Raw genomic sequence first — 72,089 nt, 5'->3', positions numbered from 1 at the left:
TACATTAAAATACCACAGTCTAAAATACAGAGCTTCTAAATTAGGATTGTTGTGCCATTTTATGTCCCCCCATGGATGCCTAAGGGATTGTGGGACATGCAGAGTGTCAGAGCCATTTCCAGACCTCAGTACTACTTGTGCTCTAATCCAGCAAAGAATTATGCACCTGCATAACAGCAGAGTTTATTTAATGTGACTCCTCAAAATGCATAATATTATGCACATGACAGTCTTTGCAGGATCAGAAACGCCATTGAAAGAATCAAAAGTGCATCCTGTGGCCCCTCCCTGGACCACTCCAGCCTATCTCCATTGCAGGAGAGTATGCTGGTCTGCATGTCATGCATGCAGAGGTCCTTTCAACAGAATGCCATGGCACCACTGTGTCACCACTTCCACACACCTCTCCAATGTGAGGTTTAAGTGATGCAGGGACTGTTGTGCTGACCCTTCCACCACAAATGAATTTCACTTATAGAGATGATCTGAACGTCTCTGTCACCACCGTAGAGTTGTTGAGGTCCTATAAGTTATCTCCTCCAGTTGGGTACTGACTGCCTCCTGGGTGGTCTTGACCATCAATGAGTAGCAAGGTTACTTGGCATCTCCTAGAATTAAGTCCTAGATATTTAATTAATGAACGTGTACACTAATTACTCTTAATATCTTCAGTATCATCTTTAGTTATTCAGACACAGTGCTATTCAGCTATAATTTACTCTCCAATATTGCACTGATGTCCTTTATGAAAAAGAAATGTTTGTAGTTATTCTCTGGAGCCATTTATGAAACTGAACTCATCATTTAAATATTGGTCTTGGGCACAGAGTTGTGTGGTTTTCTTCACTTCTCTAACATGGATATTTTTCCCAAGTCTCACAGCAATATACACGCTAAATTAATTACCCAATAAAAAACAGAATATTCCAAAGAGGATAAAAATTGAGATTTTATGATTGCCCATGAAACACTAATTTGTTGTTGATTAAGCTGTCAGCCAATTTGTAATGTCCCATTTTTATGGAACTGCTAATTTTAATGCAATATAAATATTGATGAGGTAGAGCATTGTGTATGAGTGAACTGCATATATGTACATAAATAAAACAAGCTTCCAACTAAGAGAGAGAGTAGTAGTTCCATTAAAACTGCATCAGCTCAGTATTGCTAATTTGTATTATTTTAATGTGTTTTTAATGGCTTGAGGATGTTTTAAATGGTATAACGAGGAGTAATCTCTCCATTTTTTGTAGATAGTTCAAAAATGTATTAATGTAAAGCTAAGGTTGCACAGTTTAAAAACCTAAAATCTCAGGAAATATGAAGTTAATGCTTTAAGAGCAATGTGAAGTTGATCAAGTTACAAGCCCTATGGTGTATGTAAGATATCATGTATTGAGCTACACATTTAACCGGAAAAATGGGAATAAAGAGTACTACATATGTGCAAACATGGCTGTGTTAAATGTTGTGTTTTTTAAAACTTTGTTTAGCCTTTACTGGTCACAGTTAGTGTCTGACGTTCTCAACTCATTGAAGTGTTTGGGGTAAGGGAGATGGGAGTTCTAAACTTTGCTGCTAATGCCTTAAGGCAGTGTTCTCAAAGACTGGGTTAACGAGGCAGACTCACACTGGCTTTACCTTGTGGTATAAAGTATTACCCTTCCTCAATACACGTCTCGTCTGAGGGCCTCACACTATGAATTCTTACTGTTCATATCCTGACTAGCTCATTAGCTACTTACAGAACCATGTAAGTTCTACTGTGTTTTGCAGTTGTTCTCAGAGGCAGGATGCAGCTCATGTGTGCATAACAAGAGCAAAGGCTGAAGGCACCATACAATAACATCACTAATGGATGACTTCAGGTCAGATCCCAGTGAGTAGATGAGAGGGTGCTGAACAGAGCCTTTGAAGCTCAGGAAGGTGTGGGTAGGAAAGACCACGTGTGAAGGGCAGCAATAGAGAAAAGGTTGAAGAGGGTCTGTATGATCAGGGAAAGTAAAAGATGTAGCTCTTTCTACAGTTGGGGAGGATAGCAGGAGGGTTCTGTAGTAGAAGGAGTGGGTTAGATGAGGCCTCTGAGTACAAAGTAGTAGGTAGGAGCATAAGTGCTGACTTTTGGTTTTGCTGGTATGTGCCCCATCCTGGCTCCCTCCACTCCACCTCTTCCTGCCTCCGCTCTGCCCCCTCCTCCTAAACCCTCTCCTCTGAGCACCTCCCGCCTGCCAGTTGCTCCTTCTCCTTTTTGCCCCCTTCTGCTGGGGGGGATTTAAAAGGATTAGAGACCAGCTGATAATAAACTTGACTAAGGAGGGCAGTGGGTGTCAATCTGATTTGGAGCCTTTTTTCTTGACATCTTCCCTTTGCTCAGGTGAGGGTGGGAGAGACCCAAGTGTACCACAGGAACACTATTGCTTCTACCTTCCTATTGCTCTCCCTGCTCCTTTTCCTCTCTGTTTCTTCTCTAAGTCATTGCTCCCCTTCCTGATGTTTCCTCCTTTTTGCTCCCCACCCATGTCCCTTTTCTCAGCTCTCTCTCTCTCTCTGCTCCCCTCCTCCTGGTGGCTCTGTCTAATGTCTAGGAGGAGAGCACAGGTATTGGGAGAGGAGACAGTCTATTTGAAATGGCCCCTGGTATGTAGATGGCCATTTTACACAGCCAAAATCTGCTCTGATTCATACAAAGATGAACTGTGCAAAATAGCTGTATTAGTATACAGACTAACTCTGGATAAAGTGTTCATCGCAATCCTATTTTGTACTTGACGAATTCCATGCACAATAAATACATTGAGTCATTTCTGTTAGTTATAAATATATATACCCCATATATTCTGTGGTTACTTCAGACTGAAACTGTTTTAGCACTGCAAGAGATGCTTCATTTACAAGTTGTTAAAATTTAGCCTTAGCTGCATGATTAAATGCATACGTTTGTGACCTTTATTTCCCTTTTTTGTAATCCTGGATACAGAACTTGTGATAGAACAGTCATGAAAAATCCTATCTACTGAATGACTGTAAAGGAAGAACGGGGGAAAGGAATGAAGTGAATGTGGGCGTGTTTGTTGGGACCACGGGGCGATGATAAAAATTCAGATTTCCATTACCAAATCTTCCCAAAGGATATCTATTCTGTAGGACAGACTTTTTGAGTTGTATCTCCAAAGAGATACCTATTTGTCTATTATAGTAGGGCCTTTAGAGGCCCCAACAGAGATTGTAAGAGAAACTCTTCAGGTCAGGGATGATAATCTAAATAAAGAAGATACACAAAGGGGGTGGTGGGGAACAGAAGAATTATTATTCCCATTTTACAGATGGAGAATTGAGGCCCATAGAGATTAAGTGATTTACCTAGGTCACAAAAATGTGATAGTCAGAAATTGAACCAGGATCTCACTCCAGAGCCTTAACCGCACAATCATCCCTCCTCTTTACTTATGACCAAGGCTAACATTATCAAATTTATGATCCCAAAGCTGGGCTACTAACTCTCTCTATAGACCCCTAAAGAAAAGTGACCAGATTTTCAGAGGTGTTAAACAGTCTCAATTTCTACTGCAATCAATACTAAAACTTTCATTGACTTCAGTGGGGATTGTATCAACCCCAAGATTTTCAACATAGGTTTACATGATCAGGAGGTTCAGGCAGAGGCCTAAAGAAACAGCCATGTTATTGGATGATTATCCCAGCTATTCCTGTTCACAATTTGAGGTTCACCCCTCACTAGTTTTGGATATGTAATGCCCATTATGGTGATTTACTTGAAGGACAGGTCACTTAGGAAAAGTAGATTGAAGACATGTAGGTAGTTAATGATTTCAGCAATGTTCATACAACGACTACATTAGCTGGAATCTGATTAATTTATCTAGATCTTTTAACCACCTGTCATAACATTATGTAAATTAAGTTCAAATGAATTCCAAAAAAAAAGGGGGTTAGGATTCTTTCAATTGAATATTAACATCAGAATTCCTCTGTTTGATCCTGATCTGATAATGGGATCAAGATCTCTAATTCATCTTAATAAATTATATACTGTTGTCAAGTGGAAGTTTCTCTTTGCATATCTTAGCCCTTTATTCTGCCATTTGGCTTTACTTATTTCACTTAAACTCTTATGCCTGTAAAACATGTGTCGGGCGTTGTCAGTGTTACTAAAAAATAGCTGCAAACTAACAAAGCATTTACTGCAAAAGGTTACAGTAAGATAAAAATATGTGCCCATAGTATTTTGAATACCCTCTAGCCATAATCCTAGCTATACTTAGGAAAGGAAAATAGTAAGTTGGACTATGGTTCTCAGAATCAATGAAGTTCAGTGCCTGCTTTTAAAATGAGGAAAATAATGGTGGATTATTAGCAGCACAACTCAAGTTTTTTCTTTCCTTATGATAATATTAAATATTCTCCATGTAAAGAAGCAACCATTTCTTTCAGTCACAGTGAACTTTATAAAAGAAACACCAATCAAGAAAGCACAAAAGTAAGGTCTCCATAAAAGAGCATAGTGTGTATTGGTTTTGGCTAACAGCAGGCTACATCTGAATATAAAATGGTCATTAGTAGCAGAGGAGAATCTGCTCCATTTAAATGTTCAGTGCATAATGTTATGTAAGCTATGTACACTGCAAAAATTAAACCCACATGTGGCTAATAAACCATAATAAACCATTGGATTCATAAAAAATGATATACAATGAAGTTTTACTCTGGAGATTTCTGAAACAATGTTGTATTTAGAAATATTCAGTTTACTATTACGAGTTTTTGTGGCTTCCTCCTCTTCCCCCGCATTTAAAGAACATTTTTTTTTTAGCTGCTGTTGATTTCTGCTGGAGGCAGTGCAGATGACATAGGAACAGTTTTTACATAGGAGAAACAGCTTTAGAAAACTGTCACTATTTTCCTTTTTTCTTGTTTATTGTTTTCACAGTTTTTGAACAAGTTCCTGGTATTGGCTACATTTTTAACATGCAATGATGGGATTTTTTTTTTTTTACTTTAAGAAACTTTCAAACCTTTTTCAGCTGTCAATTTGCTTAAAATAGGAATCACTGTTTGCGCTGGCACTTCTAAAGTGAGACAAAAAATGGCTGGGGAAGTGGAGTAATAGAGACATGTATTCATAACCACAGAAATATGGTGAAAATCTATTTATCTGGATCTCCCGAGTCTGCATACTAGGCTCTGGATTCCTGTCTGATGGAGACACCAGAAGAATGGCCTTTTTAGTGGCACGTCAGCACTTTAGCTCACAGCCAGAGTTCAAAAATAGCAAGGCTAATGAACTTAATTAAAGATCCAGGCCAGCAGTTCACAAACTTAACTCTGACTCCTTTTCACAACCTGATTCCTTTTCACAACACCTAATACCTGTTTTTGACCTCTTTGGGGTTGCAACTTCTTTATTGTTTATGTGGATGTTTACTGGTGAGGAAGTCTGATGGGGCAGAATGGAAAGGAATGATAAATACTAATTCATTAGAAAAATCAAATGTGTTAAGATGGGAGCAGCACTATATGTACGATATTAAATTTCTGAAACTAGAAAATCTCCATCCATCAGATGCAGAATCCTTGGCACTAGTTCAGCTAGAGATCAATAGTTCAAAGGAGATGGGGGAAAACACTAGTTCACCCTTGGTGGTGTTTCATTACTTGGCTCCAGGCTGGTATGCCGAATTGGTATCATGCTGATCTTCAGGACGTTATCTCTTTACACAGTAGCTTTTTTCCCCAGCTATAATGACCGCTTTTCATGGACAAAAAAGTTTATAATCAGGCCGCTTGATGGCACTGTCACTTAGAAGGCATTGAAATGCTGATGAATCATGCAACACAGTTCAAATTATACTATACACAAATGCTTTAAAATGTCATTATTGATATTATTAAAATCTACCAATTGAGCAGTTTAAGTCAAAGTAGATAGAGGTTGTGGGGCTTTAGAAGGCCATGCTATGCAAGAGCTTGGGGGATGAGAGTATAAAAGGTTTCCTCATGTTTTTTGGGACAAGGAACTAAGGAAATGTTGCCGGCTTTTGCTCAGAAAATGATGACAGCTTTCTGGGCAATGTATTGTTTAATGTGGGCAAGCATTTATTACACCAGTTGCTGGCAACAAATCAGCGGTGTTCTAAGTTTTCAGGAGATTCTGCAAACCGGGGCACCATCTCCCTCTTTTTTTCACAATTTTCATTGCTTCCTCCTCATATGCACTTGATTTCTTTTTCTACGTCACAACATATTTTAAAATGGAATCCAGTCATTACTGCATCATTATTCATTTAATATAATCCCTCCCTCCCTAACTCTTTTTCTTCAGGTGTATTTGTGAATCACCCGTCCTCTTCCCTATAACACTTTGTGGCCAACATGAATTCTTTCTGACTTCTTATCGTAAAGAAGAGATAAGGGGAATACTTTACTCAAACATCTATGGTTCTATGATGAGTCACTGTTGTGCCTTCCTCAGATTTCATTAACTTCTGCCACTGTTGAATGATTAGAAGTGTGGAGTGAGTGCCACAATAAAAGTCATCTTAATAAAATGAAGGATAATAGAGCTGAGGAAAAATCTGAAACACTAATATCCACTGGGACTCTGATCACAGGACTTTGAAATCTTTCTGTTGACTTAAGTGGGCTTTGAACTAGGCCCCAAGGATGAAACCTGGAGTCTCATATTACATGGTGTTGAGGCCTGTCTGCAAAGTGCTCAGAGCACTCAGTTATGTGTCTCTGATATTAATGGGAGTGTTCTCTAAAATGATTAGGGGCCTTGAGGGGCTGACTTAGGGGGAAGTTCAGGAAAGCTAATTATTCAAAGCCTGGTTCAGTGACCATTCAGTGGAAACTTAAGTTTACAAATATCGGTGAGAAGGGAAAAGGAGCTAGAACTATGACTAACAGGGTGAAACTGACCATGGGAAAATACATCCTGAATATCAGCAAAAGTCTTCTTGACATTGAGATCTGTTAGGCTGTGGAATAGACTCCCAACAGAAGTGGTGGAAGCCCTGCCACTTAGGAAACTGAACTCTAGACTGGATGAAACACTAGAAAATGTCAGAAGTGAATACTGCCCAAGAGTTGGGACAGACTAGATCAACAGGGCTCTTCTTTCTCCAACATCTTTGATTCTTTGCTGCATATTGGTTTTCCATCCAGCAATGTTTAGGGGTCATCTTGTCCAATTTCTTCACGATTATGTCAATGTGGCAATGGCAGATAGATGCAGTAGTTTTATACATGTACTGTGCACAAGGGATTCCTCCTCAAGTGTGCAAAGAAAGTGCACCAAGCTGTACAGAAAAGGAATAGTGTCATGTGCACACCATCTGATGTGAAACCTGATAGAGTTTTTGAGGAGTGTGGCAAATGAATCAGGCTACACAGATGCAGTCTGACTAACCCCATTCCCTTTTTTAAAGAAAACAAACCAAAAAAAACCCAACAATCAGGATTCACAATCCTGCAACCTGATTCTGCATTCCCCCTATCTCCTCTTTATCATAACAAATCAGAATGAGTTCATGCTAGCCACAAAGTGTTATATGGAATAATAAGAGTGATTCATATATATGCCTGAAGAGAAAAGAGGGAGGGAGGGATGGGGGATGAAATTAAATGAGTCCAGTAGAGACTGGATTCATGCATGGATTGAAGGTAATGCAAGTTACACACGTAGTCGTAGGATTTTATATGTGTATTTTGTATAATTTAGAATGAAGGATAAAGAATAATAATGTAGCATGCATTAAATGTATTGATGTATGATTTGATCATATCCTGCCAGCTATCCTTTCTGAAAGCAGAAAGCAATGGCCTAGTGTGTCATTGGTAAAGATGCATTATCCAGAATCTTGTGTCTGAAGCTGATTTCCAGGAAGTGACAGATCTTTAGGGTCACCACTTTGTTGTAGGTTTAGCATTTTTGAAATAAGTAAGAGAATGGAATGATTGTTTTCTCCTACATTGCAATTCGATGGTCCTGTTCAAATGCTTTGTGTAAATCAATCCTGTTTTGTGTGTGAATGAGGGATGTGTGTGTTAAAAGGTAAGTGTGAAGGCCATCATTGGACCAGATGTTCTAGGGAGGAATTGAGGATGGATGTAAAGGCGACAGGAGATTGCAACACACCCCTACTGAGACATCAGAGGAGGGCAGATTGATGACTCTAAAAGATGTGGCAGGCACCCATCAATGGGTACAAGATAGCTGTGATCAAAACCAGCCTGGGGTAACTCCCTGAGAGACTGATGAAAGAATAAGATAAAGGATGAGAAGAACAATCTAAGAAAACAAGCACTCGTCAAACGGCAATTGATTACAGCATGACGGTGCAAAACTCATTGGTCCCAATGAAGGAAGATCACTATATAAACAGGGTGCTTTGCCATGAAACTTTGGTTTCATCCTGCCAAGACTTCCCCAGAGCATTGTGTTGTGACCGACAGAATCCGGCTCCTCTCTACCCATGATCAACCTAGCTGGCGACTAGATTGATCCAGACTGTGAACTGGTAACTATAACATCGACTGTCGGGACTGTGTGTGTGTGCGTGAGATGTGACTGAATGCCTATGCTAATTGTTGTATCTCCAATAAATGTGGCATAGTGCCTTTTCCCTTGAAAAAGATCCCCTGTGCCTCTTATAAGCATAACACACATACAGGGCATTTGCAAGATTAGGCCCCTGGTAAAGAAAGGAGCTGGGGGTTGGGAAGGCAGCAGAATTGGATCAATGGCAGCTGTCTGAGCTGTCCATCTAAGTTTTCTGTAGTTCCCAATCTAAGAGCAAGTATGTGCCAAGGAAGGCCACGTACCAGATTGTTGCAAATGGCTGAGGTTAAGTAAAGGTGAACAAAAATTAAGGCTAAATGGACACTTTCCAAGATGGGGCAGAGCTGACACTCCTAGAAGGCCCCATGTGATGTGGTAAGCATAAATAAAGTTTCCATTTAGAATGAATGAAGTGTGTCCTAGTCAGCCAAGTCACAGCCCTTGGAAAATAAAGTATAACAAACAAAAGACATCCTAGCTAATGATTCCAAACTAGAGCGGAGGCAGATACAGCAAGTGGCAGTACTGCCAGACATATGTAATAGTCTTCTAGGAAATGGTAACAAAGTACCACAGCATGCACAGATGAAAAGAGGCACCACTTGCACTATGAATGTGAGTCAAATCTGCCATTGCCTGCTTTTGTTCACCATCTTTTTACAATTTGTCCAGTGTGTGTACAATGATGGTTTGGAAGTGGAGACATACCACACACAGCTTTCCTTCTGCAGCAACTTCTCAGCTCCGTATGCCTGTTTTTCACCCTATGTTCTAACTTGGAGGGTAGCTGCAACGCTATATCTGGCCAAACAGCCATCTCTGTGTGGACTCAAGGACTCCATTTTTATTCCATTTCCTCTTCTTTGGGATGAAAACTGAACAAGTTGCATTTGTTTTTTCTAGTTTGCACAGAACATAAATACTGAGATGATCCCAAGATGGTGAGTAAGTGGACAAGAAAGTGCAAATCATCTCATTGTACCCAGAGCCCAAGATATTCTTTGGCCATATGATTTATTCCTTTCCATTCCTAAGCCTTAGTATAAAAAAACATATGGTTCTGAAGATACTTTAGAAAACATGGACTGATCATAAATCGATGAAAAGTTGGCATACTGGGTCTGCAGACAGCTGAACTACTAGTCCTGAAACATTTATATTAGTCTTAATAAGGCTGTTAATTTGAAAACCTTAAAATGACAATATAAGTGTTTCAGAGTAACAGCCGTGTTAGTCTGTATTCGTAAAAAGAAAAAAGAAAAGGAGTACTTGTGGCACCTTAGAGACTAACCAGTTTATTTGAGCATGAGCTTTCGTGAGCTACAGCTCACTTCATCGGATGCATAGCATATCGTGGAAACTGCAGAAGACATTATATACACACAGAGACCATGAAACAAAACTTCCTCCCACCCCACTGTCCTGCTGCTAACAGCTTATCTAAAGTGATCATCAAATGATCATCAAGGAAGGCCATTTCCAGCACAAATCAAGGTTTTCTCACTCTTCCCCCCCCCACACACACACACAGACACACATACAAACTCACTCTCCTGCTGGTAATAGCCCATCCCTCTTTGAAACCTCTCTTTATAATGCGCATGATAATCAAGGTGGGTCATTTCCAGCACTAATCCAGGTTTTCTCACCCCCCCCCCCACACACACACCCCTCCAAAAACCACACACACAAACTCACTCTCCTGCTGGCAATAGCTCATCTTACAATGTGCACAGCAATAATCCAAGTTTAACCAGAACTTCTTGGGGGGGGGGGGGTTGTAGGAAAAAAACAAGGGGAGATAGGCTACCTTGCATAATGACTTAGCCACTCCCAGTCTCTATTCAAGCCCAAATTAATAGTATCCAATTTGCAAATGAATTCCAATTCAGCAGTTTCTTGCTGGAGTCTGGATTTGAAGTTTTTTTGCTTTAAGATAGCGACCCTCATGTCTGTGATTGCGTGACCAGAGAGATTGAAGTGTTCTCCGACTGGTTTATGAATGTTATAATTCTTAACATCTGATTTGTGTCCATTTATTCTTTTACGTAGAGACTGTCCAGTTTGACCAATGTACATGGCAGAGGGGCATTGCTGGCACATGATGGCATATATCACATTGGTGGATGTGCAGGTGAACGAGCCTCTGATAGTGTGGCTGATGTTGTTAGGCCCTGTGATGGTGTTCCCTGAATAGATATGTGGGCACAGTTGGCAACGGGCTTTGTTGCAAGGATAGGTTCCTGGGTTAGTGGTTCTGTTGTGTGGTATGTGGTTGTTGGTGAGTATTCGCTTCAGGTTGGGGGGCTGTCTGTAGGCAAGGACTGGCCTTTCTCCCAAGATTTGTGAGAGTGTTGGGTCATCCTTCAGGATAGGTTGTAGATCCTTAATAATGCGTTGGAGGGGTTTTAGTTGGGGGCTGAAGGTGACGGCTAGTGGCGTTCTGTTATTTTCTTTGTTAGGCCTGTCCTGTAGTAGGTGACTTCTGGGAACTCTTCTGGCTCTATCAATCTGTTTCTTCACTTCCGCAGGTGGGTATTGTAGTTGTAAGAATGCTTGATAGAGATCTTGTAGGTGTTTGTCTCTGTCTGAGGGGTTGGAGCAAATGCGGTTGTATCGCAGAGCTTGGCTGTAGACGATGGATTGTGTGGTGTGGTCAGGGTGAAAGCTGGAGGCATGTAGGTAGGAATAGCGGTCAGTAGGTTTCCGGTATAGGGTGGTGTTGATGTGACCATCGTTTATTAGCACTGTAGTGTCCAGGAAGTGGATCTCATGTGTGGACTGGACCAGGCTGAGGTTGATGGTGGGATGGAAATTATTGAAATCATGGTGGAATTCCTCAAGGGCTTCTTTTCCATGGGTCCAGATGATGAAGATGTCATCAATATAGCGCAAGTAAAGTAGGGGCGTTAGGGGACGAGAGCTGAGGAAGCGTAGTTCTAAATCAGCCATAAAAATGTTGGCATACTGTGGGGCCATGCGGGTACCCATAGCAGTGCCGCTGATCTGAAGGTATACATTGTCCCCAAATGTAAAATAGTTATGGGTAAGGACAAAGTCACAAAGTTCAGCCACCAGGTTAGCCGTGACATTATCGGGGATAGTGTTCTTGATGGCTTGTAGTCCATCTTTGTGTGAAATGTTGGTGTAGAGGGCTTCTACATCCATAGTGGCCAGGATGGTGTTATCAGGAAGATCACCAATGGATTGTAGTTTGCTCAGGAAGTCAGTGGTGTCTCGAAGGTAGCTGGGAGTGCTGGTAGCGTAGGGCCTGAGGAGTGAGTCTACATAGCCGGACAATCCTGCTGTCAGGGTGCCAATGCCTGAGATGATGGGGCGTCCAGGATTTCCAGGTTTATGGATCTTGGGTAGTAGATAGAATATCCCAGGTCGGGGTTCCAGGGGTGTGTCTGTGCGGATTTGATCTTGCGCTTTTTCAGGAAGTTTCGCAACTTCAAATCCAGACTCCAGCGAGAAACTGCTGAATTGGAATTCATTTGCAAATTGGATACTATTAATTTGGGCTTGAATAGAGACTGGGAGTGGCTAAGTCATTATGCAAGGTAGCCTATCTCCCCTTGTTTTTTTCCTACAACCCCCCCCCCCCAAGACGTTCTGGTTAAACTTGGATTATTGCTGTGCACATTGTAAGATGAGCTATTGCCAGCAGGAGAGTGAGTTTGTGTGTGTGGTTTTTGGAGGGGGGTGTGTGGGGGGGGGGGTGAGAAAACCTGGATTAGTGCTGGAAATGACCCACCTTGATTATCATGCGCATTATAAAGAGAGGTTTCAAAGAGGGATGGGCTATTACCAGCAGGAGAGTGAGTTTGTATGTGTGTCTGTGTGTGTGTGTGGGGGGGGGGAGAGTGAGAAAACCTTGATTTGTGCTGGAAATGGCCTTCCTTGATGATCACTTGATGATCACTTTAGATAAGCTGTTAGCAGCAGGACAGTGGGGTGGGAGGAAGTTTTGTTTCATGGTCTCTGTGTGTATATAATGTCTTTTGCATTTTCCACGATATGCTATGCATCCGATGAAGTGAGCTGTAGCTCACGAAAGCTCATGCTCAAATAAACTGGTTAGTCTCTAATATAAGTGTTGTTACCTCTTTTCACGTCTAATCATTCCAACAAAAACATTGAACCTCTGTGTTTATCCTACAACTCCCAACAGCCTCCAATGCCACACATCAAAATCCCCAAATGTCCCTTACCCAGTTACCAATAACTCCAGCCCCCCCACCAAACAAGTTCTTAAAGTATTCATACTTAATGATCGCTAACCATATTACTATAGCATTATCTCAAGTGTAGAGTAATCTGGGACCAGAGAAGCTAACAGGGTCTGATCCAGCGCCTACTGAAGTCCATGAGTGTCTTTCCATTGACTTTAGTAGGCTTTGGATCAGGCCCATAGAGAGGAATATAAATACACACATATATATGCTTTCCTTGATTTCTGATCTTTTCCTGCATGGCTCTCTGACTGAAGTGAAAACTTTTTCAGGAAAGTTTATGTATAACAGAGTTTTCATTGCTGCCCTCCTGTCCATAGCTTACATAAATACAGAATACCCATTGAGATGGTAAAGATCAAAGGCATGAGCATGTAGGTGAATAAGTCCAGTGCTTTGAGAGAGGCCTGAGGCTTTCTTACATTGGAAGTAAAGCCAAACCACTCTCATATACAATTGCAAATTCTACACATAACTCTCTTAACAGCCTCTCTATTGCTCTAAGTGATCACTACGAAAGGATTATTCAAGTAAATCTCTTTATAAATTTCTCTGTTCTTCCAATAAGTTCAAACAATGGAAATTTTAGTGGTTCATGCCAACATGATGAAGAATCCAAATGTTATAAAAACATTTTCCTTGCTATTAAAGAAACCTGGTACTTGGTGTATTAACACCCACAATTTCTCCTGCAAATCCAACATCACTGGCAGAAGTCTGCCTTCTTTCTATTTTTATTTTATTAATTATAAAACATCTAAGAATGGTACAGTGCAACTAAACTGGCTCCATATTTAGAGAAGAGTAGAGGGGAAACTTACTGTAGAATAATAAACATCATTTATGTTAACCTAATATTTTTAACTAGGAAATAATTATTATAATTATTCATGGAGATTGGAAAAAGCAGACCAAATAACTATAAATATCTAATTATTCATGCCTCTAATAAACTACTTAATCTTCCCTTTTTCTAATACATTTTTCCTAGTTTTAACAATTTCATAGTTTTTACATTAATATTTAGTGGTGAACTGAGATACTTTATAGTAAAATACAGCTGAATTACTTGAGATATCAAGTTAACAGAATAAGTGTACAAGTTTAAAACTTAAACATAGTGTGTTTTAAAGATAAGCTGCAAAGCTGTGGTAAAGGTGTGGCAGACAGGAGTCTCCAAAAAAGGCGAAACTAATTTTATAGGAATGTGAGATAATAAGTCAATCATCTCACCTAACAGCTTTTTGGTCTCTTCATCTGAGTTTAGGGTTTGGTGCTTCCCCTGAAATAGCTGATCATATTTATGATTCTTGTGTTATTATGAACATTATTTGTCATATAATCAGATTAACCATTTCTCTTTATTGGAAGGGTGCATAAACTAGGGCATCTTGTGCAAAATGGGATTTTCAGACCTTACTTTGAAAATCTATATAGGCTCTTGATGCTAGGTAATGTAAGGCTAGACTGTGTCATTTTGTCACAATCCTGCACTGGGAAGTGGACGGAGTTACATTAACCAAGCATGGATAATGAAGCAGGGGTAAGAGTTGAGTGAAGCATGCCATTGAAGTCAATGCACACTCTAGCCCTTAGATTGCCTTTCCAGACAAGTTGTCTCATTGACTTTAATGGGATTACTCATTTGAGTAAGACAATCACAACTTGGGCAGTAGGAATCACCTAACCCACTTCTGAAGTGGAATCAGCTCTATAGTGAAATATAGCAACTAATTAACAATGTTCACTGACTCTACATAATTTAAGGCCCAGATTTAGCAAGGTACTTAAATAAGTGAGTAACTTTAAATATATCTCACTGGCACATATTTAATACCTTACTGAATCCTGACCTGAGGCAGGAATTGGAGACGCTATCCATCTGAAAGACTTCCAAAATCTCCCTTTTTAAGAATATTTTTAACAAATAAAACAGAAATTAAATCAGTCATTAAACTTCAGTAATAGCTTTTCTAGAGTATCTTGTTAAAGTGAATGACAGTAAATGCCTCAAATTGTGTTCTGCAGTTGTCTAGAGTTATATTTATTATTTAGCTAAAAATTTTGAGCAGAACAGGTTAAAATGCCTTTTTATTCTCACTCATAAAGCAAAATATAAATACATGCACAGACCAAATGATTTGTATTTCAGGCTTTCATTTAATCTTTTCATATTTTACTTCGGATTGTTTAATCTTTTCTCCAACAGTAAATTACTGTCTGGACAGTGGTTAGCGTTAAAGTTCTGTGGTTTCTCAGTTATTTCAGAGGGGCTCTCGTCCCCCAGGCTTTGAATATTTTCTTCTGTTAGTTTGGTTATAACTAGAAAGCCTCATTTTTTTTGTTCCATTTTGCTGCTTTTATCTCTTATCCTTTTGACCTAAGGCATTCAGAGGTTTGAAATACAGTTTGGGCTTTATGCTGTTGCAGCAAGCTGTTTTTAAACATTCAAAGTAGGTTTCTGAGCCACTGATCTGTAATGGTTTATTTTAAAAGAGAGCTTAGCAACTTCTGAAACTGTATTATATATTTGACTGATTCATCCTTGGGTATCTAGTGCAAATCCTTATTTTTACTGTGTTTAAAGAAGCAACCATTCTTGTTCAGTTTAGTTTACATTTGATTGATGGATCATAACAAAATAATCTGGGTCAAGATCTTGCTCCCCTGCCTAGCTCAATCGATGCTTCCCTACATGTTATGAAATGGTAGCAGATTCATCTCATATCTTCTGCTGCAGCCCTGATGCTGCAGTAGCCCGAGCCCCACTCTGATGGCAACAAAGGTTGGTGGAGCTCTGTAGTGGTATCTTCACATCCATCCCTCAGTGGCCAATCTCTGCCCCAGGCCCACAAACACCATTGCATGGACATGTGCAAAGATTCCTCCAGGTATACTCCAAATCTAACCCCACCAAGCCCTACCATAGTGGATCTACACAATTCTGCTGCATCAGGGCTCCTTCTTCACTGACATGGAGGATATGATAGAGCTGGCCTTTCTGTATCATCTACAGAAAAACAGACAAGTTTGATTATTAATAAATTCAGATTTGAAGGCAAGAGGAAATCATCTTGTCTGGCTTCCTGTATAACACAGGCCTTAGAATTTCACACAATAACTTCTTTACAGAGCTCAATAATTTGTGTTTAGCTAAAGCATGTCTTCCAGAAAGTCATCCAGTCCTGATTTTGAAGACTTCAATAGATGGAGAATCCACCACTTCCCTTCGTAGCTTGTTCCAATGTTAATCACCTTCACTGTTTAAAAAGTTGTGCCTTATTCCTAAATGAGACATGTCCTGCCTTTAACTTGCAGCCACTGGTTCGTATTATGCCTTTCTTTCCGTGCAAGATAAAAAGGGGCCATTAATACCCAATATTTTCTTCACATGAAGGTATACCCCATAACCAAGTTCTTGGTCTTCTTTTTCATAAGCTAAACAGATTTAGCTCTTTAAGACTCTCTCTTTAAGGCATTTTTTCTCACCCTCAGATAATTTTTGTGGCTTTTTCCACCCTCTCCAATTTTTAAAGTGCTTTTAAAAATGTGGATGCCAGTCTTGAAGGCAGCATTCCAGTATCAGCCTCACCCATGCCATGTACTCTTTGCTACTCTCCTGTTTATATATCTAAGGATTATATTAGCCCTTTTTGCCAGAGCATTATACTGGGCACTGATGCTGAGTTGCTTGTCCCTTGCGGCTCCTAACTCCCTTTCAGAGTCACTGCTTTCTAGGACAAAATCCCCATTCTGTAGGTATGGTCAGCATTTTTTGTTCCTAGATGTAAGATCCTAAATCCTACCCTAGATTATTCTGTATCTGGTAAACACATACCAAGAGCGCTCTATCAAATACTAGACATATCTTTTTGTGTATCCTGTAGGTTATCAGTGTGGCTTTATAGGGTCATATTTGTTGTTGTTATCATTGTAGCCCCTAGAAGCCCCAATTATGGATCATTACCCCATTGTGCTAGGCACTGTACAAATAGAACTGCTTAATCCAGAATAAAACAATGCATCGACATAAGGAAAGGTTTTAGTTTTTACTAGTGCTGGGCAACACTGTAGCCTTTTTTGTGTTTCCTTTCTGTGAACAGGTATATTGGAAGGAAAGTTCTCTGAACCATTGAGTTTTAAGTGAATTTTGCAGCATTCTGAATTTTCAGATATCAGATACTTCAACAAATTGTTTGTGACCAGTCTATGAACCAAACACTGACGGCTGAAACTGCCTGGCAAAACCTTATGGTACCTTTAAGCAGATGTGAAGTATGTGAATTTTCCTTCTGAAGACAATAAGACTACTCTTGTGCTTAGTTACACACTTGCTTACTACATTTTTGCTGAGCCAGGACCAATGTGAGCAGCACATAGGCTGACATTTTTTTGCCATAACTATTTGGCAAATATATGCAAATAATAAACTCATTTATAGAAATACATACCAGTTCATTAAAGTTTTGCTAAACAAATAATAAATAGTAACATATAAAATGCTACCTTTGTAATGAAGATTATTTCAAAAGAACACTTCCTCCATAATAAGAATATTAAGTTAATGCTAGGAAATAAAGTAATATCTTTTTTCAATTTTTTCATCAAGTAATCTTGCCTTCTGGTAAACTATTACTGGTATTTAAACGGTGAAGAACTGAACACTTCAGGCCCTTCTTCGGCCTACCCACATAATGATAGCAATTAATATTGCAGTACTTCATAGTACAAGAAAGCACACCAACATGCACACAGGATCTTGCACAGTAATATAAAATGTGTTATGGATAAGAAGAAATGAACCTGGGGTAAAATTTTCAAGTGATTCACAAGCCTAAGTGCCATTAATTTAAACTCAGATCCTCAACAGTATTTAAGCACCTTAATTCCATTGGAATCAATAGGAGTTAAGCACCTAATTTCATTGAGGATCTGGGCCTTAGGTGCCTATGTTTCATCAAAAGTCAATAGGACTTTAGCTCCTGCATGTAGGTGTTTTTGAAAACTTTAACAAACCTTTTGTGTTTGAGATAGTGATTAGAGCTTTTCCAGTTTAGGGTGACATTCATCTCCATGCAGAGAAGCAGCACAAGGCTTAGGCAACACTTAAATCCCATTTTGAGTGTTTAAGTGGATATTAAGTGTACATAAACCTTGTTTGACACAAGGATGGATTTTACCCTGAAAGATTACTTACTGCCACACCAATGGTGCTGTGTATTCAATCTAAAGGACAGCCTTTTAAAAACTGGTAAAGAAAGAGAAATGTAAAGATTACTATTTTTATTATTGCCATCTCATAAATAATTTACAAGTATGTAATCTGAGAGAATACTTAGTATTAATAGCAAAGCTATCACCAAACCAATTGCCATCAGAAATGTATATGGTTTATAAATGTTGTTTGCAGCGTTCTTGTAGCCAAGTTGATCCCAAAAATTAGACGGACAAGGTGGGTGAGGTAATGTCATTTATTGGACCAATTTGTGAAGTTGGTCCAATAAAAGATATTACCTCACCCACCTTGTCTCTCTCTGGTTTATATAATCAATGCAACAGATTCGACCACTTCACTCTACTCAAATGAAATAGTAACTTGAAATCAATGGGATTGCTTGCACAGTAAGATACTACTCAATGTGAATGGGGGGATGTGATAGAATTTGGGCCAAGGTATTTTTCTTATGTATGTAGGACTGCAAACAGAGTTAAACTATTAGATCATATGGTACTAAATTGGGAAGCAACGGTGTGTTATTCACTGATGCGACTACCCAAGGGTTTTCTGTTAACATCAGCTTCTTTTCTATTTCTAGCAAATCTATAGTGATCACCCTTAAAATTCTGTTTTTCATTCTGAGACAAGTCTATGTTCAGTTTTCTATTTTACAGGTACATAAAGCAATCAAAGAGTTTTTTTTGTGTAGGAAAGGTTACAATAAACATAGATTGTATGCAAATTATCTAAACCTGAATCACACTTATTTTTCCTTGTGCTAATTTGAGCTCTTCATTGCCACATCTATTTTGGTATCAGTGTGTTCAAACATTTGTTGGACTGCAGGATTTTGATCTAAATTCAGGTCTGTTCTTTTGGATACTCTTGCAAGAGTCCAGTGTGCAGAGCAACCGGTGTGCTTGGTAAACTTGTACATTAGTACGTTCCTCTTTCTAGGGATATAAATAGATTTGCATGCTCTTGGTTTGTGGTTGTGGCTTTCATAGTATTAAAAAAAACCCATGAAATTAAATTAGAGCTCAAAATTCTGCAGTCTTTAGGGATTTGGATTCCTGCTTTCTGCCTATCTCAGGACACCTACTAAGTTATTAGTTTTCAAGTTTTTATTTGTTGGTTTCAGGGTGCAGCAGCTGGCTTGTTTTGGTGGCATGTGAAATATAGGAGGTCAGACTAGATGATATGGTGTTCCCTTCTGATCTTAAATTCTATGTCTCTACAACTTATTAATTGCATTATGATAACCCTTAGAGTCCCCCAGTCAGGGACCAATGCCTCATTGTGCTAGGTACTCCATGTAACCATGTCTTAGTGGGCCACAACTTAGAATGCCAAACTCAGGACAAACTGCCAAGAAACAGGACAAACACAATCTAAAACTGGTGGTTATTCTTCCATAAGATATACCAAACCAGCAACAAAAGTATATTTCTGTTTCACCACACTGGCTAACAAGAAGTCATAAAAGCAATTTCCTTAGGCATTCCAGCTCTTCTGTCACCACCAAAAACACTGGATTTATAGATGAGTGGTTCTTTACAACCAGTCTCATCAAATAAAAGGGTCTTCTGGTCCCAAAGGACCAGCCACACACCCAGGTCAATATCTAACTCAGATCTTACCCAAAAATCATGCTGATGCCAATCCTTTAGTATCTAAAAAGCTTTAAGCATTTATTTACAAAAAGAAAGAAAGGTGAGAGTTAAAATTGGTTAAAGGAATCAAATACATGCAATAAATGAAAAGTTCTTGGTTCAGGCTTGTAGCAGCGATGGAATAAACTGCTGGCTTATACCAAGTTTCTGGCTGCTTCCAAATCTTTGGAAGGACCTCAGTCCATTGGTTAGAATGCTCCCGTTAGTAAAGTCTATAGTCCAGAGGTTTGGGCAGGGAAGAGGCAAAATAGAGGTTTTTCCAGGACCTTTTATATCTTCTGCCATGTGGAGAGAATCCTATTGTTCTTACTGTGGAAAAGTACAGTAACAAGATGGTGGTTGGAGTCACATGGACAAGTCACATGTCCATGCATTTCACCTCCTCACAGCAGGAAATTTCATTAAGTGTAATAGACATCCCCGTGGTTCATGGTCAGTTAAATGTTCTTTTGATAGGCCACTCAGTTTGAATAGTACCTCCAAGATATGCTGGCTGCCTACCTTGTGGGCATTACCCCAAGAGTAAACATTTGAAATCCAGGTATAGAGCCAATACTTATAACTTCAAATACAAAATGATATATGAATACAAATAGCATAATCATAACCAGCAAATTATAACCTTTTCATAGATATCTTACATGCCACATTTTGTACAAGATCTGTTTAAAATATATAACAGTGGTTGCAACTATGATCTATATCAGTGGTGGGCAACCTGTGGCCCACGGGCCGCACGTGGCACATCAGGGTAATCTGCTGGAGGGCAGCCAGACTGTTTGTTTACATTTGCATGGCTGCCCGCAGCTCTCAGTGGCCACGGTTTGCCATTCCTGACCAATGGGAGCTGCGGGAAGGTGAGGAAAGGCACCAAGAAATTGTCTCCTTGTTCCCAGTCCATTTCCTTACTCACAAGATCATTCTTCTATCAAAATTAGTTCCTAATTATAGGGGGAAACTGTTTGATTTCAGATACCCCTGTGTGCTAACAACTGACAAATGCTCACCTTTTAGTTGTGACTCTTGCATTTATATAGTAAATAAAGTAAAGCTTACTGTTTGTCTATGTGGCCACACCCAGGAAAGTTAGTCCAAATTAACTAAAAACGAAAATTTGAAGGGCTTATTTAAATTGCATTAAAGCCTAGTGTGAATACCCTCTTTCAAAATTAAAATGGCCTTAATTTAGTTTAGTTTAATTTGCTTCCAAAGTGAATTAAGCTAAAACAAATTAAGGCCACTTTATTCTGAATAACAGTGTCCACACAGGGATTTAGCGTGGTTTAACGAATCCACTTCAAATTCATACCTTTAGTTAATGTGGATTAATTTTCCTGGGTGTTCATGTGTAGACAAGTCCTTAGTTCTATGGGAGTGGATAGTTTGGAAAAGTACAAATGGCAAGCTAATTCTCCATCTTTAAATAAATATGAGCCCTAGTGGTCTGATCCAAAGTCCATTGAATTAACTGAGAAGACTTGATTGGGCTTTGGATGAGTTGCTGTGCTTGAGAGAAGGTTAATTAAAGGCAACAGAGAAATTTAAAAGTGAGAGAGATACTGCAGGCCTTGAAGAAAGCAAAGACTAGCTGCAAAATATACTTCCTCTCTGAGGACAATAGAACATATAACCTTTCAGATCATCTCTGTTGGCTCATAAAAGTCTCAAATATTTTGAACATACGGTAACAAAGTGTTTGAATTATGAGAGTGGTAATCATTTGTTATTTGAAAAACTGATTGCTTCCTTCTTCCGTCTCTCCCATTTTGGTGCTATACTATCTAGATCATGCAGGGTGTATTCAGACTGAGGTAGTGATATGATGTGATATGTACTTGAGTGGTTTATAATGGCACCTAACTACTTCCTTCATTATTCTGAACTTATAATGTGTTTCAGACCCATAGAGGGCAAAACATGCCCTTCAAAACTCATGTTGGTAGATTTTTAATATTGCAGGCTTAGTGGGAACCAGTTGGCTAAACCGAATTACAGGCCCAGATTTCTTTACAGGGGCTTGCCTGCCAGAGTCTGAATCCGTGATGAATAGCTCACTGCAGATAGTTACATCTTTGTGCATCACCTTTGTTCTGCTAATTGAAAAATGCGTCACACAATATGAGTAAAATCAGTGATAGGCAACTATAGAAATAGTTTATTATTAACCAATAATATAGACTAGAGACCACTGGAGAACTTACATGTTCCTGCATCAATTTACTTGTTTCACAATATTCCTTTCTCTATAGAAAAATACAGTGGGTTCCTCTTTTAATCCATGACACTTAAATGATTCATGTTTGTTACATTTTAAAAGCAACACCATATTTTCAAATCTACATGCAGAAAACACCGCCCAAAATAGTTGTAATAAATATGTAACAAGAACAAATAATCATCTCATTGATTAGCACTGGTGAAGAGCTTCGATACAACTTCAATGTATTCCTGAGTTCTGGAGACTGATATGTAACAATCAACAGTAATGTTTTTAACTGCATCATCTGGCGTGAGTGCTGGTATATGTCTGTGTGGAACAACTGCAAAGAATGTGTCCCCTTTAATGGGTAACGCCACACTTGAATAAACTTGGCAAAATGAAATACAATTTCCAAATGTCATTTAATAATATTGTACTTTTTTCTATATTTCTCTGCTCATCATTGCTGATTGGATATCTGTGTTTTGCATGATTCATCCAAGGATGCCTATCATTGTTTTCAGGGTAACAAAGAGTATTGTCACTGGTGCGGGTTTGCCAACCAGCTCTAATTGCCACAGACACTAGATTTTGGACAATAGGGAATGAGTAGCAGCATCCGACTGAGCAGGATAAACTTCTATTTTTACAAAACTATAATGGTAATAAAGAGAGAAAATACCAGAACAGTTTTTTGCCAAATGAATGGAGTTTGAGTGGAGTATTGTTGGCCTGTGTGTTCGTAACTCTGTAAGGGTATATTATGGGCCAGATTTCACAATTCTGGCAGAGCTGCTCTTGACAGGACTACACAGACCTGGGAGGGTCAAATGTAGATTTAAGACACCTTTGCAATGTCTGGCTATTAGGCTGGTCCCTAGCATAAAGTAAAGCAGGTTTGACTGCTCTGCTTTACACCCAGCTGCCTATGGACTCCAAGGGGCCATGCTGGCAGTCATGGACCACCAAGGCATAAAGATGTCCTGGTGATAGACTCTATGCTGGGGGCCAGGTAGTAATAGCAGCATAGTGGGAAAACTGCTACTGACCAGATAAGGTCTCTTTAAAATGCTTTGCATTACCTTGACAGAGCAGAAAATGTGTCCCTGTCCTTGCGGTTAACGAATACACATTCTTAGTTCCCAGTCAGTGCTGAATATCTCTAAGGGTGAGGTTTATAAGATGTGAAAACAGCTGATCTAATGCAAATGCCTGCAGTAAAAAGGGTGGTTGTTTTTCGTAGAGAACTTTGTGACCTGTATAGTATTCATATAAAATGACTGAGTCCAGTAGCACTCCACTGAAATTCAAATCACACTTTTCATAACTGTTAGTAAAACAAGCACTTTCTATTGTTCAGGTACATTATTTGTATTGTCAGCTACAGTTGATCCAAAACTTTCTTACAGTAGGAATATGTGTTCATAGAAATTGTCTAGACTTTCCATCAAATAGCATTTTGAATGTGCTAGCAATGTGAATGTCTGTTGGTAACAACAGTAGTTAGAGTACTGTAGAAGCCAAAGAGTCATACACACAAGTACAGGTTAGGATATGGTCTATCTATTGGATGAAAAGTGATTAAAATGACTGGCAGTAAACCAGATATTAGCAGATGCATTGTTTTATATACCTGCCTGCTCAGCAAAACATGTGTCCACAAACAATGGAATACAGACCTATTGACTTGTGCATATTGAGAGCATTTTTACTCCCACCCTACTAATATCCAATGCATTTCTAGTCTGTCCTGAATCTTCAGGTGTAACAAAAGCTTTACAACAGGCTTTGGTTTTTATTCAGCTAGAAATTTCTACTCTCTTTAATGTGTTGTTTCAGAAAATGGTCTTTCCTCATTTTCCCTCTAGGTTATATTGTGTGATATGCCAAGCCAAAATCTCTCTTTCTTTGTGTTACTTTGGGTGTTAAATGGTATGTGACATGGTGGATGCAGCTTCACGTGGTTCAGCCCAAAGGAAGGTGACAGCCCAAATAGATAGAAGAGGCCAATTCTAATCTGAAATGCCAAATTAAAAAATAGCAACATAATGCTCAATGGTAAACTACGTTGCATACAGTATTTTAAAATAATAATGGCTCACTACTTAAATATTCATGGGAAGCTAGGAAATCATAGAATCATAGAATATCAGGGTTGGAAGGGACCTCAGGAGGTCATCTAGTCCAACCCCCTGCTCAAAGCAGGACCAATCCCCAATTAAATCATCCCAGCCAGGGCTTTGTCAAGCCTGACCTTAAAAACTTCTAAGGAAGGAGATTCTACCACCTCCCTAGGTAACGCATTCCAGTGTTTCACCACCCTCCTAGTGAAAAAGTTTTTCCTAATATCCAACCTAAACCTCCCCCACTGCAACTTGAGACCATTACTCCTTGTCCTGTCATCTTCTACCACTGAGAATAGTCTAGAACCATCCTCTTTGGAACCACCTCTCAGGTAGTTGAAAGCAGCTATCAAATCCCCCCTCATTCTTCTCTTCTGCAGACTAAACAATCCCAGTTCCCTCAGCCTCTCCTCATAAGTCATGTGTTCCAGACCCTTAATCATTTTTGTTGCCCTTCGCTGGACTCTCTCCAATTTATCCACATCCTTCTTGTAGTGTGGGGCCCAAAACTGGACACAGTACTCCAGATGAGGCCTCACCAATGTCGAATAGAGGGGAACGATCACGTCCCTCGATCTGCTCGCTATGCCCCTACTTATACATCCCAAAATGCCATTGGCCTTCTTGGCAACAAGGGCACACTGCTGACTCATATCCAGCTTCTCGTCCACTGTAACCCCTAGGTCCTTTTCCGCAGAACTGCTGCCTAGCCATTCGGTCCCTAGTCTGTAGCTGTGCATTGGGTTCTTCCGTCCTAAGTGCAGGACCCTGCACTTATCCTTATTGAACCTCATCAGGTTTCTTTTGGCGCAATCCTCCAATTTGTCTAGGTCCCTCTGTATCCTATCTCTGCCCTCCAACGTATCTACCACTCCTCCCAGTTTAGTATCATCCGCAAAATTGCTAAAAGTGCAATCCACACCATCCTCCAGATCATTTATGAAGATATTGAACAAAACCGGCCCCAGGACCGACCCCTGGGGCACTCCACTTGACACCGGCTGCCAACTAGACATGGAGCCATTGATCACTACCCGTTGAGCCCGACAATCTAGCCAACTTTCTACCCACCTTATAGTACATTCATCCAGCCCATACTTCTTTAACTTGCTGACAAGAATACTGTGGGAGACAGTGTCAAAAGCTTTGCTAAAGTCAAGAAACAATACATCCACTGCTTTCCCTTCATCCACAGAATCAGTAATCTCATCATAGAAGGCTATTAGATTAGTCAGGCATGACCTTCCCTTGGTGAATCCATGCTGACTGTTCCTGATCACTTTACTCTCGTGTAAGTGCTTCAGGATTGATTCCTTGAGGACCTGCTCCATGATTTTTCCGGGGACTGAGGTGAGGCTGACTGGCCTGTAGTTCCCAGGATCCTCCTTCTTCCCTTTTTTAAAGATTGGCACTACATTAGCCTTTTTCCAGTCATCTGGGACTTCCCCCGTTCGCCACGAGTTTTCAAAGATAATGGTCAATGGCTCTGCAATCACATCCGCCAATTCCTTTAGCACTCTCGGATGCAACTCATCCGGCCCCATGGACTTGTGCACGTCCAGCTTTTCTAAATAGTCCCTAACCACCTCTTTCTCCACAGAGGGCTGGCCATCTACTCCCCATGTTGCGATGCCCAGCACAGCAGTCTGGGAGCTGTCCTTTTTAGTGAAGACAGAGGCAAAAAAAGCATTGAGCACATTAGCTTTTTCCACATCCTCTGTCACTAGGTTGCCTCCCTCATTCAGTAAGGGGCCCACACTTTCCTTGGCTTTCTTCTTGTTGCCAACATACCTGAAGAAACCCTTCTTGTTACTCCTGACATCTCTTGCTAGCTGCAGCTCCAGGTGCGATTTGGCCCTCCTGATTTCATTCCTACATGCCCGAGCAATATTTTTATACTATTCCCTGGTCATATGTCCAACCTTCCACTTCTTGTAAGCTTCTTTTTTATGTTTAAGATCCGCTAGGATTTCACCATTAAGCCAAGCTGGTCGCCTGCCATATTTACTATTCTTTCGACTCATCGGGATGGTTTGTCCCTGTAACCTCAACAGGGATTCCTTGAAATACAGCCAGCTCTCCTGGACTCCTTTCCCCTTCATGTTAGTCCCCCAGGGGATCTTACCCATCCGCTCCCTGAGGGAGTCAAAGTCTGCTTTCCTGAAGTCCAGGGTCCGTATCCTGCTGCTTACCTTTCTTCCCTGTGTCAGGATCCTGAACTCGACCATCTCATGGTCACTGTCTCCCAGATTCTCATCCACTTTTGCTTCCCCCACTAATTCTTCCCTGTTTGTGAGCAGGAGGTCAAGAAAAGCTCCCCCCCAGTTGGCTCGTCTAGCACTTGCACCAGGAAATTGTCCCCTACGCTTTCCAAAAACTTCCTGGATTGTCTATGCACCGCTGTATTGCTCTCTCAGCAAATATCAGGAAAATTAAAGTCACCCATGAGAACCAGGGCATGCGATCTAGTAGCTTCTGCGAGTTGCCGGAAGAAAGCCTCATCCACCTCATCCCCCTGATCCGGTGGTCTATAGCAGACTCCCACCACTACATCACTCTTGTTGCTCACACTTCTAAACTTAATCCAGAGACACTCAGGTTTTTCTGCAGTTTCGTACCGGAGCTCTGAGCAGTCATACTGCTCCCTTACATACAGTGCTACTCCCCCACCTTTTCTGCCCTGTCTGTCCTTCCTGAACAGTTTATAACCATCCATGACAGTACTCCAGTCATGTGAGTTATCCCACCAAGTCTCTGTTATTCCAATCATGTCATAATTCCCTGACATCACCAGGACCTCCAGTTCTCCCTGCTTGTTTCCAAGGCTTTGTGCATTCGTATATAAGCACTTGAGAGAACCTGCTGATCGCCCCTCATTCTCAGTATGATTTGATTACCCAAGGAGAGTAACGAATCATGGAGTAAAAAAATGCATTACTGATTTCAGACAGGAGCTTGTTTTACTAACCACTTAACATTTTTACTTAGACAAAAGTAGCCTTAGGTTGAATCAAACCTAAACACTGTCTCCTACCGGATACAAATCTGTGATTTACTTTACGGGCTTCTTTGTATTGCTGCCTACTCTTGGGTATCTCACCTCATGGGAAACAGTAAAGATCCATTGTGATTTAGACTTCTTTGCTCAATATGATTCCAGTTTATCACATCAATCGGTTCATTATCCAGAGCCCACCTTTCAGAAGGAATGCCCCACAAAAGTAAATAAGCAGGCGATATTATTCAGTACTTAAGCCTCAGGAATGGCTGTCAGGACTCCTCTGAGTTCTATTCCCAACTCTGAAGTCGACTTGCTGGGAGAACTTGAGACAAGTCATGGGTAAACCTCTCTGCATTTCCTCTTAGTAGCTATACAATGAGTGTAATAAACACATTCTATCTAACAGGGTGTTTTGAATCAGAATACACTAATGTTGGTAATACTAGTTGAGGTACTTGTATGAAAAGTACAAGTGTAGAATATCGGTGTATTAAGTACTAAGACATCACAGGTACTGTGGTTCTGCTGATTAATGCATTCACGCTGGGCTTTGTCTTGATTCTCCAATTCTGTTTGGGAACTGTATTAAATACTTTACTGCTACTTGCTCTCAGGAAGAAGGTTTTAAACAGACCTTTTGATGATGCTTCATGCAGGACGCGGCTGTACAGATTGGGCAGCTCTGCCCTAACCCCACCCAGTCACTCCCCACAACGTGCAAAGCACCCACCCAAGAGCATTTACGAAGAGGGACTGATGCATAGTCTGAGGTAGGGGTGGGCAAACTACGGCCCACGGGCCGGATCTGGCCCCTCAGGGCTTTGCAGGGATTGCAACCTGGTGGTGCCGTAGCCCCCCCGCCGCTCTCAGAAGCGGCCAGTACCGCCTCCCTGCGGCCCCGGCTCGAGGGGGCAGAGGGCTCCCTGCGTTGCCCTTGTCTCCAGGCACCGCCCCCCACAGCTCCCATTGGCTGGGAACGGGGAGCCGCGGCCAATGGGAACTTCGGGGGAGGTACCTGGAAGTGCGATGAGGGCAGCGCGCGGAGCCCTGTCGCCGCCGTCGCACGGGGCTGCGCAGGGGCGTGGTGCCGGCTGCTTCCCGGAGCGGCGCGGCCCCGGAGCCCGAACCTCTCCTGCACCCTCCCCCCCAACTCGCTGCCCTAAGCCCCCTGCTTGCATCTCGCACCCCTGCTGCACCCCCCCAGCTTCTGCTGCACCCCTGCCCTGAGCCCCCTGCCTGCACCCCTCCCCCTTGCCCTGAGCCCCCTGCCTGCACCTTGCACCCCTCCTGCACCCCAACTCCCTGCCCTAAGCCCCCTGCCTGCACCTCGCACCCCTGCCGCACCCCCCCAAGCCTCGCCTCACCCCTGCCCTGAGCCCCCTGCCTGCACCTCGCACCCCTCCTGCACCCCAACCCCCTGCCGCACCCCAACTCCCTGCCCTACCCCCCCTGCACCTCCCACCCCTGCACCCAACCCCCCGCCCTGAGCCCTCTGCCACACCCCTCCTGCACCCCAACTACCTGCCCTAAGCCCCCTGTCTGCACCTCGCACCCCTGCTGCACCCTACCTGAGCCCCCACCGCACCCCTCCTGCACCCCAAGTCCCTGCCCTGAGCCCCCTGCCACACCCCTGCTGCACCCCGAGCCCCCTCATACACCCTGCACCCCTCCTCTGCCCCAATCCCTTGCCCTGAGCCCATTCCTGCATACTGCACCCCCTCCCACACCCCGCACTCCCTCCCAACCCCCTGCCCCGGCCCTGCATACAATTTCCCCACCCAGATGTGGCCCTCGGCCCAAAAAGTTTGCCCACCCCTGGTCTGAGGAATGATCAAACATGCTGCTGCTCAGGCTTCTCACTCTCACATACACACACGCTGTTCTGTCTGCACACAAAAAATCAGAGGGGTGTCATGGTTACATGTAACTTTGTTTTTAGTGAGTATTTTAAATAAAAGCTGAATATTCAAAGTGTAAAATTAATTTCAGCTTGACCACATTCTTAAAAATGGTTGATAAAGTTTCAGTCATTCTCCTTCCACCACTCTTCAGCATCCACAGCCTAAGCACAGTTGAGCACTGTCTTCCTGCCTCATTTAGTTCATCATGCATTTTCTAAGAAAACATTCATTCCAAGGCTGATAAATGCTCCCAGCTGAGGGCCAGACCCTCATGTGATATAAACTGGTGTAGCTCCATTGGAGTCACTGGAGGTACGCTGATTTACACCAGCCAAGGATCTGGCCCCGTGTTTTTCAAATTAAAAAAAAAATTAAACACATGAACTTTTCAGGTCACATGGGAAAAAAAAAAGATTCCACCAATTGTGTTTACAAAATGAGGTCTGACCCTCTTGCAGGGAGGGAGACCTGAGAAGGAGAGAAATAGCCTTAAGGAGCAGCGTGGAGACCTGTGTAGCAGAAGCCTGACTAACCACTGCCCTGCTCCTTGTTTAGCTATTTACACCTTTGCAGCATGGTGCAAAATGCTACCATTCTAATTTGTTTGGGTGTAAATAACTACATAATGTGCAAGCAGTGGTAAATTGGTCCCCAGGGAGCAGCTGAACAGCTGGGGAAGGAAAGGGCAGTTCCATGAATCTGCGGAAAAGTCAACATGCCAGGCAGGCGGGAAAGGTTAGAGAGTCCTAAAGGAGGCAGCCAATAACAGGATCTTGTGGATCTCAGAAAATAGGGAAAGAAGAGAATATTATGTGGAGAGCCACAAAAAAGAGATTAGGATGTGGAATAAATGATGCACTATTAAAGTTAACTTTCAAAATCCTTATGCTCTTGATTAAGTCATCTGTATTTGACACATTGATCTATCATTTTTATTTATGAAACAGAAAGCAATTTATTTGAAATGTACATTTCACATTATTCATCTTGAAACACTTGACATTCTGAATAACAGCATTTCTTAGTAACAGCACCATGCATTCCATGTTACACAGCTGAATGTTCAGTCTCAACAAAAGTTCATTAACAGAAAATGACACATTCCAGTACAGCAATGTGGTTACAACTGTTTTAAAAGCCAGCTGAAGATGCTCAGTAGCCTTCTTTTGAGCTCTAGTTGTGAATAATGTTTTAGGGAATTGGACTGACTAGCATTTATATGACTTCACACAAATCTCACTGACACAGAAAAGCACTTACAGCCTGGCCCTGCAACTATATACAGTCAAGGAGACTCCTGCACTCACTTGTGTAACCCCTTTGGGGTTTAAAGAGTATGACTCCTTTAAATCTTTTTTTTAAGGTGGGAGGGGGAGCAGTAGAAAAAAAAAAGGGAAACTTAAGGTGGGGCTTTGGAGCTGGAGAGTGAGGAAGAAGGGCTGCAGCAAGCAGGCCCTCGCAAAGTGAAGCAGCAGAAAACCTGCCTGAAGCCTGGGAAGGACAGGGTGGCCAATTGGGGACACACCAGAACAGAAGCCAGAAAAAGCACTGGGCCGGGGGGAATCGCCCGAGAAGAACATGCCGGAGCTGGACCCAGTATCACTGCTGCCCAAAGCTGCATGGGGCTGTGAGTACTGGGGCTTGTGACTCTGCACTGAAAATAAGGAGGGAGGCTGCTAGCTAGTTAAGTGAGGAGGTGGTCACTCTGTGTAGCTTTGCAGAGAATGGCAGAAGAGGGCACCGAAGGGGTTTGTTGGAAAAGTTCACTGGTGCCGAAGACGACCAGAAGCACCCAAGACTCAGCACTGGACTGGAACTTTGCTCAGGCCTTCTGAACTTTGTGTGCAGACACATTGCTCAGGGTCTGCCCTTTCAAACTGTGCTACCACTGGGCCTGTGGGGCCTTGGTTTGGATGCAACCCTGTTTTACTGCTCCCCCTATATTTCCCCTTGTTGTTTTTCTCCTCTCATCCCTCTGTAAATAAATATTTCCCTTTGTTATATCCATTGTACTTTTCCTGTGTCTGTGTGTGTGTGTTCATTCTGGGGGGTTTGGAACAGGTGCCCCTGGGGTGGAAGGGACTTTCCCTGATGTATTCCTGCACATGCCTTCTCTTGGCCAGAGCTGCCTGCTGAGCAGACTCCATCTTGGCCACAAGGGCGCTAAAGTTACACTTGTATCTGCACTGAGGTTGTTGGGGACACTGGGGCATGGCCACTAGGTAACTCGAGGGGGTGGAAGACCATAAGTGTTGATGAAGCCCCCTCGCACTAGGCCCAGGTGTCCTTGGCCCCCCTCCCTCCTGGAGGCACTCGCAGCAGCTCTGCGTACTAGGCCCAAGTGTCCTTGGCCCCCCCCGCCTGGAGGCACACACAGCAGTTATGCTGAGAATCTGCAACACTATGTTGCGGAGTCAGACTGCCTGAAACTAAGCAAGGCCACACAGGGCAAATATAAAAAAACAATGCTGAATAAAGCAGCTTTATGTATAGTTTAACAAATAATACAGAGAACAAGGGAACTAGCTGGGAATTGGATTGGCTGGCTATATGGATACTTAGGGCAGTTTGCTATTGGATAAGTATGCTGGAAAAAAAAATGTATAAAAGCCTGTGTAACTTCCTGCTCTGTGTACAGGATTTGAGATTCAAATCTCCCTGTACCTTTTTGAAGCTTCAAATAAACTTTTCTGCTTCTCCACCCCGTTGTGATTATTGGGTGTAGCACACCGGCTAGCGAACCAACTCAAGCTGTTGTTCAGCCTCTCGGCACTGGGTGCCGGCAACAAGGTTAAGCACTACCAAATCAGAATTTTCCACTCACTCACACCAATGGTACATTTGATATCTACTTTCTACAGGTGTAAATGCCAGTGCAAGGTTAAAATATCAATTCCAGAGTATCGTTCTAAAAATGAGAACATTAGCTTAACAGAGACTGGGGACACTAGATCCTCCTCACCTTAACAATTAAGGTTCTAAATAATTGATTCATGGGTTTCAGCTCTTGTGACTAATGCAACCATCCCGAAATCATACTGAAAATCTTTGTACCTCACTGCAAGAGCTGGATGGAAACTAGAAATCCCTTTCTGTGGAAAAAAAATCATATTTCTGTTTTTGTTTTTTTTTAAATCCTGAACCAGAACAAAATGTTAAACACATATTTTGTAGGAATGAATTTCAAGAAAAAATTTGTTTTGGGAACAACCCAATCAGTTCTTTTTAATTGCAATTTCTGCCTGCAAGCGAAGTTGACGAGAGCCTTCCAGCACAGCTGCCAAAGAGGCACAGAGGCTGACTTTCATGCCTCCCCCTCCGCACTAGGCTGGAGAAGTAGAGAGTTGGTGTGTTTGGTCTCTCCAGTTGTGGAGCTCAGGGAATACCAAAAGTCTGAGCACCTAACTCTCTGCATCTCCAGAAAGTTTTTGTCCATTTTTCTTTCTTCCTATAGCCAATTGACAAGAACCTTCAGGCAGGCAGCTGGGGAGTAATCATTTAATTCTTTTCCAAAGAAAAATTGATTTTTGGAGGGGGTGGGGGAGGCACATCTAAATCTTTTCATGTGGAAAATGTGTTATTGCTTAAAGGGAACTTTTCCTCAGAAAATCATTCTGATGAAAAATTTCCAACCTGATCTACTCACCACACATACACAGAGCCTTTACTGAGGGACATTAGAATTCAAAGCATGAACAAAATGGGCACATAGTGTAATTTAGTCAAAGTGCTAGGGGTTATTACAAAGGGCATTTTAACAAACAAGGACACTGTATACATTTTAAAATGGAGTAATATGTGTTCCGGCGCAGAAAAAGAAAGTTGAGTTAAGTGATCCATTTGGATGGGTTATTTCTATCCAGACCTTTACTCGGGACAAACAAGCAAAATTCTTATGGAAAAATACTTATAAATTATACAAAGCATTTACTCAAGAGACTCGGAGACAAATTCATCCCTGGTGCAAGTGGGTGAAATGCCAGTGATTTCAGTGGAGTTGCACTAAAGTTGAATTTGGCCTGAAAATTTAAAGTGCTAAATCCCTGCCTCCATTGCCTTAATTAATTTAAACGTCTCCTCACCTAGAAAAAAGCATTTAGCAACTTCGTGAATGCTAAAAATATCTAGATGAATAGCTTGTAAGTAACATACTGTGGTAGGCTATAATCTACAATTATAGATAATAGGCATTTTAATTGTACATTGTTTGAAGGGGTTTTTTAATGTGTGCATTAGTTTTTAATACTACTGTAAACCAAAGACAGACTTATGGACAAGTTTTCAAACACACACTAGGTCTAACATGGAGAATCTGATCCAAAGGTACCAAATTCAACCACAGCTCCAATACAAGCTTTTTTAATAGAACATAAATGTAACTAATGATTGTTCAGGATCAGTGCCTAGGGTGACCAGACAGCAAATGTGAAAAATCGGGAAGGGAGTGGTGGGGGGGTTAATAGAAGCCTATATAAGAAAAAGACCCCAAAATCAGGACTGTCCCTATAAAATCAGGACAACTGGTCACCCTATCAGTGCCACAAGTAAGATCCTCACTCCATTCTGGCCAAGTCATGGCAGATAAAAGGACCAGAGTGGCTTAAAGGGGCCCTAAAAGCTCTGGTTCCATATAGGAAGGATTCCCTGCACAGGTGCTGCAGAGGACAGCTCTAAGGCTGCCTTCCAACAACTTCCTTGCATGGCCCTGAAGATGGCAGCATGAAAGGTCAGGGCTAGGGGTGGGAGGGATGTTCAGAGGGCAGGACTGCAACATGCAGTGTGTGGAGATTCTAGGCAGTGCTCTAGCCCATAAGTTAAATGCCTGGGGAGGCTGCTGTAATTTAGTCAGGCCCCCAGGGCTACCTAAATTATTCCAGGGGCTTCTAAAGCTCCCAGAGAAGTCCAGCACCACTAAGTATAGCATAGAATCTCACCCCACACTGAATAAATAAGGCCTTGTCTACCACAGAGTTTTGTCAACAAAAGTCATGTCAACATTCAAAAAGTGCTATAATAAAAATCAGCATTGCATGTTCACGTTCGCTCCTGTTTTCGGCAGAGCATGTCCACAGTTGGGGCAATATCAGTAACAGTGTGAGCAATGCACTGTGGGTACCTGTCTCACAGTCCAGCTCGACACTTTCTGCCACTAGATCTTGTGGGAAGGCAGAGTGGATCACGGCATATTTTGGGACTGGCTCAATGTCCTAGGATGCATTGTTTTCTCTCCCAGCATTTCATGGGCTTCCGGCTTTCTGTCATGGCACTTGTCAACGGCCTTTGTTTGCTGTGTACCCTGGCATCTTTGTGAGAAGGGAGGGATCCCGCACTGCTCTCCTATGCTCTGATAACTGTCATGAAGACATTGCGGATGGCAGTGCAGTTAATCATGAAGTCCTAACTGAAGAAGACTCCCAGTTGCCTGACATGTTGTGTGATGTGGGTAGGGGTAACTTTAGATTGCTTTTGCCATTACGGAACAGCTGCAGACGGAGGACTGTCACTTTTGGGCTCGGAAATAAGCACTGAATGGTGGGATCGTATCGTCATGCAGGTGTGAGATGCCGAGTCATGGCTGCAGAACTTTCGGATGCAGAGAGCCATCTTCTTGGAACTGTGTGTGGAGCTTGCCCCAGCACTAGGGTGCAAGGACACCAGAATGAGAGCTGTAATTTTGCACAAAAAGCCTTATGTCTCTCGTTGGGGTGGTTTTATTTTGTCACCAAAACAGGGCATTTTTGCCACCAAAAGCTGCATCACAATGTATATGTATTCACTGTTTTGTTGACAAAAGCTGGCTTTTGTCAAGAAAATTCTGTAGCGTAGACAAGGCCCAAGTCTAATATGTATCCCCTGACAGCTGTATTTTGAGAGATCTGGGAGCAATGCCTTAAAGAGTAATTGTCTTTTTTTAGGATTTACGTATGTTTGAGGCTATCAAATATTAAGTGCTACCCCCTCTTATAAAACTAAAGCAGTTCTGTTGAGCTCAATTAATCAAATAAATCACATTGTTTCAAATACGTTAAGTGTAATCCTGAGGAAACATAAACTATTAATCCACAACAAACTGCTTCATCCTATTTAAAAAAATGTAAAATTTTAAGGAACTTAAATACATCTAAATCCTTCCCAAATCAGAACAGAGTCCATAATATTAAAACTATAATTAATTATTTAGCCCACTGTCAGCATATTTTCAATATATTTTGAAGAATGATGTTTTGTGTTCAAATAAATTCTTGATCAATCCATTTCACCGTTTAAAGCCTGATTGTTCCTCCTTGGAATGAAACAATTGATTTAATATACTGTATAAAATTACTATGTTTCTCAAATAACTAATCAAACTATTGTCAGTTGATGTCTGAACTAGTGCCATGCAATTAATGTCTTGGGAGTTCAACCAATCAGTTAAGAATTACTTTCCATGACAAATGGCTTTAATTTAAAAAAACATTTATAGGAACTCTTACACAGTACTATATTCTGCCACTGCAATGCTTAATCCTTCTAAATTCCAATTTTTAAAATGGGCAAAGCCACGACAAGACAAACTATGTAATGTTAGTGTTTGGTAAAATGTAATTTTAATTTTGAATCCTTTAATTGGACTCATTAGGGTCAAGAATTAAATATTTATTGCTTGAGGGTAACCATCATTTTCTGCTCCCAGACCTATTCATAACCATCTAATCAGTCAGGAAATCAAAATATTTATACAGCTCCACAAAATAACACTTTTGCTTCATATCAATGAAGCACATGTTAAATTGCTTAAGATGTGGCTAACTGAGATTTTAAAGTCAAATCTTTATCGACTGCGGTTGCTTCAGTCCTGATTTTTTATAGGGACAGTCCCCGGGATCGGTATTAGGCCTGAGGCTATTCAACACTTCAGTCAATGGTCTGGAAATAAGCACAAAATTACTGTAGATAAGATGTGCTAGTAACACAAAGTTTGTCAGAATGGTAAATAATGATCAGGACAGGTCAGTCAAACAAAGCAATCCGGCTTGCTTTGTAAACTGAGCCCATTCAAACAAGAGGAATTTTAATACGGCCAAATCTAAAGCTTCACCTGTAGTAACAAGGAACACAGGCCATACATGAGTCTTGCCCACATGCTCAGGGTTCAGCTGATCGCCATATTTGGGGTTGGGAAGGAATTTTCCTCCAGGGCAGATTGGCAGAGGCCCTGGTGGTTTTTCGCCTTCCCCTGCAGCGTGGGGCATGGGTCACTTGCTGCAGGATTCTCTGCACCTTGAACACTTTAAACCACGATTTGAGGGCTTCAATAGCTCAGACATAGGTGAGAGGTTTATTGCAGGAGTGGGTGGGTGAGATTCTGTGGCCTGCGTTGTGCAGGAAGTCAGACTAGATGATCATAATGGTCCCTTCTGACCTTAAAGTCTATGAGTCTACATACAGCGTGTGACACTTTATTCTGGAAAACAGTGACTGAAAAGGATTTAAGTGTCCTAGGGCATGTGTACATGGCAATTAAAAACCCACAATGGCCTGTGACAGCTGACTCAGGCTTGCAGGGCTGTTTAATTGCAGTGTAGACTTCTGGGCTCAGGCTGCAGCCTGAGCTCTGGGACCCTCTGCCTTGCAGGTTCCTAGAGCCTGGGCTCCAGCCCGAGCCCTAATGTCTATACCACAATTAAACAGCTTAGACTGAGCTCTGCAAGCCTGAGTCAGTTGAAATAGGCCAGCTGCAAGAGTCTAATTGCAATGTAGACATACCCATAGTGGAAAAGCAACTCAACATGAGCTCCTAGTGAGATTCTGTGGCAAAAAAGGGCTAATGTGATCCTTGGATGCTTAAACAGCGGAGGAGTGAGTAGAGGTACAGAGGTGATTTTACCTCTGAACACAATATTGGTGAGACCAATACTGGAGACCTGGGTGCAGTTCTGGTGTCTACATTTTTAAACGGAAGTTGAAAAATTGGAGATGGTGCAGAAAAGAGCCACAAAAATGTTTTGAGGGCAAGTGAAAATGCTTTACAGTGAGAAACTTAAAGAACTTAGTCTGTTTAGTATGTCAAAAAGAAGATCAAGATGACTAAGTTACAGTGTGTAAATACCATCGCAAGGAGAAAATACTGAGTACTAAAGGCCTCATTAATCAAGTCGAGAAAGGTATAACAGGAACCAATGGCTGGAAAAACTCAAATTGGAAATAAGGCTTTTTTTTTTCTTTTTTCTAAACGGTGAGGGTGATTAAACACTGGAACAAACTATCAAGGCAAATAATGGATTCATCATCTCTTGGGGTCTTCAAATCAAGACTGGATGCTTTTCTGAAAGAAATGTTTTATCCAAGTTATTGGGCTCCATACAGGGGTAACTGGAAGAAATTTAATGGCCTGTGATATACAGGAGGCTAACTAGAAGATCTAGTGGTTCCTAGTGGCTTTAAACTCTATGGATCTATGAATAACTGGTTGCCTGATGCTGGTTGAATACTGCTTTAGGGAATGATAGATCTAAGAATGACTACATATAACATACTATGTCCTGTGTTTCTTAGCAAGATAGGAAGTGCTGTAACAAATAAGATCAATCGTCCATAGGCTTCATTAAATTGTCTCCGACAAGGGTTTGATGCTTCAAAAGAAAGTTTAAGAAACCTTAAAATGGGAAATATTGGAACAAGATGCTCAGTTTAGGGTGGTTTGATACCATGAAGCATCAGGGTTTCCATCCATTATACATTTCTACATGATCTATTGTGAATGCAGATGTTCTCATCATCCATATAAAGATTTTAGGTTAAATTTTTTAAAAGTGCTTAAGAGAGGCTCTTAAGTGCCAAAGTAACTTTTGTAAATGGGACTTAGGTGCTTCTGAAAATTTTACCCAATCCTTTTTATAATTTTACTAATCTCTTTACCTCAGTTATTATGGAGCAATGAGTTCCACAGGTTAACAAATTGTTTAAAAAGTGTTTCAAACCGATGCAAAGAAATTACCTTTCATTTTCAATGAAAGTCTGCTCATTTCTCCATTATGAGTAACAGTAAATAAGACTGTCCAATTTATCTTCTATGTATCATTCACTATTTTATATTTTTATCACACTCCCTCCCATTCATTTTATTTCTATACAGTCCTATTCTTCAGGCTAGATTCATAAAGGAACTTAGGCATTGTGATACTCAGCATCATCACACTTAACTTTTAGGCACCTAGTAAATCACTCTGAGATTCACAAAGCCCGGGTTTGCTGTCGAGGCTCTCTATATAATGCCTGGGATGAGACTGGTGCCTAGGAATGGGTCTCAGCTCCCAGATGGGTGCCCTGACCACTGGGCTTTGAGATATTCTGATGAGGGCCCCCTCAGTCTCTCCTGTTGAAGTGGCTTTACCACGTATAAATACTGAAATAGTCCATTGGTCTAGAGACAAGGATGACTTTGTAGCCTGGTGGTGGGAGACTCAGTATCCCATCTCCCTGCTGCAATAACTCTCTAATTAGTTATCCAAAGTGGAACAACTTCAACAGGGGAGATTGAGGAAGCCTCAGACCCATGATATCTCATAGTCCAGTGGCTAGAGCACTCCTGTGAGAAGTAGGAGATCCCTGTTCAAACCCTTCTCCCTATCAGGTGGAGGGGGACTTAAACCTGGGTCTCCCACATCCTGAATGCTCTACCACTGAGCTTGAAGGTAGGCAGTGCCTCTTCCAGGCAGATTTTGAATGGGACCCAATCTGCTAGACAGCCTCAAACATGGCTTCCAGATTGGGCCCTGCAGGTAAGATAGGTGTTTCTCTGCCTATCTTCTGCTTTTGTGGAGCTTAGGCGTCCAGATGCCTAGAATGAAGCTGTAGTGCACATACCCAGACACCTAGGCACAGAGGGAACTTTTACTGAGGCAATTTATGTGCCAAATGAGTTGGGTGGCTGAGTGGGGTGACTTGTGAATGACAGTGACACTAAAATGTTGGACTTAGGCGCCTAAAGTGGCAATTAGGCACTTAAGTCCCTTTGTGTATCTAGCTCTTAATGTAGAAGTCTTAACATGCCTCCAATTAATTTCACCACCTGCCTCTGGACTTCTTTTTTTGTTGTATAATATTTTAGAGACATGAGCAGTGTGAAAGGTGAAGATGTACCATCAGTATATATAATATTCTCAGTATTGTTTTCTAGTCCATTTTTAGGCCCTCTACATTGTATTTACCTTTTTTTTTATTGCCGCTGTCCATTGAGCAGTGGTTTTCAATGAGCTATGACGGGTCTCCTTCTGGAGTGGCTACACTTAATTTAGAGACTGTCTGTCTGTCTGTCTGTGTGACACACACACACACACAGGTAAAAAGGACAGAGTGACATATAGGGACTGTATTCACCCAGGCTACTGATGGGGGAGGATTCCCACTTCACACGCTGCCTTCTCAGGACCCCGTCCCCCTTACAAAATCTAGAGTAGGAGTCCTGCCAGTGGAGGGAGGAATGTGCCAGGTCAGGACCAGGCAGGAGTGGTACAGCCTAGGGAGGATGCTGTAACTTTAGACAGGCTCTTGAGCTGTCTAAATTCCACCAGGTGCTACTCCACTCATGTTTTTACCAAAACTTAGATTAGAATTTTTCTCATTTAAATTTAGTCTCACTTTTGCACCTTTTAAATCTGCTCTTCAGATAGTCCCATTCTGGGCTTCTATTATCTAACTACTGAGTAATCAAAGTGACAGTATGCTTTATTTTGTCCTTTCCATGCTCTTGATTATGATCTTCTGCTGTAAATTTAGCTGTCATAACAACATGTGCACTGCTACTTGATTTGGATGGAACATTTGAGTACATAATTACTGCTGGTAGTAGAAAAATACATTTGCCTATTTTAATGAGCAGTATTAACTGCACTATGAGGCTCGACATCATAGGGCTAGTCTTTTCCAAGTTATGGCACTGTGGCAAAAAAGCCACGTGTTCCACTTAATCTGAACTAAAATAAACTGAAACTGTTGCACAAAGTTCCTTTTGATAATTCTGCTGATACTTTTCATTCGTCTATGCATTTTTCTAGCTTTCCCCCCTTGAGAAGAAGAGCTGTGAGACCAGTCAATTTTTGGATTCTGTAGAGCATTTCTTAAGAAAGAGTGCTTGGATTCTGCACTGCTTGGCTCTCACAATACTTGGGTCCCAGATCAACAGAGCATTTAAACACATGCTTAAATTCATCCCTCAGTGGATTTAACATGTATTTAAAATTAAGTATGTGCTTAAATGCTCTGATAAATAGGGATGGACTTCTGAATCAGGGCCTTAATTCTGAAGAAGCCTGAGAAGGATTCTGTGGATCTCTGGTTTTGAAAAATACTGGCTAAAACTATCAGAATCATTTCCAAAAAGCAGAATCTCCACTGTACAAGAATGCCATTCTGTTCCAATAGACCTTGAGCCCATCTCATGAGGAAGAGTAGTCTTGTGGTTGAGTCAATGATTTAGAATAGCTGGGTTCAGCTTCCATCATTGCAAACACATTGTGTGTGGCCTTGGTTAAGTCACTAAATTCACTGGAAAAAATCCTAGCTGCAGTGAGATCAATGGGAATTTTGCTTAAGTTGTGTTGCCCATCCCTTGTCTGTCTTGTCTTTTTAGATTTTAAGCTTTTTGGGGGTCAAGGGCTGTTTCTTACTATGAGGATGTACAGCACTTAACATAACAGGACCCTGATCTCTGTTGGACCTTTTAAGTGCTACTGAAATACTAATCAATGATGATGTATCTATTTACACTCACATCACACTAAAACTGAGAACAAATCTCATTCATTTGGCAGATTTTAATTAAGGAATTACCATGTATTTAAAATTGGGTAATACATTAAGGCAACAAGAAGCCAAAAAAATTCATTTCCCTGCCACTGGGCTCCTGTTGAAGTTTCTGAAAGTGGATTTTATGCATTTTGGATAAGAGCATTCAACTATTGGGGGAGACTGTGAAACAACCCAGCATATAGTAAATGAAAGAGTAGCAAAATAAATACCTGTGCTACCTATGGCCATATGCAGGCTGGAATACCATTAATCAAGAGGTATTGGAGTATTTGCAATCTCCACTGTGACTTCATCTATTGAAAAGAAGTCCCAAAATATTAGACTTATATGGAATTTAATAGAATGATTCTGTTTCCCTGTTTGAATTCAGATATGTAAGCTTGATATGTACACAGTTTTAAATGGCAAAGGAGCAGAACTGGCCTAGAGTATGTGCGGCAAATTCTATGCTGATTTACAGCCAACTGTAATTTGTTGAATTGCTCGGGACATAAATAACTGCAGAGTTTGACACTGTTTCTAGGATACTTTATCTGTACAAGATAAATAGCATGCTTAATGGATGCTAAGACACAGAGGACAAAAAGGTATCTTTTAAATAGCAATTGCTTTTCAGCATTATTAATGAGCAGAATATATGATACAGCCCTTCTGAAGATGGAGGCAAGTAACTTCAAGCCAGATTGTCATCAGATGCAAACTGATTTCCCTTAAATCAGATCTTTTCTTACACTGATTTATACCAGCTGAAGATCTGCCCCATAATTACTAATACTGCTAATTTATGACCAAATTAAAATACATACAGTATTTTAAGGTACTATCATGGCAAATGGGAAATTTTAGGGCTTGATCCTTCTGCTATTGAAATCAATGGGATTTTTACCAATTATTTTCAAAAAAGTTTACGAACACTTTGCTTAAGTTTCATTTTGTCTTCCTTCAGCATCCTTATTGCATGCTCCATGATTTTAACCCATCAATCAGTACTCAATTCCAACCTTTCATGTAACTGATGAAAGTCCAAAATACCACAGTAATTGGCTTTTGCTCCACACCCTACCCATCTGAGAAGATAACTTTTTTTAAAATTTATTTTTGGATCTTTAGTAGGCCAAACTTTATAAAAAGATAGTGAGCTGTATAAAATAATCCTCTTTGCAGATTCAAAGTAGGGAAGAATGTTTTTTTATTACATTTCTCTTCAGCCAGGAGAATACTTAAAATTTAAAGAGGCCTTTTGCAGAATAGAGGACTAGTTGGGATGATATTAATCATTCATTGATTTAAAAACGTTGACCCCTTGATGAAGACAAGATCATGATACCACTCAAAAAGACAAAAAGTTCCCTTGTTCTATAACTTATATGCAGGATTTCTCTTCTAAGGTTGTTGGCCACTGCAAAGCAAACAACTGTGAGCTAGATTCTTAGCTGATGTAAATTAGCACAGTTCCATTGAAGTCAATGGTGCTAAACAAGTTTACACTAGCTGAGTATCTGTCCCATTGTTTGAAAGTGTTTTGCACATTGCGTGAATACAGAGTTGAATAGGAGAATAGAAAGGGAATAAGTAGGGCTCGTTGAAAATTTTCTGTCTAACCTGCATCTTGATGGAAAAGTGAGTTTTTCATTAAACACATTTTGTCTGTGAAAAGGTGTCTGTTTTCTGCACAAATCTGACGTTTTGTCAAAAAATGGAATGCTTGAAAACAAAAAAAGTGTTTGGTGAAACCTGAAATGTTCCAATCAAGATATTTTTGATTTGGATATGCTGCCACACTGCTTCTTGGGAGTTGCAATTTTGGTGCCTCATGTCCCCATTCTTGTCTATGGGCTGGGCTCAGCAAGCTGACCAGTCCCATCGCAAGGCGATGCTGGCCTGGGCTGGTCCCATCTCAGGTGCGTAGGGGGAGGTGAGCCAGGTCAGCCACATCCAGAAGGGGGCTGCAGAGTAAGGAGTGGCAGATAGGCCCAGTCCCATCCTGAGGGAGGTGGTGTGGTGGTGGTGGGTCAGTTGAAGCAAGGTGGTGCGGTGGGCTGGGGAGGGGGCAGTGTCTCACTGATGGCCAGTTTATTAATACCACATGGATGAGCAGCAAGAACAGCGTAGGCATGGGAGAGGGATCAGGGTCTGGCTCGCATGGCCCTCAGCTCCAGCCCAGGTTGCCACAGCTGCTTTCTGTCTAGCCAGCAGGCACAAGGAGATGGTGCTGACAACAGGGCAATTAGGACCCCTGTCTCAGCCTACCCAACAACAGTCCCTCGCAGGTTATGGGGGGACAGCACAGAATAAAACTAGCTGCTAAGTTCCTGCTGCTCCGACACACCACTGCCACACACTACAAGCCACATGCCCACTTCTACCTCCTCACTGTTGGAAAAATCTCAGCAGTTGGGGAGGACTCCGTGGCCATGCATATTCCATTAAATTCAAACATTTAACCATGACACTGCAGTGAATTTTAAAAAAATCCACAATTTTCTCAGGGTCTTAAGCACGAGACATCGGAATTGGAACTCCCATGGGTGCTGCAGCAGCATTTCAGAATCCAGCTATTTCAGGTTTTGGTGGAAATTCTTTGAGGTTTTTTCCCCGGGAGTCATCTAGTTCAGTCTCTGCACTCATGGCAGGACTAAGTATTATCTAGACCATCCCTGAGAGGTCTTTGTCTAATCTGCTCTTAAAAATCTCCAATTATAGAGATTCCATAACTTCCCTAGGGAATTCATTCCAGTGCTTAACTACCCTGACAGTTGGGAAGTTTTTTCCTAATGTCCAACCTGAACTTCCCTTGCCGCAATCTAAGCCCATTGCTTCTTGTCCTATCCTCAGAGGTTAATGAGAACAATTGTTCTCCCTCCTCCTTCTAACAACCTTTTATGTACTTGAAAACTGTTATGCCCTCTCAGTCTTCTCTTCTCCAGACTAAATAAATGCATTTTTTCAATCTTCCCTCATAGGACATGTTTTCTAGACCTTTTATCATTTTCATTGCTCTTCTCTGGATTCCCTCCAGTTCATCAAAACCCATCACTAAAGCTACTCTCACTCTGCTTGGCATGCTTATTGACAGACCTGGCAGGGAATCCAAGGATTGTATAGGGATGGAGTCTGAAGAACTCCCGCTTCCCTTCAAGACAGTGATGATGAGGCATGATAGCAGGGTAGTCTGAAGAAATTTGCACTGATGATGTTCATGCTGTGCTGGTTTTGTCAATTAATTGGAGGATTCCATTCCTTGGGGCTGTCAAGCTGGCACATTTCACGAGCACTATACTTGCTAAAAGAAAGATATCTCTTTATGAGACAGAGGACACTGACTACAGATGAACTGTCTTGCTATTGTCACGTATGGTTTAGAAGTTCTGTGAAGCTCAAAAAATTTAATTGTAAAAAATGGAGACTCCGTGGTAGTGATATTAGGCCACCCTTACTCAGGAAGTTATCCTACTGAAGTATAGGGGATAAGCTACTATCCAATGTGAATAAGGCCAGGTCTACACTATTGCTTACGTTGGCATAATTTATGTCTCTCAGGGGTGTGAAAAACCACACACCCCAGATCGGCATAAATTTCGCTGACATAAGTGGTAGTGTGCACAGTGCTACGTTGCTGGGAGAGCTTCTCCCGCTGATATAACTACCGCCGCTTTTGGGGGGTGATTTAATTATGTCAACCAAAGAGCTCTCTCCCATCGGCATAGAGCGGCTACACTAGCGATCTTAAGCAGTGCGGCTGCATCAATAGAGCTGTGCTACTGTAAGGTCTCTAGTGTAGAATTCGCCTCGCAGAATTGGGGTCCTATAGGGATTTCTCCCTTTTTGTGCTGAGCTAGTGCCTACATATTTTGAGCCCACAGTTCCAAGGATTTAGACTTTTAAATACGTGATGTGCCTAAAAAAAAATAAAAAAAAAAATTGGTTCCTTCAAAAATCTCACCCAAAGACTGACAAATTTGGCTTTGGGTATGCAGTCTTAGGTACTGTTGTGTCAATGAATTGCCAGTGCCCAGGTGCTACATAAATCATAATAAAAATGTATGAAGTAGATTTGCCATTTCCTGCCATAATTCAACTGGGAAGGTGTTAGGGATGGAAATAATGTGTCAAAATAATAACTGTGTCACCGATTAAAATTCTGTTGGTTACATGGTTGAACATGTACCTGGGGAACTAAGGGTGCGGGGAGTGCTGCAGCACTCCTGTGTTTTACACGGGGCTCTGGCCCCATGCCCAGGGATCCCCACTGCCAGGACGGACCCCAGCCATGGGGCCTGCAGCCCGGAGGGAACCCAGGCCTGCTGGGATGCCAGTCGGCAGCAGGACGGAATCCATGACCTCAGGCATGGGGCGGCAGCCAGGATGGAACCCAGCAGCCCGGAGGGACCCTGGACATACCAGGATGGTTGGTGGCAGCCAAGCCTTGGCACCGGGCGGCAACAGGGATGCCGGTGGCAGCAGAGCACCGGGTGTGGTGCTGGCAGCTGGGACAGACCCCGACCGCTGGGTTGGTAGCCTGGGGGGACCCCGGGCACACAGGACGGCAGCTGGGACCTTGGGTGGAGTTTAAGCATTAACAGAAACCAATAAGCATCAAGCTTATCAGTTAAACTCTTACATCCTAAAAGGTGTGTGATGGGTTCCTCCCCTTGGAGTGCTGCCTGCAACTGGGGTACCACTGAGCCCTCCTGACCCACTAGCCTGGGCGCTCTCACACTGTGGTGCTGTGATAAGTTGCCAAGCTCTCCAAGCTTCCTCTTTCACCAGCATACACACAGGCAGGGGCACACCCAGCTACTGAGATCAGCTCTGCATGGGAAGGCTCAGCTAAGGAACTGCCCAGCTACTCAAGTGCACACCCCCCTTTGAAGGGTACATCCTAAATTATACCATCTTGTGTTGCACAGAAAACTATATAGCAAAGCTCATTAAATTCATCCTCTCCCTCAATGTGGAGGAATATATGCAACAGCTTTCTGTCCCCAGTTAGGATTTATACACACTGGTTTTAGACAAAATGAAAACAAATTAACTGAAAAAGATGGATTTAAGTGATTATAAGTGATAGCAAACAGATCAAAGCAGATGATCTTAGTAAATAAACAAAACCACAGACTAGTCTTAACACACTAGATAGGTAGGATATGAATTAGCAAATTCTTATCCTGAGTGATAAATAGGCTGGCAGATTCTTAAGGCACAAACTGCCTTGGCTTTCCCAGGTTTTCATACACAGGCTAAAAATCCCTTAGCCTGGGTCCATCACTTCCCCCCTGTTCAGTCTTTATTCCTCAGGTGTTACCAGGTGTGTTGTTGTAGGGAGTGTCAAGTACCATCGTGATGTCATTGTCTCCCTTTTATATCTTCTTCCCACTTGCTGGAATGCTCTTTTTCTGTGACCTGGGTAAACAGTTCCCATTGTGTAGTGCTAACTCAGAGATTCCTATTGAACCCAGTTCCTGGGGTAATCTTTGTGCATATGTGCATGTCCTCAATAAGCCATTAACGTTGTTTGACCTTTTTACTGTTGTACCTGAAAGGCTGCCTGTGGGTGTTTTAAACCTCACAACATGTTTCAGTAGCACATACATAGACAAACTTCATAACTTCACATACGACAATAGCACATACAATCCAATGAGATATAAATGTCTAGCAGATCAAGACTTTTAGGCATACTTTGTACAAAACATATCCTAATTATATGACAGTGGGGAATATTGGGTTGCGAGGGTATCACAAGGTGAACTTATGCTTTAACAATTCATAGTTACTCTGAGTATGATGCTCAAGGACCAGACCCAGCACACTTCATTAGCATGACAGACCAGAAGTTAATATACTACAGGAAAAGGCAGAACTGTGCTCAAGTAGGAAAGTGGTGTGACAAGTACACAGGGCAGGAGCATAACTCAGTTAATACAATATGCAGGCATAAATCACAGTGTGATGCTCCAAAAAAATTGTAGCGATGACAGTTGCTTCAAGAGCACTACACTACACTCAGCAAACAGGGAAGGCAGCCAGTTGCTAGTCTTTGAAGTAAATGAGAGAGGAAAGCAGTGAAGCAAAGCCAATCTTCCTCATCTTTCCTCTACCCTCCAGGCTACAAATGTCCCCAGAGGCCCAAACCTCAGCACATGAAAAGTGACTTTGAACTTATGAAACATCCAATTGATAACAAAGAATTTTCACAAAGCAGTAAATTTTATAATTCATATTAAGATGACTCTTGAGTCAGACTAAATGGTCAGGAAATAATGCATGAACTGTTGGCATTTCGTCTAAAACAGGTGAAGCAGCAAGGAGCTTCAGCCAGCTCTATTCAGACTATATTGTGTAAGAATAAAAATGGGACACTGAATGCTTGCTGGCCAGGCAATGCATTTCCTATCTGATCTTGAAATGGAAATTTCTGTAACCAGTGTTGAAATGGCACATCACTTTCAGAAATTCACGAAATGAATGGTAGAGAAGGTAGATCAAGATCTTCTAGTCACGCTGTCTCATAATACAAGATGAAAGGGACATCAGTGAAACTGAACAGTTGCAAATTCAAAATGATAAAAGGAAACACTTTCACACAGTGTACAATAAACCTGTGGAACTCATTGCCACTATGTATAATTGAGGCAAAAAATGTAGCAGGATTCAAAGAGGGCTTAGACCTTTATATATCCTGAGATATATTGGTAAATACTAAAAACAAAACAAAAAATCCGCCATGTTTTGGAAGGGATATAAACTCTTCCACTTTAAGGTTTATGCCAACCTCAAACTCCTGGATGTTAGGGAGGAATTTACTGGGATTCTCCAAAACTACCAAGTACAGGGTTTTCTTGCACCTTCTTCTGAACCGTCTGCAATTGGCCAGAGTCAATGACAGGAAAATTGGACTAGATGGACCACTTTTTGTCTTATCCATTCTTGTTATTCTTAAATTCTTATGTCCATTATTCTGAAGTAGCTTGCTGTGGACAGCTGGATGAAAGATTCACAGGAATCTGCAAAAGTGGAAGTCAGATATTGAATTAGCAGCTGCACTTTGGTATAATAATCTCAACATTATCTGTCAAGCATGAAGAGATTGTCCAGCAATGTTTGTTTGTTCTTAGCTGCACCACAAGTTCTTGCTGTTTTTGAAGACATCAGGTCAAGATTCCTGGAAATATCATGTATGATTTAAGGCACTAGTATGCCAAGGAATATGAATGTGATACTCATCCTTGTTAATAATTTGAAAAAAATAGTAGCCTAATCTACCAAAAGGTAAAACAAACACTAAGGACAGGATTATCAGCAAAGAAAACTGCTGGAATAACTAACGCCCTAGCTGGGACTACATGCAGAGAGGAGTGTATGTACTTTTTCTATTTACCTTGTCTGAGTTCAAGTCTCCAGTAGTGAAAAATGTTGAAAGAAACTTATAGAATGAAGGACAGTGATATTGAGGCTGATATCATAGTTATGCATGTAAGCCTTCTGATAAAGTATATCAGGCAGTAATTGAGGTCATGCTGTGATACCCCCAAACCTGCAAAGTGAACATTCTATGTTTTTCAACCTCAAATCACAAAGAAAAATCTCTGCTTACTCTAGTCACACTGATGAATACTAAGGACAAGTCTATGCTTAAAATGCTGCATCGGAGTCTCCAGCTGTCTACACAGCAGGTTAGGTCGATTTTTCACACTCCTGAGCAATGTAGTTATATCAATATAGGTCTGTAGTGTAGAACAGACCTTAGCTATGTTCATCCTATGTCTTCCTCATCAGGATGCTCTTCCCGGAGAATGCAGCAACATTTGTTTAGATCTCTTCTTCAAAGCCATGATGTTTGCGTTCATTGCAAAATGCAAAAAAAATCACTGTGGGAAAGTGTATATTCTTGGCAATTTGCTGTGGTGTTGTAGCCATGTTGGTCCCAGGATCTTAGACAAACAAGGTGGGAGAGGCGGTATCTTTCATTGGATCAGCTTCTGTTGGTGACAGAGAGACACTTTTGAACTTACACAGAGCTCTTCATGTCTGGGAAAGGTACTCAGTGTCACAGCTAAATACAAGTTGGAACAGATTGTTTAGCATAAGTAGTTAGCACATATTCTAAGGGACTATTCAAGGTGAAGTGGTCCATTAAAACCTCTGCAGTCATAAGACCGTAAGAAGGGATAATGAGTTACAGATTGTTGTAATACTCCATAAATCCAATGTGTCTATTCATTCAATGATTTTTAGGGTCTGGCAAAGTTATGAATTTAAGTTCTGAGGCTCATCTTTTGAAGGTGTAGTGCAGGTTTCCTTTGGGGTTAAAGACTGATAGGTCAGATATGGAGTCATCACTTTGTGAAAAGGAAGGCCAGGCAGGGAACCTGCTTTTCCTGCCGATTGGGGTGAGAGACTTTCCCAAACGGACTCAGCAAGGCTGGTATTTAAACCAGAACCAGAAAACAAAGTGGTTTGGGGGCTCTTAAAGGTAAGGAGCAGGGATAATTCCTCCTACATACACATTCCTTCTAGTTGAGGGGAAGAACTGGAGTGATCACAGGTAATGTCATGTTTTCATCATTTTTCTGTGAGAGTTCATTTGCAAGCAGAGTGATTGTCTGGTTTCATCCACATAGTTGTTGTTGGGGCATTTAGTGCACTGGATGAGTTATACCACAGTTGTGGTAGGCATGTGTGTGACTCAAAGATCTTGAAAGTGTGTTGGAGGAGTGTTCATCATTGTTATTTTCCACTGAGCGGGCTGGATTGAGACCTGAAACCATCTTTTCTTGAATGAATGGAAAATGCCTAGCACTAGCAGGAATAGTCATGGGACAGCAAAATTAAAACATTAAGGAATATTCATGAAATGCAAATTTTAAAGCCCCAAACAAAATCGTTAACCAGAAGAGAACATTTAACCTGGTGAATACAATGAAAACAACAGGAGTACTACTCTCAACAACGTGCATGTGAATGAGCTAAGGACGAAATATATATCACTGAATTTATTTGGTGAATAATTTCTCATATTGGCTACACTTGAGAAAATGGTGATCTTGCTCATGGATAATTTTGCAAAGAGAAAAACAGGCACACGTTATAGATACTTTTGGTATGAATTATTCACACAGCTCTAAGAGTGCTTAGCAGGCTTACCCATCCCAAACTTCAGTAAAAAAAATTAATTTAATTTTTTTTTAAAAATGACATGGGAGGAATTTTGAAAAAAATGCTGTCCATTTTTCCCATTATTTTTCAAATTTTGAAATATTAAATTTTGCTGAAACTTCATCTGGGACCTAATCCAAGTTCATTCAATGCATTGGAATCTTTCTTCTGTTCTTTTTATACTACAGTCTCTCTCTCTCATCTCCTGTCCGCCAAGGTTAATTGATATATTTTTCACACACACATATATAATATTTAGTTTTCTCAACTCCTGTCAGATCGTCTAGGTATCCTTACTGCCTGCTACTTGAGTATAACACAAATGAGCTCCCACAGCATCCAAAGAACAATCTTCCTTTTCCTTTCTTCAAATGAACTGGCATGTTACTGAGTCAAAACTCAAACTATAATTCTTATGAGCAGAACTTCACAAGAAGTTTACACAACATCTTGCTTTCAACTGGTGTTGCAAATACCATGAAAATAACTGGATGCATAGTGTTTTAAACACCAGAAAGTTCAGAGGGTTTAGGGAGAAAATAAATAAGAATTTTTGGATACACATAGAGACATTTGTTTCCTCTAAGTTAGTTCATATATTATGGGAAGAACTGGTTCATTGTTTGGACACCTCTATGTACCAGGGTATTAGAACCCTGGTACAAGACAGGGATTTTGACAACTGGGCCTAACTGAACCAGAATCAGCAGCTACTGCCTTCTTGGATGATATAACTTCCTCAATACTGTTTTATGAATAATTCTATGTGCTTTAGTGGCAAATTGAATCTCTCTAGCATACTAATTTTATGATCTATTCCATATTATGGACAGAGCTGCAGTATACTTGTGAAAAGTCAGAGATTTCATTTAATCACTTTGCTACAATCATTGAGCAGTCTTCTTTTTCTGGGATCCTGTATCATTTGGTTTAACAAAGTAAACTTGACAACATGCTACCCAAATCAGCAGCAGTGCTATGCCATCACCATCTCATATCATGTCAGTAGTGGAAGAATCTCAACACGGAGACAGAATTTCTGGGAGTGGCATAAATGAGATTCACAGATAAAGGGTGAGTTTATGGGAGTTGGGCACTTAACTCCAATAAGCACTTTTGAAAATCTCACCCAGAAATGGGAATGTAACAGGGTGGCTTGCCTGGGGTTAAGCCAGTCCTGATTTCAGGATGAGCCCTGTTTCAGAGGCTGCAGAAAGCTTAGTGGAGGGAGGGCTAAGAGTATAACTGAGAGTGCCAGAAGCAGGAAATCTGTCAGTATGCTGGGGAAAGCTCAGAAAACAGGAGACTATGTGGAGCTGAGACTAGTGGCAGAAGCAGCTACAAGGAACAACTTTGGCTCCTGCAGAGCCCTAGCCACATGAAGGCTGAGTGAGGGTAAAGAGAGCTCAAAGGAAACAGAGCTGAAGGGGAATGACAGAGTTAAACTGCAGGGAAGGAGGGTCACTTACAGTGGCCCCTGGGGAAGGGACAGTACCTCAGGAAGGAGGGGCTGTGTCTAGCTTAAGGCTGTGTGGAATAAAGAAGAGGAGACCAGGGGAAGGACGCTGCAGAGGCACGGCTGGTCACAAAGGGGCAGGGTGTGCTCTGGTGTCAGCCAACGTGCTATATAGAATTTGTGGGGTGGGAGGAAGAGGATGCAAGTCTTTCAGACATGAATTAATTTCTCACTTTTTACAAAGGGTGGTTTGCATGGCCAGCTTGCCAAAAATATATTTCAAATTAAACTTACCTTTATGCAGGCCTTCCAGATACTCACTGATCATTACTTTGTCTGGGGGGGATCTCAGAGTGTACCAAGTCTACCAAACTCTCTGTTGCCATGAGATAAATGAACAAACCTCCTGTGCGTTTTGCATGAGTGTACATTCATTCATCCAGCCTCACCTGAAGGAGAGTAGCAGCTTGTATCGAAAGATCAAATGAAGGTTTGCTGCCGTCTGAGTTCATACAACTGTTATCAATAGTTCTTTCTGAATATTCCATACGTTATGAATCTTCTGCTAAAGTAAGTAATCTCAAGCACTCCTCAGTTGCCAAGGCAATATGTGATGGTTCTTTAAACCTATGGATTGTATGTTTGTTTGTTTAAAATAACACTGTATAAGCATTATGTGTAACAACCACAATGATTTTACAGTTTTCCTCTTCTAACATGTTTCAGTCTGACAGCTTTACAAACTAACCACAATTATGTGAGGGTAACAGTGAATTTACTTCATTTACAAAAGCAAGGAAATTCAGAGTTGAGGCTGCAACTCTGCCTCTCTGTTATTACACCACCCTGTTTTATCTAAGGATGTTGCAGCGTGGTTCAGGCTTTCAAGCTACCTTTTTGAGACATGCACACAATGATTAATACAGAGAAGCAACCTGGATTGGAACTGGGGGTGACCTGAGCTCTATTCCCAACTCTGCCACTGACCTGCTGTGACCTTGGGCAAATCACTTCACTTTGGTTTGCCTGTTTCCCCCTCATCTCTTTAATCTATTGTGGCAAAATATCTTGTTCGCCTCAGTAGGCTCAGTCCTTTTTAGCCTTGGAGACTCAGGTTTGGAGCAAGGCGAATCCTTATAGGTGGCACAGGGTCCTGCTACTCCTCTCCTCAGTCAGTCTCTTGTGCTTGTTTTCCTTCCCTTCTGGGGAGCAAGTGCAGCCTCCCTACTGGGAAGGTCTGGTGTCTTGCTGCAAACAGCCTACTGGCAACTTCCCTGATCCTCTCACTCCCTCCCACCACCGGGGGAGGGTTTAAAAAGGTCCCAAGTAGTTGGAGTCAGCTGAACCTAATTGGTTTCCTAGCAACCCCTTTTCCAGCTGAACCTTATTGCCCCTTGGTTCTCTCTCCTCAGTGGATAGGGAGGGGCCTTTTAATCCCCTTGGACTAATTACTACCCCCCTTTTGTAGCTGTTTGTCCTGGCTTTACCACACTATTCAGATTCTCTTTTTATGCCATTCATTTGATTTTTCTAGACCAAAATCTCTCCTGTTTTCAATATACTAGAAATATGATTCCAGGCTAATACATGGATATTGAAAACAACTGTTCCTCTAATCAGTACACTGAGCATTATCATATTTTCTTGTTAATAGTGGCAAAATGACAAACTGTTTCATTACAACACAAACAGAAGACACTGGGATCTAGAAAATAAGAAAGGATGGTTCAATATATATTGAGTAACAGCTGTCCTTAATGATTTTTAAAATAAAATATTTTGACTATATCATGTCATGTTAAACAATTTTTTTGACATTACTAATACTCTTCATCCCAAAATTGAAAGCCATAGAGCTGTCTCAGCTGCCTTCATTTTCCTTGTGAAGTAGACATTGTCCTTAATTAAGTTCTTAAAACAAAACCAGTCTAAAAATCTGCAATGTTAGTGCATTGGGCCTAATCAAATAAAGGAAAGGGAATTTGTGATTCTTCTTAGACTATTCGCAAAAAGAAAAGAAGTACTTGTGGCACCTTAGAGACTAACAAATTTATTTGAGCATAAGCTTTCGTGAGCTGCAGCTCACTTCCACTGAATGCATCCGATGAAGTGAGCTGTAGTTCATGAAAGCTTATGCTCAAATCAATTTGTTAGTCTCTAAGGTGCCACAAGTACTTATTTTCTTTTTGCGAATACAGACTAACACGGCTGCTACTCTGAAACCTGGTCTTAGACTATTGTAACCTTCCTGGAAACTATGAGGGATCGTTATTTTGAATCTTCTTTCAAAATTCCTAGGGCCTTTTGGATTGTGATAAGACTGGAAATCTTCTACCTGTTTGGATTGTATTCTTGGCCAGGCCTGTAATATCTGCCAGGATATTGATTATTTTTTTAGCATCCAACTAGAAAAAGGATTGTGTTTAACAAATGTGGTTCATAAAAGACACCAACTTATTTAATGGGAAAACACAATACATATAATTTCCAGATTTATTTTGGAAAACTCAGTCTCCTAAAGGAAAATTACACACTAGGAGGAATGAATCCTCTCTTTCTTTGGAAAGAATATTTCTAAAGGCTACCAAGTTACATTCTTTATGTGAACAAGTTCCTTCTCTAATTTTGGTGACAGGGTGAGATTAGACTGTGCAGCACCAAAAAGCTGATACGCTTGTGTGAGCTGCATAGCGGAGAGCAGACCAGATGTCCAGATTTGTGGGAGACACTAGACTACAGTAAACCCCCAGTCAGGAGGGAGAGAGACCAGGGTATCTGCCCAAGAGATGTGATGGCTGAGGAGCCAGGGGCCTAAAGTAGGTGCCCTCAAGGGAACATGGATGGGCAATGCAGGTGCAGTTGCCCTGAACTGTGACAAGGGGTAATGGCCAGGTTGTAACAGTAAACCTTCTCCTTCCTTGAATGCAAGGTCTGACGCATGGCTAGAAAGGGTTAAACATCCTGCAAAATAAATAACCCTCAAAAGACGTGTCGTGAGATAATATTTGTGTTTATGTGTATTTACATATGCATGAGTAGGGTTGACAATATAATCAACAATCCCTGTCTATGCTGTATTCTGATCATTCAGAGATCATCCTAGCATTTAAATGAATTGTAAACACAGGATATCTCAGTATTCATCTCTTTTTGAAATGTACTGTGAATGGCGGAGGAACAAGCAAATGGCCTTATGTTAATTCATATAGCTAAGTACCAGTGATGGACCTCCTTCAAAGTCATGCTAATTACCTTTTGAACTCCCAACTTGTCAAAAGACATGAAATTGTATAAAAGGTGCTTGGGTCCTGATTCTGTCATCTCAGATAGCTTAGACTTCATCAGGGGAAGTTTGAGTTGCAAGACTGAGGTCCCATGCTGGTATGCCCTGAATATGATATTTGGACATTGGACTATAATCTATGAACTATTTCTGAAAGAACTCTTAGAGATGGTGAGTTTTGTAGTTTCAGCTATGAATCTGGACCTCAGTGAATTGAACTTATGTCTATATGTATATTGATCTTTTAACCATACTCTCGCTCTCTTGTTTTTTAAATACATTTTAATTTAGTTAATAAGAATTGGCTGTAATGTGTATTTGGGTAAGATCTGGAATATTCAGTAACCTGGGAGGTAATGTGTCCGATCCTTTTGGATTGGTAGAACCTTTTCTTTTATATGATGAAATAAGATTTACAGAAATTGTCATCATATTTTGACATGGGTACCTGGATGAAGGCCTGAGGCTGGATCACTTTCAGGGAACTGTGTTGTTTGGACTTCTGAGTAAACAGTAAGGTAATAAGGAGGCTGTTTTATGCTGGCTTGGCAAACCTAAGTATTGGAATATCCACCAGTTTTATGGGAACTGTCTGCCCCATTCTTTGCAGTTCACCCTAATTGAATGACCACAGCTGGCTCTCCACTAGGACCCCAGTCACACAAGGATTACTTGGTCTCCCACCACTGCTGATACTAGACTCCACTGAGACAGGGGAGGAAGGGAGCCATGGCCCCACCTCCTCTGCACATGCCAATAGAATTGGCCCAAGAGATGGAGTAGAGCTACCTGCCTACTCTCCAGCGGTAGCACAGTGACCATCTTCCCTTGGTGCTTCTGGTAGCACTGTATCAAATCCTCAGGAGGTATTAACTGGAACACTAAATGAGAATCTGGCTCATTGTTTCCATGTGAAGCATGTTGAGCCTGATTCATCAGTGTACTGCTCTAGCTTTACCCTGATAAAACTCAACTGACTTCAGTTCAGTTACATGGGCATAAAACTGGAGTAACCCAGTGATCAAACAGTCCTAGTGTCTCCAAGAACTCCAAGTGGGGCAGGCACCTCCATCCCACCAGTTCCCTCTAGCTGTGACTTAATTCCACAGTTTAGACTCATGTATATAACAAAAAGGAAGAATTGGCAGGCATTTATTTACGTATATTTAAACTCAAGTAGAGCAGACTTTTTAATACAAATCATTATCCACAAAACCTGAATTCCCAAATGATCTTTTTTCCTCTAGCTGATGCCTCAATAGATACAATGAGGTCCTGAGCCCAAGCCATGGCTTCCAGCTCAGTAGCCAGGGACCACTTATGGTTCTAACACTACAAAGCAGATATTGACTCTAAGCAGGTCCTATGCTTGGTCAAGTTTACAGGCTCCCTCCTTTTTGGAGAAAAGATGGATAGAGAGGTAGCTGACCATGCAGAATCATTCAAACAGTTTCTCCCTTTCCCACTATGTGCCCTCAGGAGAGAATATAGACTTGCCTTGAGAGAGAGCGATGCTAATTTCACCCCTCATCCTCACAGAGGTACCAGTGAAGGGACAGCATATTCCCCAAGAGAAAACATTGGAATCAAGGTTCGGGGAAGGGGGAAATCCAACTCTCCCCATAACTCCACTTTATGACTCCTCCCAGAACTAATGCTGAGGACAGGATTCCCTTTTCTTAAAGGAATCATTTTCCCTGACCACAGACAAGTGGGTCAGGAAAATAGTAAGCCATGGATACTCCTTTGAGCTGCAGTCATCCAGCTCCAACAACCCCATAAAACACAATCTCATCCAAAACAAAATCATTCATCTTTTGGATATGTGAGTGATGGAGAGTGTTCCTCAGAAGAAAAGGTTTTATTCCATCTTTTTCATAATACAGAAGCGCTGGGTGCAGGGGAGGAGGTATCAGAGCCATTCTTGACCTCAAAAGGCTCAACAAATGGATGAAGAAAATGATGGTTTGGATGGAGACCCTGGCCTTTATGGTGTCATCACTGTCCCTGGGGCTCTTCTTCATTTCAGTAGATCTAGTGAATGCGTATCATCAGATCCTCATCAAATTGTGCTACTGCAGACTTCTGAGACTTGCCTGTGCCAGGAAACATTATCTGTACAGAATACTTCTTTTTGGTCTGTTCTCAGCCCCAGGAATTCTACAAAGATGTTTTGTCTAGTTTTACCTTGATTATCATACACATTGTAAGGAGAGTGGTCACTTTAGATAAGCTATTACCAGCAGGAGAGTGAGTTTGTGTGTGTGGGGGGGGTGAGAAAACCTGGATTTGTGCTGGAAATGGCCCAACTTGATTATCATACACATTGTAAGGAGAGTGATCACTTTAGATAAGCTATTACCAGCGGGAGAGTGGGGTGGGAGGAGGTATTTTTTCATGCTTTATGTGTATATAATAAGATCTTTTACACTTTCCACAGTATGCATCCGATGAAATGAGCTGTAGCTCACGAAAGCTTATGCTCAAATAAATTGGTTAGTCTCTAAGGTGCCACAAGTACTCCTTTTCTTTTTACAAAAATGTTGGTGATGATAATAGCCAAACTCACCTGTAACTCTCCCTAGACAATATTCTGAACAGAGCTCCATCCCAGTCTGCCACACACAGGGCCCCACTTCATATATTGACTCTTTTCCAGGTGCATGGCTTCATTATCAATGCCAATAAAAGTTTATTTTGGTTCAACCCACCAAAATAACCCACTAGGGGGTTGGAATAGACACCTTGATAGAAAAGATCTACCCATCATTAAAAAGGCTTCAGAGAATCCAGTAGTTTCTTCCTCCAGAGGACAAGAAGGCCTTCTGTTTCACTATGCCTCCTACCGCTAGGACTCCTGGTGTCATGCACAGGGTGACTCAATCGGCACAATCCTAGATCAGAAGTCTTCAGACCTTCATTCTAAGATGTGGGACCGCTCCCCAGAACATATGAAAGATCAAATATGAGTTTCAACACAGGTATTTAACTTATTACAATGGTGGTAAGCCTGCAAGAATGTTGACAAATGCATGCCGATCTGCCTTCCAGATCCTCCAGTCCTCGCAACCAGTGCTGGCCTGGAGGGTTGGGGAGCTCAGTTGGAAACCCAAACAGCCCAGTGCCGCTGGAGCCATGAGGGAAAGACTCACAGTGTACATCTCCAAGAACGGAAAGTGGTCAAGCTAGTTCTGTGGAGATTCCAGCCCACCCTAAAGGGGAACCAAGTTCTGGTTCAGTCAAATAATATGACTATGGTTACATACTTAAAGAACCCAGAGGAAACAGGTTTCAGAGTAACAGCCGTGTTAGTCTGTATTCGTAAAAAGAAAAAAGAAAAAAGAAAAGGAGTACTTGTGGCACCTTAGAGACTAACCAGTTTATTTGAGCATGAGCTTTCGTGAGCTACAGCTCACTTCATCGGATGCATAGCATAGCAGAGGAAACAAGAAGTCTGGCACTATATTCAGAAACAATGGAAATAATGATGTGGGCAGAATATTTCCTCCTTTCCCTCAGGGTATTCCACATCAGAGGGGACCTGAACCAAAAATTAGACTGACTCAGCAGGCACAAGGTCAACAACTCCAAGTGGTGCCTGAATCAGAAGTTTTTGATCTGTCATTCGGATATTTGGCCTGTCTTCAACTGACCTATTTACAAATTGTACAAATGGAAAGAGGCTAAAATACTTCACAGGCAGACCCCAGATCCATGGGAACAGATGCCTTCTTACACATTTGGCTGCAGAATGTACTTCATTTATTTCCACCACTGAGGAAGATGGTCTAGATAATTAAATGAGGATAGGCAATGGTAATAACATCTCATTACTTAAGAAGCCCTTGGTTATCAGACCTGATAGACCTTCAAGAGCTACCCTTTCAATATCTAGGCTGTTGGTTTTGGATGAAGATGACTACTTTAAGAGAGGATGTCTAGTCTCCAAAGATAATGGAATGGGGGCTCCAATTTCAGTTCTAAGTCTATCAGCCAGACTCATTAAGGAATTGCTTTCATCTAGGAGAGTAGTGACACTAAAAGTGCACACCTCCATCTGCTCCAGATTCAACAATTGGTGCCCAGAGCACAATGCAAATCCTAGAAGTCCCAAAATATGACTTCCTCCCAGAAGGCATAGACAGAGGCCATCGGCCCAGTACTATTGAACATCAAGTGTCCACTATTAGTAGTGTGCTATTGGCAGGATCTTTGGGCTCTCTGGCATACAGTCCATAGATAGCCAGATTCCTTTGAACAGTCCTATTATACAAACTGGAGGCCAGGCCACTCTTCTCAAAGTAGGATCTACCACTAGTTTTGAGGGCCATAACAAGCCATCCCTTCAAATCTTTGACTTCAGTATCAACCTTTTATTTATCCATTTAAGACTTGTTTCTTGGTAGTTATCATGTCTGCTAGGTGAATGTTGGAGCTGGCAGCCTTGTCTATATAGGAAACTTACTGTGTGTTCCACCAGGACAAACTAGTGCTGAGGATACCAGCATCTTTTGTTCCTAAGGTAAATTCCTTCTTCAACAAATCCCAAGAGATTGTGCTTCCTTCATTCTGTTCAAAACCACAACATTCAGCTGAAAAGACATGACACATCTTACATGTCAAAAGTGTGTTGAAAATCTATTTCAAGAGAACAGAATCCACAAGAAGCCTGGCCTCTTTATTTGACCTTCTACCTAAAATGCTAGGGACTCAGTTTCCAAGTCCTTCATTGCTAGATAGAGTAGACAATCAAAGCTGATGACCCTAGCTTGCAGTCTAGGTGGCTTCTCAATGATAGTCTTTCAATGAGATGGGAAGCACCTTTCCTGAGCAGGGCAGCTGTCTGGAATGGAGGACAATAGGCTGTTTTCAGGCTAGGTTAGACATGTTCAACACATAATCCAAAATGGAGTTCATAGTTTGATACAGACATATCTGTCACACTACATCCATGCAAGGCCCCTGCCCTGAGGTCTGGCATGCACATTTTCTCACTCCTACCACTATTGGTAATAATAGCCTCTAATATTTTTTAAATATGTTTGAGTATAGGTTAATATTATAATTAATTGGTAGGGGTGTGGAGGTGCGCGTGTGTTTGTATGCATATATATACCATTTATATTATATAGGGTTGATTATTGGTTTCCCTCTTGTATTTCTAGAGACCTAGTAGTCCCTTGTGTAATTATGATACCTTATTTATCTATAATTAGGTCTGCTTTTCTCTTAAAAAAAGAAAAAAAATGTCAGCAGCGTTTTATTTTCTCTACCCCCTTTTCAATGGCTTTTTTTCTTTGCTTTTTTTTTAATTAGGGGTTTATTACAATCTGATACAGTATAATTTTAAGTCTTCTCTCCATTTTTTAAATCCACCAAATAAATTAATAAAGACATGTATCTAAAATATAACTGCTTTTTTTTAAAAAAAAAGCTATTTACCATGAAACAATCATAATTGTAGCAGTAACTCCTAAACTCCCTTGATATGGCATTGAACTAGATATTCAGTACTCAGGGCTTCTTTTCCTGGCCAAAATTCTTATTTTATGGTAATATTGAAAAGAGAAACTCATTGAAGTTTCTTTTAACAAGATACAGTTACAGCCTGGTTTCCAACTCCCATTGAGACCACATTAACTCCCTCAGATCTGTTACCATCACAATAGAACTGTGTAATAAGACACTGGCAGTGAGTACTTAGGGACTCCTTAATACATGCCTCATTGACTTAAAAGACAGTTAGTGTGCCTCTGGAGTCATTAGGATCTATTCCCATAAATTCACACATAGGGACACTAATAAATGCACTACTGAAACAATGGCATATAATGGCTCTGTTTCTCTCCTTATTAGATTAGTGATACAATAAAGTGCAGGTGCCATTTGGTCTTTAGTCAAAGACTACTTAGGGGACTGTTTAACACTTTTAGTGCTGAAACTACTCTTGTGCTAAAGATATTTTGTTGTGTTAAGACTTTAACAATCTTCTCTTGAGGTACACTAAGGCCACGTCTAAAGTCTAAAATCATGTCGAGCTAATCTATGTCAGCATACAGCCACTGCAGTTATTAAATCACTAGTGCATGTGCACACTTGTCTGTTTGTATCCGCAGTGTGCATCTTCACTTGGAGCGCTTGTATTGATTATATTGTTAATGTGGGGATTGTGCGATGGCTCCTGAAAGCCAGTAACAGTTGATGTAAGCAACACAGTGTCTACACTGACACTATGTTGAACTAATTACATCGACCATCACTCTATGCTGCTCGGTGAGGTGGTGTTACTAAATCGGCACTTATGTTCACAGGAGCCAAATTTAAGTGAAGACACTTCCATAGCTAGGTCAATGCAAGGCAGCTTATGTCAACCTAAACGTAGTGCTCTACAGTAGAAACTTAAGTCGACTTAACTACATCGCTCAGGGGTGTGAAAAATCCACTCTACAAGCAGTATAGTTAAAGATAGAATCATCCAATGGCTATGATTATTATTACAGTCAATGAGGGATGTCTTTTGCCTCACTTCATATTTCAGCCCCTTTTACTGCAACTATGACTAGAATGTGTGGTTAGAACTTCTTAATCAGGAAAAGTGGGGTTTTGTTTTTTGTTTTGTTTTACTTCTGCCAAACTCCAGAATGGCTGAAAGGGTTTGGCAGATTTGCCAAAAGATTCACAGTTGAGCAGAGACCAAACAAGAAAAATTGCAAGGGAAATTTTCAAGTGAAAGCAGAAAGTCTGACTCCTGTTTTTATGCTAGTTTTACCCATATGCTGTTCCAAGACCTTAGAGTTAGTCTTGATTTACACTGATGTCCGAGCAAATTTGGGCTTATGATATTATATTGGAAAGCATTATACAACTTAATAATAGTGTTTCCTGCCAAGGAAACACTGTAATATAATCTAACCTTTGGATGGCGTAGTTACTCACTTCTGGAGGATATTATACCCATGGTTTGTATCTTATTGTATATTGCTCTGCAGTAACCAGCTTGTGAAGGGATAGTAAGGGACAAAATGTGGGGGAGGGATGAAGTGGTGACTATCAAAAAGAAACAAGAAGAAAGCACAATATATCTCCTTTTTAAAATACTTTCTTTATTATTTTAGTATAAAACCAAACAGAAATAAAGGCTCTTCTAGTGTTGATCCTGCTTCCATTACGGTCAATGGCAAAATTCTTAGGGTGAAATCTGGCCTTTTGAAACGAATGGTACTTTTGCATTTACTTCAGTGGGGCCAGAATTTTACCCCTCATGAATGACCCCTCCGTAGCAGCAGAATTAAGACCTCAGTAAAGAACCAAGATAGCATGTTGTGTCTTTTGGTCTTCACACCGTAATCAACAACATATCAAGAAACAACATGGGCATGGTTGTGTTCCAAATGTTTATTAACAATATAAAATCACACAAGGATTTGCTGTATGCATACATCCTTGACTGGTTTCTGGTGGCCTCCAAAACATAGAACATGGCGAGCACCACAAGAGATCAAATAAGCTATTTAAAGTACCCTGTTCCTGCACGCCATAGAGCAGATAATATTAAACACACAAACATGTATAACTTATGGCTGTGTGAACTCATTCAGATAAAATGAGCAGCACCTGAACCAAGGTTCCACCTGTCTGAGGTTAAAAATAACCCGTTAAATGTATAATTTCTTTCTCCATGCATTTGGCTGTGAAGCACGGAGACCTAATCTAGGTTGTGATAAATTACCTTCTAACAGTAAGACACTGCCTTTCTCTTCCAAGGTTTGGAGTCCATAACAATTCCCAAGCTGGGCCCAGGAGATGACATTGAAGATACATTAGATTAGGAAGAAGTTAAGATTTCATCTTCAGTGTTGCAAGGGTGTGACAGTCTGTATTTCTATGTTCACCCCTTTTTACAAGGCTATGATAAATTTTGTACAAAGTATGCCTTTGTAAGGTATCATTTGAAAACTCACAATTTTCTGATCATTATTATCCTGGTAAAATGTGTGTGGCAAAGTGGTATGTAAACTTTATAAGATTATACTGTATAACATTACTGAAACATGTTACCAGTTTAGAAAAGCAGGCACCAACCAGTTCCTCAGAGACAAAAGGCAAACTGACACCTCAGCCAGGTGCCAACAAAATCAAATGGCCAGTCATCTGGTTAAACTGCCATTCTTTGGCAGGAAGAAGGGTGTGAATGAGAAATTTCCATATGGGCAAAGAAACAGCTGGAGGTTCCCATCCTACAGAGGTGCTGTCTCCTGAACCTCAGCAGGAGATGATTTTCAAAGGGAAAGGAGAACATAAAGAAAGAGGAAGAGATGCCCCAAAATACTCCTCCCTTTCTCTCCACTCAAAGCATCAACAACACCTGAAAGAACACTGAAATGAGGGAGGGGTCCTGGCTGAAAGAATTCTTGCCAGCAGGACTGCTAAAGAATGTTGCGAGAGAGACATTTTGCATTGAATTCACTTGTTAAATTAGATAGTCGTTGTATTTTATCTTTTACATTTTTATAACTAATTCTGACTTTTATGCCTTATTACTTGTAACCGCTTGAAGTCTTCCTTTCTGTCATCAATACACTTGTTTTATTGTTTTATCTAAGCCAGTGTGTTTGGGTTGAAGTTTTGGTAAATGCCAGTTGAGATAACAGGTTTTGTGCATATCATTTTCTACTGAGGACCTAGCAGACTTTCTATGAGCTTGTTTTGTCCAGAAGGAGAGAGATGGGCAGTACAAAATGCACATTTCTGGGGACAAGTCTGGGACTGGGAATTTGCTGGTGTTCAGGAGTGGCTGGCTATAACACTCATGATTCAGCTGGGAGTAATTTATATGCTAGAAGCTGTGTGTGAGCAGACCAGGCGTGGTTTCTCTCCCAGCAAAGCAGTGTAAAGGGCACTCCTAGGTTGAATAAATGAGGGTTCACAGCTATTCACCAGTCCAGATTGTACCCTGTGGTAACTTCACAAAGGGAACCTCCAAAGAGTAGCACATCTCTACTACACTATTTCCTGCTTGCCTGCTTTGAAATACAGAAGTCACCTGAGATTGAAGACTAGCAATTGGGATAAAGATCTCTCATATCCAGACCACTGGGAGTGGGATCACCATGTAATATTTGTTGAGATCCTTTGTCCCTGTCCTACCTTCCCTGATGCACCAGTTCTAGAATTAATATAACCTTACGGTGGTTGTAACTCTGGTAGGTTTGCAGGTTCTGTGCAAGAGGTGAGCCGTAAAGGAGGATTACAACAAGTGAGAAAGGAGGAATGGGGAGAGAGAGCTGATTTATATGAATTCCAGACTTACAGTGCTTTATATTAAGGCCTGGTTATTATAGTATGTTTAATTGTGTGCAGATCTTCTCTTTTTTGTTAGCTTAATTGTGGTTTAAAGGGGGAAATTATTGACATCACTCTGATAATTTCATTGAGAACATAACACGTCTTCTGTGTATAGAAGCATATGAGAAGAATGTCCATTAAGGGCCAGGTTGTGGCGGACTCCAGGGCAGACTTAAAAGGGGAAAGGAGGAGGGCAGAAGAAGCCTTTTCTCTTCTGACTTCCATGTGCAGGAAATAGCCATGCTGAAGTCCCTACACTCTCCTGGTCATCGGTTGCTCCCCACCGCTGCCCTTTAGACGTCCAAAGTGGGAGTGAAGGTAGGGAAAAAATGCAAGCTGAGGAGGGGCTCACAAAGTGCACTCTCCTAAAGGATGGAGCAGCATGCACATTCTACCTGCGCTTTGAGGAACTTGGGCAGTCATTTAGGTTCAGTGCTTCCTGTTGGCTCCTCCTGCTGGTGTTACATCTCCACACCACCTTCTCAATGCCAGATAGTGACTTAATAGCAAAATCTTGCCACAAATTTTTGCCAGTTTCTTTGAGTCGAAAGTGACCATAGTGGGAATCTGTCATCCACAGACCACTGGCATGAGGGATGATCCTTTGTAGCTACTGTGATTTATTGGATCCGTGCATATGAATACAGGCTTTTATCGGTCGTTCACTAATGCAGTGTAGACATAATGGCTCCTTTAGTGATGTAGTTATCTGCGATTGCATAGAAAGGGCCAAATTTGAAATCACATTTTGACAATTGAAGTTTAAGGATAAGCTAAACAAGTAGTATTTTTAAACTGTTTCAGAGCCCCGTGAGTGAGAGAGTACAATCAAACACAATAGTCCGTATGAAATATGAGACAAATGTTGCAGCATTAATTCACATGCCACAGCCCAAGGGCTATGTCTAAAGAGCAGCTGCATGGTTTCTCTTCCACTTCAGTATGGTGCATGTGACATGCCAGAGAAAGCAGCATACTTTATTGCATTGTTTTGAAGCCTAGCTCTTTGTTACTGTAAACCCAACATCACAGAGATTGCACAATCCAATGTGTTGGTGGGGTGTGGGGGGTTGTGATATATGTGAATTTTTTAAGAAACATTGTCCAGAATGATCCATCATAGTAAAAAATTGGGTCTTCCATGACAAGCACACCTGTGATTCAGCTAAAATTAATCTGAAATAGGACAATATCCTCTGGAAGCTCAGGATAGAGATTAATTAGGGGATCCAGCCTACAGGGCCAGATCCCCAGCTAATGTAAATGTTTGTAGCCCCATTGAAGTCTCTAGAAATACACTGTTTTATACATACCAAGCACTTCACACCAACCAAAGCTCTTCAGATTAACATATCCTCAATTAAATTGTGTACCTAATTTTCAGTCCTCCATCATATGTTCATACTGATATACACACAGTACCTAGGGCAGCAATTAGATTGACTTTCTCTACTCTACTTCTTATAGGTTTCAGAGTAACAGCCGTGTTAGTCTGTATTCGTAAAAAGAAAAAAGAAAAGGAGTACTTGTGGCACCTTAGAGACTAACCAGTTTATTTGAGCATGAGCTTTCGTGAGCTACAGCTCACTTCATCGGATGCATAGCATATTGTGGAAACTGCAGAAGACATTATATACACACAGAGACCATGAAACAAAACTTCCTCCCACCCCACTGTCCTGCTCGTAACAGCTTATCTAAAGTGATCATCAAGGAGGGCCATTTCCAGCACAAATCCAGGTTTTCTCACCCTCCCCCCCCCCCCCCCCCCACAGACACACATACAAACTCACTCTCCTGCTGGTAATAGCCCATCCCTCTTTGAAACCTCTCTTTATAATGCGCATGATAATCAAGGTGGGTCATTTCCAGCACTAATCCAGGTTTTCTCACCGGAAGTTTTGTTTCATGGTCTCTGTGTGTATATAATGTTTTCTGCAGTTTCCACGATATGCTATGCATCCGATGAAGTGAGCTGTAGCTCACGAAAGCTCATGCTCAAATAAACTGGTTAGTCTCTAAGGTGCCACAAGTACTCCTTTTCTTTTTTCTTTCTACTTCTTATAGATATCCACAGGTAACTGGAAGCTCCAGTGTCATCTTCTCAACAGCAGAATTGTTCCCTCAGTGAAACCATAATCCGTGACTCTCAGGAGGAGAGAGTCCATTCCAAGTGCTATATACTGATGTGACTACACAGCAGAACTTCCATTAATGTCAAGGGGAATTGCAGGGATGGATGAAGGGTCGTGTATCATACTTACAATCCTGCTGAGGCTTTTCCTGAAAAGTGATTGCTGTGTGTATACAATAGTCTCTTTTCTTCGTAGAAAAGCATGGAATGTGGAATGTCTTTGGAATGTTTTTATTTATTTATTTATTTGTTTATTTAATATCTACACTAATCTAACTTGTCTGCAGTATGAAGCAGCAGCCTTCAACGGACTTCAATGGAATACTGTGTGGGCAAAGTTAATTGCAGGATTGGGACCTAAATCTCCAATGTTTGACCCAGTTTTACTTTTAAAACAGAACAAAAAAAAGTAAAAGAAACTTAAGATTTCTAGAGCCTGTGGTTTATCTGCCAGGAATCACACTAAATCTAATTATATTTCTGATTGAAAACAATGAGATGATGTGTCGGGTTACCTCCCACTCCGCAGTGCCACCTGATGTACTGGGGTACCACTGAGCCCACCTCTTCCACCAGTATGGGCCCCTTACACTGTCCTGCTGAGCCAGGCCCTCAAGTGCATACCCGCTCTGGAGTGCAAACCCACAATTGTATTGTCTTGCGGTGCACAGAGAACTGTACCGTGTAAAGTAATTGAAAGTCATCTCCCCACTCAGTGTGGAGGAAGATATGCACAGCTTTTTGCCCCCCAGTTATGAATTCCACAAACTGGTTTTAGAGAAAACAAAATCAAGTTTATTAACTTCCAAAAAATAGATTTTAAGTGATTATAAGGGGATAGGAAACAGATTAAAGCAGATTACCCAGCAAAGAAAACAAAAACTGCAATGTAAACTTAAGACACTGAAGAAACTGGTTACAAACAGTAATTTCTCACCCTAAATGTTGCTTTAGGCATTTCTTTCACAGGCCAGACACCTTTTCCAGCCTGGGCTCAGTTCTTCTGCCCCTCCCCACCTGGGCCTTGTTTCTTAGATGTTTCCAGCTGTCATCCTGGGTGGGGATTCAGTGAAGAAAGAACCCTGATTAAGTCACTCCCCTGTCTTAAATAGGTTTTACATATAGCGGGAACCTTTTGTTTTCCAGTGTGGTCCCCCCCCCCCCCCGCACACACACTGGAAAAATACTGGTATTCTATTATGGAATCCAGTACCAGGTGCCTTAATCACATGACCCTGCAGTGTCAAAGCAGCCATGAGTCATGAGTTGTTTGTAGCATCCCAGGAAGGTGGGAGATTCACATCTTCAAAGTCCTATTGTTCTCCCTAATGTCCCATCCAGACTGATTGCATTCTGCCTGGTGGGCGCTCCCCAGGTGTAAACCCACTTGTAATTGTTACATAGTGAATATTCCTAACTTCAGGTACAGAAATGATACATGCATACAAATAGGATAATCATATTCAGCAAATCATAACCTTTCCAATGATCTCACAAGACCCATCTTGTATAAACCACATCTTAGTTGTGCCATATTTATATCATAACAATATCTCTATGAAGAATATGGGGTGTACCGTCACAGATGGCTTCCAAATTATCACTAACAAAGTTATGATAATTAATTTCTGGGATGTTAAAAACAATAAGCCTTCCTGCCACCCTCATAATATTGGGTTCCTCGAAGGTGGAACCTAAGGAGAAAAAATCTGTTAATTAAAAGAGACACATTGTAATGTAGTTGCTATAATCTATTTTTAACTTATTAATTAGATTTTGAAAGGCTTCAGTATAATGCAATACTTTTCATACTTACGTAGGTCATATTTCCCAGCAAAGCAAGCATCCTTGCAAATAATAAATGCATTATTACAGCTGTGAGACAACAAAAGTACCATAGCTGCTTACAAGAGCAAATTAATGAGATTTAAGTGTCACACCAAGGTTATTTAGATATCATTGATTAATAATGCTCCATGCTTTTGTACATAAATATGCCCTTTTCAGCAATTTTTTAAAGGTACTATACATATTTGTAAGGCATCATGCATGAGAAAGCCAAATTAACTTCAGTTGTTTATATTTTACTTTCTGTGAATTGAATTTTGCACAAGAAAGTACAAGCTTAATAATACGGAGTCCAATTCTGCAGTTCCTAAACAGGCAAAAGTATCATTGAAGTCAATGGAAATTTTGCCTAAATAAAGAGATCAGGTTAAGGTCAAACAGCACTATACCAGTAAATATAATAATCATAAACTCAAAAGTTTACAAAGGAACCAGTCACTTTTCCGTCATCTATACTTAGCTATAGGCAGGTCTGAAGAGGAGAGAAAAATGCATATTGATTATCATAGAATCATAGAATCATAGAATGTCAGGGTTGGAAGGAACCTCAGGAGGTCATCTAGACCAACCCCCTGCTCAAAGCAGGACCAATCCCCAATTAAATCATCCCAGCCAGGGCTTTGTCAAGCCTGACCTTAAAAATACCTAAGGAAGGAGATTCTACCACCTCCCTAGGTAACGCATTCCAGTGTTTCACCACCCTCCTAGTGAAAAAGCTTTTCCTAATATCCAACCTAAACCTCCCCCACTGCAACTTGAGACCATTACTCCTTGTTCTGTCATCTTCTACCACTGAGAATAGTCTAGAACCATCCTCTTTGGAACCCCCTTTCAGGTAGTTGAAAGCAGCTATCAAATCCCCCCTCATTCTTCTCTTCCGCAGACTAAACAATCCCAGTTCCCTCAGCCTCTCCTTGTCAAATGATATTAACTCTGTGTGTATATATATATATATATATATATATATATATATATAGTGGCAGTTTCAGTAAAATGGAAGATCAATGTTCCAAAAAGAATGACATTTTTTTTCCATCAGAATCTTTAAAATAATTTTTAATTGTCTAAGGAAAGAGCTGTAAGAAAATCCAATGAAAATGTCTCAGATTACAGGTTTCAGAGTAGCAGCTGTGTTTGTCTGTATCCGCAAAAAGAAAAAGAGTACTTGTGGCACCTTAGAGTCTAACAAATGTATTTGAGCATGTACTCCTTTTCTCAGATTGCAGTAATTTCAGAGTTTCCTTATAAAGATGTTAACATTACAGCTTGTATCTAACAAACTGGATGGGCTTTTTCCCATATAGAAAGTATATTTAATAGCAACTTTAATTTTTTTATCTAAAGTAGGTCACTGAATCTTTTGCTGGTATGAAGAGACATGGAAACAACTTTCACTTCTTTTTTTTTTTAAATCATCATTTATGTAATGTCCTTTCCACGCTTAGATGACATGGGTCTGACTTCCTCTTCTGTCCAGTTTATGTAGTCATTTACATCTATGCTAAGTGAGTTCACTCTCATTTGGTAACATTTTACACACACTTTCTAGTTACATAACACAGGTATGAATGACTACAAGTGGTGCAAGTCTGTGGAGAATTAGGCCTTACGAGCAGGTCCTCAGCTGGTGTAACTCCATTGAAGTTAGCAGATGTATGCTGACTTATACCATCTCAGGGGCTGGCCCTGAATTTTTATGCTAGACGTCTAGGGCTAGATCTTCAGCTGGCGTAAAATGGTGTAGTTCCATAGAAGTCAATGGAGCTCTGCCAACTTATGCCAGCTAAGGAATTGGCTTCTGAATTAGGGGCAGCTGAGTGACCCTGGAGAGGGTTGGACATGGATCTAGGTACTAATTAAGACACTAATTTTGTAAAGTGTCTAGTGATTTTGGGGGCTGCAGTTTTTGGGTGCCCAAAAAGGTAGGTATTCAGTACTTTTTTAAAAATTCACATCCTTTTATGGGTTCTTCAAGTAAGACACTGACCTACTTTTGAAAATTTGGCCTTAAAGGTTTTGTAGAACTGATGCTGATAGGATAAAGTCCTGGGAACTGGATTTTTCAGGGCCTTGCATTACAGACATTGCATATACTTTTATCGTCCGGTAAACCTATTGATGCTAAAGTTTGGGTGTGGTACCAGAGGCGAAATTATATCTGCTTCTGAGGGATTTGGACTCCTGGTTAGATTATTCATTCACCCAGCCATAATCTAAAAGTATTGATAATTGTTCCCTCTTCACCTCCCGCTTTCATCCTCTTACACAAGGATTAGATTCCTTGTGTATTAATGATCTTACACAAGGATTAGATCATTCACTGCATGTGAATTTGAAATGTTAAGCATAAACTTCTTCAAATATGCATTAAGGATCAGACCGTGTTTTTCAAGTAGACCTACAATGGGGTGATTCTATATGGAAATATAATTCTCAATTAGATTCTGAAAAACTTCATTCTTTTTAGTACTCCTGCTGGTGAGCCTTCTGTAAGCATTATTTCACTTTTCTGGGCCGTAAGACTCAGTGATTTCATTTGTTTCTCATTCACATTCATTCTCCCTTCTAACTGATTATATTTATTTGAGGTCCGAGTTTGTCAAATTTGCACTCAAAAACATTCAGCCTGTTGTGTACTCTGTCCAGTTGCCAGATGATTAAAAGCATAAGAGACAGCATAGTATCCTCACAACTGACAGTACTCATTATATTCATGTACTTCATGCTGGGTTCAGTACAGATGAGGACAGTTGTGAGAAACAAGCCAAGTTCAATATACTCCTGTATTTCTTGAAATCACAGAACGTTTGATTAAAAATTAATTGCCCCTAATGTGAAGTATAATGCAGTGTGTTTCAATCCAGAGCACATTTTTGTTTTTGCTGTTTTTTTTGGTTGTTTAAACCAACTTCTGGATCTCTGAAAACAGGATACATGGAAATGGAGGGTGTAATGGAAATACACAGACCTTTAACCTCACTGTCTCATTCCCATGCTGCAGGGCATTTTATTAAACGGCAGGAATTTAAACTTAAAAAAAAATGTACCAGATGTCTGGGTCAGAGTTTTTAAAATGATATAATAATTAGGAAAGAGTGAACAATTGCAATGAATACTTTATTCAGCCATTTCGTTTGGTGTGTGGAATATCCACAATCAAATTGCAATTTCCTTGGATTTATTCCATCAGTTCAAAATTGGTTTAAATAAACAGGAATGTGACTATCAAATTTTCTGTTTGTTGAACTTTCATGCTGGCAAATACGCATTGCTTGAATGGTCTTAGTGAGCACACCCCAAAACTGTCTACAGCATGGCTGATGGGAATTCAGTTAAAATAATTGAGTGAATATTCTGGGCAATTTTTTCACGGCATTCCCCCACCTCCAACAATGTATGTTTAATGGTAAAATGATGTTGTTATCCAATGGATGGGCACTATATCTATGCAAAACTACATCAAACAGGACTGTAGCATGTCCAGATGCTGAGCCCACTACTGATGAAGACAAGAGGCAGATACCCCATCAGGAGCTGTGGGTGGGCGTCATGGTGAGTCTGGTGCAAGAGAGCCCACAGATGTATTCCCAGTTTCATGTTTAGAATTTGAATTTTTTGAATTTCATGTTTAGAATTTAGTTTTTGCATTAACTAGATGCAAAAGAAAGCATCTAACAAGGTAGTTGTGCTACCAGTTTTTAAGCAAAACGTGCCATTGAAACCAGTAATGAAATCTACTAAAAACTGATGGAATGATGTAGGCTATTGACTTTAAAAGACTGACCTCCTCTTGTATAAACTAATTTGCTAAATTTAAAATATGACCACACTGAGAAAAATGGGGTTAAGGAACTGCTCTGGGCTCAGCCAGCTCCTCCCTGCCACATCTGCAAGAGATTAATAGACTGAAGAAGGAGTTAAAAGGGAGAAGAACAGCTCACTTGGAGGCAGACCACAGAAGAGAGCAGACCTGCAACTTGCAGCTGTTGAGGAAAGGGCTGAGGGAAGGCAGGATGTCTCTCTTCAACAACTGCCACAAGATCCCACCCTGAGGGAAGGGAGGACCTGCTTCAAGTACACCCTGCTTCAAGTACACCCTTCAAGGGAGGGATTTCCTTCTCTCTCTCTTATATGAACTC

The sequence above is a fragment of the Natator depressus genome, chromosome 2, assembly GCF_965152275.1.
Source record: "Natator depressus isolate rNatDep1 chromosome 2, rNatDep2.hap1, whole genome shotgun sequence".
NCBI classification, from domain to species: Eukaryota; Metazoa; Chordata; order Testudines; family Cheloniidae; genus Natator; species Natator depressus.
The sequence above is the reverse complement of the archived record's forward strand: the minus strand, read 5'-3'. Positions refer to the sequence as shown.